General features: G+C 54.8%; 1 protein-coding gene across 2 annotated transcripts; it reads left to right on the forward strand.

Moving 5' to 3' along the window:
• Positions 1–30,219: 30,219 nt before the first annotated feature.
• On the forward strand, positions 30,220–60,104 carry COL6A2 (collagen type VI alpha 2 chain). 2 transcript variants are annotated; one of them, XM_008145643.3, is made up of 28 exons: positions 30,220–30,294; positions 42,409–42,555; positions 42,749–43,347; positions 43,573–43,593; positions 44,346–44,411; positions 44,979–45,032; positions 45,115–45,159; positions 45,464–45,490; positions 45,731–45,757; positions 45,868–45,912; positions 46,522–46,575; positions 46,977–47,039; positions 47,691–47,753; positions 47,956–48,045; positions 48,740–48,802; positions 49,319–49,381; positions 49,597–49,659; positions 50,017–50,079; positions 50,353–50,403; positions 50,730–50,765; positions 51,119–51,181; positions 51,748–51,810; positions 51,979–52,014; positions 52,304–52,349; positions 52,582–52,734; positions 52,902–53,354; positions 53,507–53,545; positions 59,014–60,104. In XM_008145643.3, the coding sequence occupies exons 2-28, from the start codon at positions 42,441–42,443 to the stop codon at positions 59,610–59,612; spliced, it is 3,060 nt and encodes a 1,019-aa protein (XP_008143865.1). In that variant the 5' UTR covers positions 30,220–30,294; positions 42,409–42,440; the 3' UTR covers positions 59,613–60,104. The 2 variants fall into 2 exon arrangements, with proteins under 2 accessions (XP_008143865.1, XP_008143866.1); XM_008145644.3 differs by lacking the exon at positions 59,014–60,104 and adding an exon at positions 56,153–57,550.
• Positions 60,105–63,281: the final 3,177 nt, after the last annotated feature.

Genomic DNA, 63,281 nt, shown 5'->3' on the forward strand with positions numbered 1-63,281 from the left:
ACTGGCTGGAGTTTGGGGGGTCCTGTCCACAGGGAGAAGCATGAGGGGAACCCACCAGTCAGTCCCTCAATTCTACAACCCAGGCACCTCTGGGCAGAAGCGCCCTCAGTCCACGTGGCGATGGACAGGTATCTTCCTGGCTGAGCAAATCCCAGTTTCCTTCATCCCTGTGAGGAAGAGGAGGGGGTCTGTACCTGCCCTGCCCCCAACAGCTGGTCTAGGGTTCTCCCACAGTACCCGGAGAGGCCACCCAGCTCCCCTCAGACAGAACAACTAAACACTTAGAAAACCATACAATGGAAGATGTCCTCCAGTTAAGAAATCAATTTCCATTGTCATTGTACAATAATCAGCTTCTTCCCCAAATACCTCCTTCTTTGGGGGCAAGCATGGTGCCCCCTCCCTGTCAGAATGGCTGAAAACTTGCCCAAACTCACACAGCCAGTCACCAAGGAGCCGATCTGACTTGGAATTACTAAAAAAAATAATAATACCTTGTGCAGGATTTTATATATTCATCAAATAAATGCAAAATAAAGTGAGATTACATCTTAGAACAACCATTTTAAAGGCGAACCACAAATAAAGGTGTGGCCAGAATTCATAGTGGAGCTATTCTGGCCTTTTGAGGGTGGTGCAGACACTGTTTCAATGAACCTAGAGCTCCTGTGGCCTTCTGGGCTGCCCAGCAAAGCCACGCGTGTGCTCTGAGGGCTCGGCCAAGAGTTCACTCGGGACTTGAGTCTTCCTTAAAGTGTGTCATTCATGCTTCCAGAGGGAAGGCACCCAGCTGGAGCTTGGAGGAGAACTGATAAAAAATGAACAAATGAATGAATTGAAGCTAGCAGTCAGTGTGTGGCCTGTGATGGCATCAGGGCCATGGAAGCTCTCGGCTTCCAGAACTGGAACTGCCTGGCTCCACCTCACTCAGGGCCTCACGGAGAACCACGGAGACCTGCCCTACTCTGGTTAGGAGCTGGCCTGACTATAAGGAGAGTCAGGAAGGGTTGCATAGGGGGCTCCAAGAGGCACTAGGACAGTTGGCATTAAACCCTGTCTCTCAGATGTGAACCAACTGGCAGAGTCACAAGGAAGTAAGTGATCAGACCTGGCCATGACCCCAGTGAGTCAGCAGAAGAGGTTCTGAGTCCCTGACCCTGCAGAGCTAGGAATCAGACATGAGACCTGGTAAAATATTGATTCTAAGTAGTCTGTGAAAGGATAAATATACATATTGCAATTGCCAGGAAACTGGCAATTAAAAATTTGCAAAGGTATTTACTCAACAGTGCGATAGATAAATTAAAATAAAATACTAATAAATGTTAAAATAGCCGAAACAATGTCAAGGATTAGAAAACAGAAGAATAAAAAACAGAGAGAAGAAAACAAATAATAAAATGGTAGGCCAGAATTCAAACATATTAATAATTATATTAAATGTAAGTGGTCTAAATTTAAAAGCAGGGATTGTCAGAATGAATTTGTTAAAATCACCCATTTCTATGCCTACTACAAGAAACTCATTTCAAATATAATATTGGCATGCTAGTATACCATGCAAAACAAATTTTAAAATGGGGGGGAGGGGCTATGCTATTATATTAGCTAATCTACACTAATAAAAGGGTAATATCCTAATTAGTCCAGACGTCTTCCAGACATCCTTCCAGACAAAGCCACGGTGGCAGGGGCCGAGGCAGAGGCAGTTAGGAGCAACCAGGTCGGCAGGGGAGGGCAGTTAGGGGCGATCAGGCCAGCAGGCAGAGGTGGTTAGAGGCTATCAGGCAGGCAGGCAGGTGAGCAGTTAGGAGCCAGGAGTCCCGGATTTCAAGAGGGATGTCCACAGGGATCGGGCCTAAACCAGCAGTCAAACATCCTCCGAGGGGTCCCAGATTGGAGAGGGTGCAGGCTCAGCTGAGGGACCCCCTCCCCATGCACAAATTTCATGCACCGGGCCTCTAGTATAATATAAAATGGGGATGCCTATACTAATATAAGATAATATAATATATGGACTTCAGAGAAAAGGAGGGAAATTACATGATGATAAAAGGGTCAATTCACCAAGAAGACATAACAATCCTAAATGTGTATGCACCCAACAACACAGCTTCAAAACATATAAAGCAAAACTCATGAAGACAGAACTAAAAATATAGACAAATCCAGAATTGTAGTTGAAGTCTTCAACACTTCTCTCCAAGAACAAATACACAAAAAATTAGCAAGGATAAAGAACTATCATTGTCAATCAGTGGGATCCTATTGGCTTCTATTGAACACTCCACCCAACCAGACCTGTACACAAATATTTTTTAAGTGCACATGGCACAGTTATCAAAAGGACCTGGAGCTCCCATTCACCACTGGTGGGAACGTAGCATAGTGCAGCCACTTTGGGAAACCCACAGTATCTTAGAGTTAAGCATGCACTTACTATATGAAGCAGACATTCTGTTCTATAGATTTACCCACAAGGAATGCAACCTTCTTGAAAAGGTTCCAGCATGAGCATTTATAGCATCTTTATTCATAATGGCCCCAAACTGGAAACCAGCTGATGGCACTGGCAGTGTCTGTAAACTGGTGAATGGATAAACAAACTGTGGTATATACATACGATGAAATACTCAGAAATTAGATTTGAATGCATCTCAAAACATTATGCAGAAGCCAGAAAAAAGGAATATTGTCATATTCCATGTATATGAAATTGACATGAAACCATCAAAATTATAACTGACAGTCAATGATTGTAAGGGGTGCAGTTTATTGCAGAAATGTATGAAGAATTCTTTTGGGGCAATTGGCATGTTCTCTGTCTTGACTGTGCTATGTTTACCCCGTTATATAAATTTGTCAAAATGCATCAAACTGTACACTTTGAATGGGTGCCCCTTATTGTATGTATACCTACCTATACATGCAATGTATACTCTGCCTCGGTGACTTTGATGTTTAGAAGCCCCTCCTACATTTCTACCCCTACAGGGTGATAAACCCCACTGGGAACCACCAGTCTACCGCTATGACAGCCCTGGGACTTGCCTCTGACTTTGTGACTTGCCCACGAGACTCTCCAGGTCAAGGATGGTCCAAGAGCCATCGCTGAGGCAGAAACTTGCCCGTCCACCCTCATCGACTCCTTCCTCTTGGCTGACTCCCGTGTTATTCCCTATCCACGTTCCCCGCAATGGCTCAGCTCCAGGGCACAGACAGCATGTGACCCACATCTGGCAAGGAGATGAGGGAGGAGTCTGCTGAAGGCTTCTGGAAAGGCTTTCTGGCGCCTACGAGACATTCCCAGGGCGAGGCGTTACCAGACCAGCCGTGGGTCCTTCCTCGCTCCTTGTCCCAGGGAGCCCACGGCCTCTGCTGCAGCCCAGCGGGCCGGCAGCCAAAGGAAGCTCCTTCCAGAGCCCCCTTGAGTAACTTTGCCAAAAATGGGAAAGAGTCTTGCATAACCAGACATCTGTGAACCCAGAGACAATCCAGGCAGATGGTGCGGGGCTGTTAGAGAAGAACTCACAAAGAAAAGAAGATAAGCCAGCTTCACCTCCCGCCCCTTCGGCCACACTTAGTTTGTAGCTGTTTATCAGGGGGTCGGGGGGAGAACGCTGAACCATGGAACTCCAGCGGACGGTTTCACAGTTGATTACAAATTTTAACCATCTCTTCCAAGGACGTTTGTCCAAACCTGCTCTTCGCACAATCACCTGTTGCTTCCTCTCAGCAGGGAGGGGATTTGTTTTTTCATTCTTTCTATCAATGCTATTCATAGGCGTTCTACTCTTATTTTAAAATACGTAGTTTTTTCATCCAGAAAAACTTTTAATTCAAGGTGCATCCTTGGAGACTCCCTGTCCCTGAGGAGGAAATGCTAGGTTTACTTGGTCACAGGAGTTTTTAATGGGTGACATGGAAGATCATGTTATTAAAAAAAAAAAAAAATGAGTGATGGCAGAGAGCCAGAATGAGTGCCTCAAGTCCTGCCACCAGGAGGTGGGGGGACAGGCCAGCAAAATGAGCCCACTCTCCTCCGCTGGGCAGGACACAACCCCAGCACTCCTGTACTCCCCACAGAATGTGCCCACCATGGCCCAGGCTCTCAGGACCTGGTGACCAACAGAGTGTGGCAAGGGGGGGAGTGGGAGTATGGAGTCTGGTCTTTCTCAACCTTTACCTGCAACATTGCTGGGGGTTGACCTGGAAAAATGTGCAGGAATGAAGAAAACTCAGGATGAAGAAGCAAGGCTCTCACGGGAGCCTCGCAAGCGCCCAGCAGTAGACAGAGTGTGTTTAGAAAGGGGCCCTTGCTGTCAGCACCACCCCCCGATCCCACCATACAGCACCCCTCTTTCAAGCCAAGAGTCATTCACTGGGGTGGGAGGGGTCCTAGTGGGCTCTGGGCTTTGCCCCTGAGCTGCTCCATTGCAGTGCATGTGCAGGAGGCTCACCAAGGCCGGCGATGTAACCCAGGACCCTACAGAAGGCCTCTTCCTGCCTCACCTGCAGGCCCTCCCAAGGCAAGGACCACTGTGCTCACCCCAGGCACTGAGACCGCCCCCCAAGGCGTGCTGCACTCAGAGAGGACCCATCGTAGAGCGGGTTGGGGTATGGCCCACTGCTGAAAGCCCAGGGGCAGAGGGTGCAGGACAGGCAGCAGGGCTGCCATCCTACAGCTGCACAAAGGGCCCTTGGGGACAGCCTATCGCAGCCCAGCCGCCTCCAAGTCACGCGGAAACGCACATCTGGAACCCCTCAGGCCTGCCCATTCACTGACACACAGGCTTCTTGGCCTCCAGCATCCAGAACAAGGTGGGTGATTCCTAATGCTGCACCCTCTTTCTCCCTCTGACTCTTCTTCACCCACAAAATGGAGCTCAGGGCCTGCCTTCCACTGTGGGATGCTACTCAGGGGAAGAGGCAGGGATGGGGATCTGGGAACATGGTGAGGAGGGGATGATTCATCTTCAAAATGTGCAGAGAGGGCAGGAAGGCCAGGGGCTCAGGGGCTCAGGGGCCCACTGGCTCCTCCAGACAGCCCACATCATTGGAAGGTCCACAGGGAGCATGGGGACTCTTGACAGGCCCTGAGGGGCAGATGGAGTGCAGGCTTGTTATCTGTTTTTACTGTCAAGATGGTGAGCTCCAGGGCCTCTCTGCTGGTCCCCGGGAGCCACAGAGAGCCACCCACATGTCCACAAGCAGAGTAGTGGAGAGGTGGGGAAAGGTTCTGAAGGCGACACACTAGTGCCCAGCCCGGCCCGAGGCCCTCTGATCCTCATCTCATGATGTGGTGATGAGCTTTCCCTCTGCCAACCCCATTTCCCAGAAGCCCAGAGGTCAGCCTGTCCCCAGAGTTTGTCTCTGTCAAAGTCCTCTCCCCATCCCAGGCACCCCCTCTGGCAGGACTTCAGAGGAACCCACCAGCTTCCTCTCCCACATGGCCCACATCTGGCCAAATACACGCATTCCTTCCTACTCTCCCTTCTCTGAATGAAGTATGGTTTGTGCCCAGCCCAGCTTTTTGCGTCCTTTCTGCCCTGTGCAGCCTCCTCAGAGCCCCAAAGGTTCTAGGCAAGCTCGGCTCCCTGTCAATCACCGACAACAGAGAAACTCCTCAGACTGAGTGGTCCAGCTGGTCCCAACCAAGGAGCTGGGAAGTGAAGGAACCAGTAGCAGCATCTGCCTCTAAGGAAATAGCTTCACAAATCCCCCGCTTTCCACTCTGGGCCTGTCCATAGACAGCTTGTGAGCATGTGCCTCCTAACGGTCTCGGTCACCCAGGGAGAGATTTCGTTTGGTCATCTGGACATTCCTCGCTTGAGTTTCTATTTATTGCATCTTGGTCCCTCCATCAAAACTTCAAATTTAACAACCTCTTATGTGTCCTTTGTGCAGGGAGCCTCACCAGGCCAGTGCTCAGGCTTTGGCCAAGTTCAGAGTCTGGACGGCAGCATGGAGTAGTGGAAGGTGCTCTCGAGTTAGCTGGTGAGCTTAGCACTGAGACAGGTAACATCTCAGCAGCTCAGCTCGTATAGGCTTATTGCTGCTCCTGCCACGAGTCAGCACAAGTTATCAGGACACGGGTGCTTCAACCCGTGTGGTCATTTGGGGTGTCAGGATCCTTCCACGGATGGCTCGGTCCCCAGTAGTGCCTTGGGGCCCTCATCACTGGAGCCCTCTGCACCCAGGCAAGTGAGAAGAAAGAGAAAGTGTGGAGGAGCGCACAGAGGTGGTTCACGGGCCAGGCCTGGAAGTACACCCATCACTTCCACCTGCGATCCATGACCACCCAGCCATGTGGCTCCATCCAGCAGGAAGGAGGAGGCTGGAAAATAGGGTGCAGCTGTGTGCCCCAGAGTGGGTGAACATGCACAGTGAGCCCGAGTTCAAGTCCCCGACCTGCCCTCAGGGGACTGATCTGTGTAGCTCAGCACAAGCTGCCTCTCTGGGGTGAGGTCTACTCAACACCTAGGGGAGGGTGAGTACCAAGAGCATCTCTTCCTTCCTGAGCTTCCCCTTGGATGATTCTCCACCTTGATTCTTCCATTGTGATTCACTGTCAAGATGGTGAGCTCCAGGGCCTCTCTGCTGGTCCCCGGGAGCCACAGAGAGCCACCCACATGCCCGACATGTGAACTCTCACTTGCCTGACAGGCATCCAACTGGGGAGGCCCAGAAGCTGGGGTCACTGTGTTAGGGGTCAGATATGCCTCCCATGAGTCCCAGCGTTTCCTCTGCCTGGTGAGTCTGTCCTCAGTCTTCGCTTTATTGCCTCTTTTTTGTACAACCACCAATGGCCTTTCCATGCCGTGTAGGATTCTAGACAGAGAATTGGACCAAATGGGAAACAAAGAAAGAAAATGCCATTTTGGAACTAAAAGGACTGAGACCACATAGCAATCGATTTAAAACTTTTTAAAATAAACACTACATAATCCTCTCTCTCGCCTGTTTTTCATTAAGTTGACCAAATCCATTGATGCCTGGTTGCTCTGTGGTATGTACAAACATACCCTGTGTACGTCTATGGAGAGACAGCTTCACGTTGATTTCTGCCAGCATCACTCAGCCCTAACTTTAAAAAAGAAAGTCCTCGTTCATTAACTTTCAACTGCCTTTAAGGAGGTCAAACTTGAGATTTCCTTTTCCCACTGAGAATCTTCCAATTCAGCCTTTTACTAGAAGGCGCTCTGAGAAAGCCAGGCGGCTAAATTATTGCTGCTGCCGTGTCGTGTGGGAGTTTCACACACTGTCCTTGGCACCCAGTCCCTGCAGCCCTCCGGACCACGCAGTGTCTCTCCTTCCCTTGGCTGCTTAGTCATCTCCCAAGTCATTTGGCAGTTGTCCGTGGCCCCTTCAAAATGTTTCCATTTATGGTTAGAATTTGGTCTTCCCGGTTTGGTCCCACAGATGGAAAAGCTTAGTGAACAGGCAGCAGCAAGAGCTTCTCTCAAGATCAGCCAACGCGAGAGCCTGGGGGCCCGTGGCAAGAGGGGGCTCCGTGGCAGCTGGGACTGCACAGACCACAGCAGGGCAGGGGTGGCCAGGGGAGGCCGCCGCCCGCCAGCAAGTCTGCACCATTGCTATGCTCCTCCCCAGCACACATCACCCACTCCCATCACACATGGAACACGTGCCCAGTTGGGAGTCAGTGCCACAACGGGGCTTGGTAGTTAGTTTTATTGCTTAGTTTCTTCCATGTTTATTTCATGTCTAATCTCCTAGGAGATCATGGGCTCACTGGGGCAGGAACCACCCTGCCCACTCTCAGGAGGGGCAGATGGTGAAGGGTGGGGAGTCCCTCAGACTGGTCACTGTCTCAACCCACATTCAAACCCAGCCCAAGAGCACACCTTGATCAGGGCTGGGTTGACCATGATGGTTCCAGACTTCTGGAGGGCAGTGGGCTGTATGTACATCAAGCCCCAGCACCCAAGCTAGCACACAAGCCTGTGGACGTGGTCCCTGAGCCCTGCACCTTCTTCATGCCCAGAAATCTTGCTCCCTTCTCTTTTCTCTGAGGATGCCAGCCCCTCAGGGACTGCTCAGCACTCCTGTGGTTTGACCCTCCATGCAAGCCCTCCTCTCCACGCAGTCCTCTCCCACGCAGTCCTCTTCTACATGGTCCTCTTTCATGCAGTCCAGTGAGGGGCACAGATGGGGCAGGAGCTCCCTTCCACAAACCACAAAGCCAAAGAGGGTCTCTCCCCAACAGGACTTTTCAATCTATCAGCTCGAGTGCATCCAGTTTTCAAAATAACAGTCTCTTCCTTTATGTTACACTACGGGTTGGTTAAAGAATGAAGTACTGTTTTTATCTCTTGACTACAAGCCCCATGAAAGCTGAGACTGTCTTCTTCACCATGCTGGATGCTCAGTGGATGGAGGGATGGAGGGAAGGAAGGATGGAAAGAAGAAAAAAGGAATGATTGCATTTATGGCATGCTCTCTAGCTTTGTTCCACGAGAGACTTACTTTTGTGCCTTGAACCAATATTTCTTCCTAGAAAGAACAAAGCTTTCCCACTTGGGACTGGGCTTTCCTCTCTCACCCAGGGCGGGAGGTTTGACCTGTCATTACGGCTTGGGTGGGTGTCTGTGTGCCTAGAAGATGCCCAAATGAAAGCATAATGGGTCCATCGCTACTCCAGACTGGGTCTGAGTTCCAATGACTCGTGGGTCAAGTGACGTGGCCTTTCATCTATAGCTGCAAAGACCCCACATGGACTTGCACATCTTCACTGTCAAAGTACAATTTCAAAAAAGTAAAAACATGGCTCTGACACAAATAAGGGATGAGAACATGGCAAAATCTCTTCAGGGAGGAACAGGGGAGGTGCTGGGGCCCGGTCAGGCGGGCCTTAGAAGAGCAGGGATGGTCCGTCCATCAGGATAGACTTTCTGAGATGAGTGTGCGAGTTAGAGACCCAAGTGCTATGTCCTACAGAGCAGTAGAGTCATAGCCTTTACGGTTATCCTTCCCACCAAACAGGGACTATTGCATCTGTCCTGGACAGAGCCTGCACTCTTAGTGAATGGTAATGTCACACACAGGACACAGTCCTAAAGGGTCCTTGGGTGCACTGGTTGAGCAATGCCCTAGTACGACATTGAAAGAACACATCACTCACCTTGTTGCCTTATTTCCCAATTTTAAATACTCAAAGGCTACAATCAAGGACTCTAGAATATCAACGCTTCCTGAGCTCCCCGCATCCTTCAGTGTGTATGTGGGCAGGTTTGTATGTTCATTACCGCTCATTATTCTTTTTCTCACAGGTGGCCATCTCAAAGAGTCAGAATACTGTTGTTATTATAGTACTAGAGACCCAGTGCACAAAATCCATGCACAGGTAGGGTCCCTAGCGGCTGCCAGCTGCTGGCCGGGGCCTTCCTTCGTTCCGCACCGCCCCCTGGTGGTCAGCACATATCATAGCAAGCAAGCGAACTCCTGGTCGGTCGAACGCCCAAGGGGACACTTTGCATATTAGGCTTTTATATATATAGATTAGCTTGGCAGAGTGTATGAACCACACTCTAAATTTTGAGAAACTGACAGAATGTTTTATATTTCAAACGGGAGTGCTTGATGGAGCACAATTAAAAATCAAGTTCTTCAACACCCCGTTAAGCCCAAGTGCACCATGAAATATGCCAGGACACAAATAGGCACCAGTAAAGCTGAGGCACCTCATCCTAGGACTCTCTGAAGGTTAAAGAGGTCGCAGGGTAGAAGCATTTGCTGAAATGTTACCCACACTTAAGAAATCATTTTTAGATGATTCTGTGGGGGAGGAAACACCCAACTTTCCCACAGTCACGTGGACTCAGTCTTCGTATCCTTAAGCAGGTTGTCCCCCTCACCCACTCAGACTCCTCTTCTGTTTGTCACAGGACTGGTGGTCCTATGAAGAGATGGAGGAAACTATTTTATTTTGAAGGAGAAGAGCAATCCAGGTAATACCACAGTGTTGCAGGGCCTGCCTTTCACTTTTTTCACCCTCAAAAGTGTCATTGTGAGGCTGTGTTTCCAGCTCTGACTGGCTTCCTCTAGCCTTGCTTTTTCAGTGGGGAGCTTGACCAGAATGAACAAGAAGTATCATGAGAATGCACTCGGCCAGCGCTTACAGTGGAAAATGGGTCACAGGGTGACCACAGTGAGTCACTCTGGATGGGGTACAGCACACACCCCCACCCCGGCTACTGGGTCCTCTGGGAATTTCCAGTGGAAAGTCTCCACTTCTGACCAAGAAGGATGGGATGGCCTGTCCCACTGGGAGCACTGAGGGAAATCAATGCCACTCAATTCAACTTCAATGCTTATCGAGCTTGTATGAATCTACGTTGCCAAGCTCTGTGTGTTACCACAAAGCAGGGCAGAGGCAACACACATTTGGATGGTATCAGGAAGTTTCCGTGCAGGAATGATATATAGGTCTTGAAAGGCGGTTGACATTCACATAGAGGAAGCCGGTGGGAAAGTCAGGGTGGGGGAGGGGTGGGGCCTCATGCACAGCCCCTGGAGAATGGAGAGCACTACTTTGACAGGAAAACTGCCAGTACCGGCCACGTTGCCAACTCTCAGCTTCAGGCTGCCTTTGGGCGGAGAGCACCCCCTCACAGTCTACCCTTTATGATAATGCTTTCCCTCCATCCTGACTTTCTTAGGACTGTCCTGGTTCCCCCATAATCCCAGAGTCCCCAGGCTCAGTCTCAGGCTGCGCTTGCCTCTTCCTCTCCCTTAAACCATCAACCAGCTGTCAGTGTAGATCCTGCGTCAGAGGGGACCTCCCGTCTCCACCCCCTTTCCCTTTCCCATACCACTTAAGTCCTCTACATGACCCCCATTTGGGCTGTTGTAAGACATTCTTACATTTTTCCCAAACCAAGTAGACATTCCCCTAATTTCCAGCTGCAGTGATCACCTCCTTGTATGCAGCATGGGCTCTGGTTCTGGCTTCCAGAAGGAAAAGGCGCCTGTCTGAACGCTGGGTTTCAGTGTGGGCAGTAGGGATGAAATCAGACAACTCAGTTCCACCGGCAACTGAGAAACACGCGTGTACCGTGTTTGGTCACCAGGCATGGTCCTCTAGATAGGACTGCCCCCAAAAATGTTTATGGAGTCACATTGGCAGGTTCTAATGAAGAGAGCTCAGGTGACACCCCCGCTGTGCCTTCCCTCAGCCCCTCCTCTTCAGGCACTGTCTTCAAAAGAGAAAAAAAAGCCAAGTTGGAGGAAAGTGAGCAGAGTGCAGTCAATACTTCAGGGATGTGCACCCCTCATTGGCATCATTAGCTATGTTGTGAGAAGAGTGCGAGGAACAGTCCTGAATCGCTGGACAAGGAGTCCAAGCCTTCATGGCTAAACCCTCGAGCCTGGAAGAAGTCAGCAGCGACCCTGTGCGGGCTGCTCTCTGGCTGATTCTGCACAGCACCCCTGGACCGAAGCTGCCTTTCAGTTCCCTCCTTGCTGCAGCTCTGATGCCTTCCCCGCTTCTCCTCCAGTGTGAGCCCTCATTACCCAGAACGGGAGCCTCCCAAACATAGGCTCCAACCCTCCCCTCATGACTTCCAGGGGCGGGACTTCCTCCTGCTGGGACTGGGTGACTTCCATGTTTCCTTCTTGCCAGGCCCATCATGGGTGTGCTTGGGATCAGAGGCCCCCTGGGCTTGGGCTCTACGCCCTGGGGGCTACAGAATCCTGGGTCACCCATCTATAGTCACATGGACCAGACTGGAAGCTTAGGGAGCCCTGTAGGTCTGGAGCCTTAGATGCAGGCGCTGATGGTGGAAACTTCAGTGGGTTCTGAGGGTCTTCTGGCCCTGCCTGAGAGCTTGTCCAGAATGAAATGGTCCCACCTCCCCATTTCTGCCCCCCTCACACAGTAAAGGGAGGGAGTGAAGCTAATTTCACACGGCTCTCCAAAAGACAGTTGAGTGGATGACTGAATTGTGGCATAACCATCCATCCATTGGGGTATTACCCAATCACAAAAAGGAATGATGGACTGACCGTGCTACAGCCATTGACCCTTGAAAACATTCTGCGTGGTGAAAGGATCCAGACGCAAGACGTCACATATCGTGTGGTTTCATTTGTATGAATTGTCCAGCATAGGCACACTCACGGAGACAGAAAGCAGATTGGGGATTGCCAGAGGCTAGTGGAGGGAGGAGGGGGAAGGGAACTATTGCCTGATGGGGATAAAGTTTCCTCTTGGGGTGATGAGATGAGGGTTGCACAACATTGTGACTGTACTACATGCCAACGAAGTATACACTTTAAAATGGTTAAAATGATGAATTTCATCTCAGTGAAAGGAAGAAAAAGAAAGGAAGAGGCCTAAGCAGACTGTCTCTATGGTGGGTGCCTGAGACCAGGCACCATGTCTTAGTCTTTCTGAGGAGCCCTCCCTCAGGAGGCACAGTGATGGTCCTATAGCCGTGCAGGAGCGATGGAAATGTACATGCTGAGGCCCAGAGGGGCCATGAGTCACTTCACAGATACACAAGAGCCCAGTGACTGCCCAGATACCCACCCATTGGCACGCTTGCCTGGCACCCTGCACACGCAGTGCCCTTTGTTCTGGGGCCTGGTTAGAGGAAGACTGGTCCCACCCCATTCCCTGCTGTGGAGAGGGCATTGGCAAGGCCTCGCACCTCATCTGCTCTGCAAAGACCTGCAGTTGTAAAGGGCCCGTGTCGGGTCCCGGGGGAGAAATTACAGCCCCTCTGGCCTGTTGAATTTGGCTCTTTGCCTTTTCTTTAAGTCAGAAGAGATCAAGGCTCCTCCTTTCCGGTCCCCTGAGTTCTGACGTTTAATGTGCTAATAGCAATCCCTCCCCTCCTATTTATAACCACTTAATAATGCAGACCAGTGTGGCTCTCTGAGGTTGGGTGGTTTTATTTAATCCACTGAGTAATCTAATGTAACAGTCGGCGCAGTGTGTTTCTCCCGACCCTGGCTAAGAGTTACTTCATGTGGTGGCACGGCTCCTGGCACCGAGTCTGAGGGGCAGCCCGTTCCCGCATGGAAAAACCAACTTGCTTTTCCGCTCTGTGTGTGAGTGAGCATGTGTGCATGTGGGTGTGGGCCGGCGGGGACAGAGAGCGGCGTTATTGGCACGTGGGCCGAGCGTTCCTGCTTTCTCCAGGCACACAGACGTTTTTTGGAGTCGGTTTGGATTTGTGTGGAAACTTCATTTTTTTATTTCTCCCTCTTGTTTCTCTGGTAACATCAAAAACAAACACACACAGCTGTGTCACCAGCTCCCACTCCGTTTTTCCAGCAGACACCTAGTGCTGGAAACCAGCAGGACGCGGGCTCCAGAAACCCACACCAACTCGCACTGCCCTTCCTCTCCCATTTCGCTCTGTGCCTCACCCCGCCAGAGCCGGCTGGGCAGACGCCCGCCTCCCGCCTCCCGGGGCACCAAGGACAAAGGGCCCTGGTGATCTTTCCTCCACCCTGGCACGGGCTTCTCCCAGGCCCGGGCAGGGGACGTCTCTGCTCCCACATCTTCCACCCCTGCTCTCGATGTAAATAGAAGAACAAAATTGTCCATAGCTCTTGCCTCCTCTCCTCACCACCAGAGCTGTGGGTGACGGACAGGCTGCACCTACCCTGCCGCTGAGGAATCCTTGTCTCTAGAAATCACAGAATTTGGCTGCTAGGAAAATACGTTCCTTTATTCCAATTGTTTCACTGCGAAGGGAAGCAGCTGAGGAGCCAAAAGGCCACACAGCAAATTAGTGGCAAAGCCGGTAAGAGGAAGCCTCCCTCCTGCGCTCCTGTCCACCCTCATCCCCGCGACGGGCCCACGGGGAGGAGGCAGGCTGATGGGCCCACGGGGAGGAGGCAGGCTGATGGGCCCACGGGGAGGAGGCAGGCTGGAAAGCCCGGGGCTCCAAACTGCTTCCCCGGTTCATTTTGGCTGACTTGGTCCACCGTGGTCCTAAATAAGGAATTTCACATGTCTACCCAGTTTTGAATCTCAGATCTGTACTCCGATAATACGGCAATTTTTCTCGCACACACTCGCGTATCATTCAAATGGCCACTTGTACGCGTCAATCCGCCATGAGCCAAAACCGCAAGTGTCCTCATATCCTTCGTGCAATCGTTTCTCCCAGCCCCCCCTTCCCTGTGTCACCTTTGGCACTTGTTCAACCACTCTAGGCCCCGGTTAGATTGAACAACAGCAGAAGACTCTCAGATTATCTCAGCATTGCTTGCCAAACGCGATCCTATCAAGCACCTCCCGTACCTTCAATAGAAGATACATACAAAGATAAGTCCAAGGTGATTTTACAGTACAGTTTGGGGAGAGAATTTCCAGCAAAATAGTACTTTGAAAAGCAATGTGTAGCTCTCCCAACCAAGAGCCCTATAAAAATATCTAGGCTAGAAATTCCCCATCCACCCCTTAAAAATGTGTTCAGACTAGAAGCCAAGGGCGAGGCTGGGCTGCGGCCCAGCAGCCTCAAAGCCTCGGGGAAAGTGATAAGCCCATCAGGACCAGCTGAGGCCGTCTGCGCTCTCCTGCTGCTGCAAGTCACCACGGCCCAGGACATGGGCCCAGAGAGCAGACAGACCTGGGAGAGTCGCGGAACATGGATGCCCAGATGGTCTTGTCTGCTGCGAGGTGGCGGCCTGTGAGTCACATCATCATCTGGGAGACCCAGGACTGTTCCTGGACCAGTAGCCTCCGTGGCACAGCTTCTGCTCCCTTCCAGAACATCCGAGTGCCTGCTGCCACAGCCTTCCTCATTGGCAGCTGGACCTTAAAGTGCACATGTCAGCCAGGGTAAATCTTTCTCCCTTCGTCTAGCTCTGAAGGAATCCTGACGGTAGCACACGTCAATCTCAGACAGGGTCCATTTCAGCTCTAAAACGACTGCATGCAAGGAACTATTTAGACAGAGACGTCCCTCAAAAACATTGACTAATCCCTGGGCTTAATAAAAAATGCTAGCATCCGAACAAAAAGAGACAAGAAGTACTAGCTTATGTCTGTCAAGAGGCAGATGCCAAGATGGGATTAGTGCAGATGTCTTGGGGAAACATCTGTGAAAGATAAAACGAGAGGAGCCGGGGGAGGGATGAGGGAAGGCAGGAAGTCTGGGTCTGCCACATTGGCTGGGAAGGCTCAGGCAGGCGGTGGAGGGTTCTGGAACCCAGGTCCCCTTTCATGGGGTCCTGTGACAGGAATGACCTGCCTTAGTACCTCCACAAACTGAGTCACGAGGCAGATCATGCCCTTGAGGTGTGGCCGGGGTGTGGAAGATCCAGGAAGGACGCCTGGGGGTTGTCAATCACGGTTCTGCTCTCCTAGCGCACACTGCGTGGACACTACTCTGTGCACTGCAAGGACCCACTTCTCTGCTCAGGCCTGGGAGCAGCCCCACAGGCCTCTCTCTCAGGGGGACACTTAGAGGAGGGAGGTCAGTGGGGTGAACTACAGCCCCATCACTGCAGTAGGTCTGAGGACCGTGACACTCATCCTGTCCCTCCTCCACATCCACTCTGCAACCCCTCACGCTGGGAAGTCACCACCTGAGCAGAGCTCCATGGCTTTCCTGGTGGCTCAGACCTTCGTTCTGGGGCTAAGGCACCAAGGACCCAGCTGGGCCTGGGTCACTCCAACCCACTGGGGCCTCCGGGATTCTATAGAGAATCGTCAGAAAATTCCCGTTGCTGGAGACTAAATAGCCACGGTCCCAGGGCCGTGGGACTGACTAACCACAGAGCTGAGGGGGTCTGAGGGGTTCACCAGGCTGCACAGGGTTTCTCTCAAACACCAAGCTCCCCACATGCGGTCTCTGCCAGGAGGACGCATAATTGGAAACAGACCCCATGTGTGACTCAGAGGAAGCTGGTGCCTCCCTCCCCCACCACTCACTCAGGCTTTTTAACCAGGGGCTTCACTTCCTGTGAGCCCCTGGCTGCGTCTGGATGACATGTGTAGGTCACACAGCTGATCTCATCCAGCTGGAGCATTCTAGAAGGCGCTGCTCCCATGCAGGACACGGAAGAGTGGTCACCACAATTCCTCATTCCTTCCAAGAGTATCTGGCTACATACACGCACACACATAAATGCATGCACATATACACATGAATACATGCACACATGCACTTACATACCAACATTCATATACATGTGTGTGCAAATGCATATATATTAGTGCATGCAAACATATACATACATGTGCAAATATACATGCTTGTGTGTGCGTGCCTATATAAATACATACCGATTGATACAAACATACATGCATACATACACATAGCACATTCCACCAGCTCCTCATGCCTGTGAGTACATAGGATCCCAGCACACTGAAGTGACCACTCAGGGCTCCCAACACCCTGACCTGGGTCCCTATCCAGGGGCTCAGCTTTGGGAAAATGCAACAGAGACAGTCTGCCATGGGGATGTGAGGAGTAACAAGACCCTCTTCCCAGTCACACAACTGTACCTCATTCCACATTAAAAAGCAGCCTTCATGCTCATAGCAAATCAGCCCCAGTTCTGTGGGGGTGCACTGTGGGGTGCTTATACAATGGGCTGTGTGCCATGGAAATGTGTGTGCCATGCAGGGAGCATGCCACAGGGAATCAGGTACACCATGAGGTGTACCCACCATGGAAGGTGTGTGCACCATGAGGTATGTGCACTATGGGAGGTGTGTGCACCATGAGGTATGTGCACTATGGGAGGTGTGTGCACCATGAAGTGTGTGTACCATGAGGTGTACGCACCATGGGAGGTGTGTGTACCATGAGGAATGTGCACTATGGGAGGTGTGTGCACCATGGGAGGTGTGTGCACCATGAGAGGTGTGTGCACTATGGGAGGTGTGTGCACCATGGGAGGTGTGTGCACCATGGGAGGTGTGTGCACTATGGGAGGTGTGTGTACCATGAGGTGTACGCACCATGGGAGGTATGTGTACCATGGGAGGTGTGTGCACCATGGGAGGTGTGTGCACCATGAGGTGTGTGTACCATGGGAGGTGTGTGCACCATGGGAGGTGTGTGCACCATGGGAGGTGTGTGCACTATGGGAGGTGTGTGCACTATGGGAGGTGTGTGCACCATGAGGTGTGTGCACCATGGGAGGTGTGTGCACCATGGGAGGTGTGTGCACCATGGGAGGTGTGTGCACCATGAGGTGTGTGCACCATGGGAGGTGTGTGCACTATGGGAGGTGTGTGCACTATGGGAGGTGTGTGTACCATGAGGTGTGTGCACCATGGGAGGTGTGTGCACTATGGGAGGTGTGTGCACCATGGGAGGTGTGCATACCATGAGTGTGCCATGTGCTGCACCTCTGATAGAACACACATGCCACCTGCCCCAGACTTGCCTGAGCACCTTCATCTCCTGTAGCCCAGGCTTGTGCTACCCGCTCTTGTCTCCTGGAGGATGATTGAGATGGACTGCCTTGCCCACACCCACTTGACCTCTGGCTTCCCAGCTCCAGTAACCACTACAGGTGACTGGGGAGTAGCTATGCTCTTTATTATCATTACTAGAGGCCCGGTGCATGAAATTCGTGCATGGGGGGGGAGGGGTGTCCCTCAGCCCAGCCTGTACCCTCTCCAATCTGGGACCCCTCTCACAATCCAGGACTGCTGGTTCCCAACTGCTTGCCTGTCTGCCTGCCTGCCTGCCTGCCTGTCTGATTGCCCCTAACTGCTTCTGCCTGCCAGCCTGATCACCCACTAACCACTCCCCTGCCAGCCTGATTGATGCCTAACTGCTCCCCTGCCAGCCCGATTGCCCCTAACTGCCCTCCCCTGCTGGCCTGGTCCCCCCAAACTGCCCTCCCCTGCAGGCCTGGTTCGCCCCCAACTGCCCTCCCCTGCAGGCCTGGTCACCCCTAACTGCTCTCCCCTGCAGGCCTGGTCCCTCCCAACTGCCCTTCCCTGCTGGTCATCTTGTGACAGCCATCTTGTGTCCACATGGGGGAGGCCATCTTTGACCACATGGGGGCGGCTATCTTGTGTGTTGGAGTGATAGTCAATTTGCATATCACCTCTTTATTATATAGGATTCTTTTTTATGGAGGTATAACTAAATATAACATTCTATTAGTTTCAAGTGGATAATGTGATGATTCAATATCGGTATATGTTGTGAAATGATCACCATAATAAGTCTAGTTAGCATCACCGCACACAGTCACAAAATTTTTTTCTTATGATGAGAACTTTTAAGATATACTCTCTTAGCAACTTTCAAATATACAATATAGTATTGTTGACCACAGTCACTATGTTGCACATTACATCCCAGGACTTACTTATTTTATAACTGGAAGTTTGTACCTTTTGACCCACTTCACCCGTTTCCCCTCTTCTGGCAACCACCTATCTGTTCTCTGTATCTATGAGCTCAGTTGTTGTGGTTTGGTTTGGTTTCTTTACATTTCACATATAAGTGAAATTGTATAGCATTTGTCTTTCTCTCTCTGACTTATTTCACTTAACATATGCCCTCAAGTGGTCCATCCATGTTGCCACAAATGGCAAGATTTCATTCATTTTTATAACTGAGTAATAATCCATTGTATATATGTACCACATCTTCTTTATCCAATTGTCTACTGATGGACACCTAGGTTACTTCCATATTTTGGTTATTTTAAATAATGTGCAATGAACATAGGGGTGCGTATGTCTTCTTGAATTAGTGTTTTGGGTTTCTTCAGATAAATACCCAACAGTGGAATTGCTGGGTCATATGGTAGTTCTATTTTTAATTCTTTGAGGACTCTCCATACTGTTTTCTACCGTGGCTGCAGCAATTTGAATTTTCACCAACAGTGCACGAGGGCGCCCCTTTCTCCACATCCTGGCCAACTTGTGTTTGTTGATTTATTGACGATAGCCATTCTGACAGGTGTGAGGTGATATCTCACCGTGGCTTTGATTTGCATTTCCCTGATGATTAGTGACTGAGATATTTTCATGTACCTGTTCGCCATCTGCATGTCCTCCTTGGAACGGGAGTTTCTTACTGGGAGTTGGGAGCCCACTCACTGAGAGTCAGGCGGATGCAGCCCTCGAGCTGGTGAGGTCCCGGGTGCTGCCCAGTAGGCAGCAAATGTCAGCTCCACAGGCAGGGTGAGCACTGGGCTTGGGGGGTGGGGTCACCCCTGGGGCATATCAGTTTTCCACAAAGCACATCTTAAATGGCACCCACTCTCAGCCCACAGTCTGTTGGTGAGAATTCCCGGACTCGGCTGGTCCTCACCACTAACATCATAGTGACAGCCGGGCTGGGGTCCGACCGGTGGGCCTGAGAACCCTCTCCCAAGATCATTGAGGTCCTTGGCCGATTTCATTTTCCTGCAGCTGGAGTACTCCTGACCGTCTGTTGGCGTGGGGCCCTTGTGGCTCCTTCTACGTGTCCCCTTCCTCTCAGCACCAGAGAACCCCTCCTGCATACCTGGCCCCGAGGGCTGTGCGGCCAGGTCAGGCCCACCCAGGTGGTCTCCCATCCTACAGTCAACTGCTCGGCCACCTTAACAGCACCTGCAAATGGGATGTGACCCTCACAGGCCTGACCCCAGGGGCCACCTGAGAACTCGGCCGCCAGGACACAAGCTGGACCCTGAGCCGGGCACCCAGAAGGGCAGGCTCCAGGGGACAGTGAGGCAGGGAGTGGTGTGAACCAATATGGACCCCACAGGCCTGGCCTCATGGGAAGACACAAAGGCATGAGCCACACGCTTCCCCTCTACCGTGTCCACAATGAGGGCCTGTTCTACAGAAAACATGGGTGTTTGTTTCCACAGTTACTCACAAACAGCCAGATTCCTTCCTGGTAAATTAGCTGTGACACATTCACCTGGACCCCACCACCTTCGGAACGTTTTCTTGGCGTGACTAATACGGCTCAACGATCCAGGTCTGGAAAGTGTGTCATTATAGGAATCCCTGTGGCTGCTTCAGCTGGCCCCTGGAGAGGGGCTGTGGCTGTGTCCCCCGCCCCCCCCCCCAGCCATGTGACACTTCCCTTAGGCCCCACAGAAGACCCCAGTCCCCAACCCTGGGAACTGAGAGGTGGGCCCTGAGCAGGGAGAGGAGGGGAGGGAGGCCCTGGGCAGGGCCTCTGCTGTGGGTGGGGCTGGCAGGCTGGCCAGTCACCCGGCTCTGGCACCCAGGCTGCTGGTGCTCCCCTGCCCAGGTTGCCTGGGCCAACAGCCACTGGCTCAGAGCCCCGGCGCCTTCCAGCCAGCATGGGCAGCGCAGGCGCCCACCCCCTGGGGAGCAGCTCCCTCCTCAGGTAGGGCCGAGAGGGTGGGGCAGGAGGCCTGCAGATGGGGACCTCAGTGGCTTTGCTCCAGGAATAGCTTTCTGGGTCCACAAGCCGTGGCTCAGATATTGATGCTGAAGATGAGGCCCCAGGAGGCCTTCAGGGGCGGGGCCAGCAGACCTGGCAGGTGCTCTGGTCTCACCCACTCACTCCAGGCACCGCTGTGCCCTCCAGGGCCACCAACAGCTGCCTGCCCCTCCAGCCCCCATCTGACCCCCAGCTCAGGGGACCTTGTTCTCAGACTAGGGCAGCCAGCCCCCAGTCCAGACTCAGCGTGGGTTTGAGGGCCACCCAGGCGGGGCCCTCGGCCTGGTAGCCCCTTTCGACCCCCATCAGCAGACCTGGGCTGCTTCACAGGTCGTGTCCCGAGGGGCTGGGGACCTCTTTGCAGCAGCGTCCTTCCCACGTAAGGTTGTTTACCTATGAGACCCTGGACGGTGCCACCTCCCCTGCAGACAGAAGCAGTGGCCACCAGAGTCCCTCCTGCCTGTCCACATGCGACAGGTTCGGTGTGCGGATAAGTGAGTGGGCTGAGGGAGAGAGGGAGGTGGCCGGCATGTTTCTGGCCTCACATCACCTCGTCCATAGTGGCCCTGTGCTCGTGAGGAGGGAGGGCCTGGGTAGCCAAGGGGAGGCTCTGGGCTTTGAGGGCGGCTGAGCCTGAGCCTCTCCGGGCCCTGGGAGTCCCTGATCCGGAGGGGAAATCGCGGGCCCTGGTGGCATTTCAGAGCATCCCGCACCATCATTACCCAGAGCCTTGGATTGCCCTGCCTTGAAGTCGCTTCCAACTCGCCCACGGCGCAGCTCACCCCAAGTGCAGGCCTGTGGGAATTCGTCAGCGCTGCTCATTTGCTCTTAAGGCTGTTCACCCTCAGACAAGCTGGTTCTGTTTAGGGCTTGATTTGCCAGACAATTTAAAATTTCTTTCTGCCAGAAAGTGGTTCCATCAAAGGGAACTGATTCTTCTCTGTGGCTGATGTCGCTGAGTCTCCCTCCCAGAGTCAGCCCACGGGGAGGGGCGGGGCAGCAGGCCAACCTGAGGGCGCAAACCAGGAGAGGGGTCTGTGTAAGCATCCCAGCAGGGCACAGAACTGGCCCTGCCACAGCCCTGCCCTTCCGAACGCCAGGGAGTGTTGCAGTTGGAGGGTGGGAATTGTCACAAGTGAGGGTCTGTGAAATGTGTGTCCCTCCAGGTGACCCCAAGGGTTCCAGTTTCCAGGCAACACTTGGCCTCACGCCCGCTCCCAGGGCCCAAAGAGCCCTTTTGCCTCCTGACCCTCCCCCCATATTGGGCAGCGGGGATGTGCGTGGGGCCGTCCTGTAGGTGGGCACACTGCTCTCCTGCATCAGACAGAGGCCCTACCTCCTGCCCCAAGATAGTAGGACCCTAGACACCCAGGACCCTGCCCTTCTTTCTCCCTCGAGGCTCTGAGTGTCAATGGAGAGTATGTTAGGAGCCCCACACCACCATTGTTTACCCATCATGACTATGTCTGAACCTCTCCTGCACAGCAAGATCTGTGAGAACAGAGGCTGTGTCTTTCTAAGATCAGCCCCTGACATGGTCAGAGCCCGCCTTGGGGAGAGGAGGGGAGGGGGGCCCTGCCGGTGGCAAGGCCGGATGAAGGTGCTGGAGGCCACGGTGGGAGATGGTACAGACTACCTGTGGTCACGTCCCACAAAAGCTGGAGTCTAGTTCTCCAATCCTCCAGTCACCGCTGGCCTGTGTCTGACTTTGACCAACAAAATATGGCAAAGTGATGTGGTCCGGCTTCTGAGCCTGCACCTCAAGAATCTTTGCACTTGCCCTGGTCAGTTTGGCTCAGTGGATAGAGCATCGGCCTGCGGACTGAAGGGTCCCAGGTTCGATTCCGGTCAAGGGCATGTACCGTGGTTGCAGGCACATCCCCAGTAGGGGATGTGCAGGAGGCAGCTGATCGATTGTTTCTCTCTCATCGATGTTTCTAACTCTCTATCCCTCTCCCTTCCTCTCTGTAAAAAATCAATAAAATATATTTTTAAAAAATAAAGAATCTTTGCACTTCCGCTCTCATTCAGTCACAATACTGCCACCACGAACTCTAGTCTAAGGTGTCCTTCCAGAGAAGCAACAGGACGGAGAAACAAGACCCTGGCCCCACAAGACCCATAGGAATGCCATCCTAGGTCACCCAACCCCCGCAAGGCTCCAGCTGGCTGCCACCACATGAATGTAATCAGGTGACCTGCCCAGCTGAACCCAACCCAAAGTGCCAACCCACCCCAAAAAAGGAGCAAATCAAATGGTTGTTTTAAGCCATCAAGTGTGGGGATGGTTTGTTATGAAGAAACAGATGACCGATTCGGTGGTGATGGGGCTGGCAGTGGTCATGATGGTGATGAAGATGGCAGTGATGGCGGTGGTGGGTGACGGCAGTGGGGAGGTGATGGTAGTGGTCATGGGGACGACAATGATGACTCTGGACCTCCTACATCATCCCAGAAAGATTAATCTTCATTCAATATGCTTCTTGTGTATTTTGCTTTGTCCCGGTTCTTTAAAAATATGCAATGTCTTTAGAATTGCATGTACCTTTGAGAATCCATTGAGATCTATAGGCCCTCATCCCAGGAAAACGCACATAAGGTTTTGCTCAGACTTTGGGGCTTGGTGTCCCTGCCCCCTCAGGGACCTCCTGTAAGAAGTCCTATGGGTGGTCACCTGGCGTTCTCACGCCCACCGGCCAGGCCAGCCCCCAGGGCGCCGTCGGTGTGGTCTTCCTAAGCCAGCAGAGAAATCATGACCTTCTGGTGACCCTTTCCATGTAGTACAGCACAGCTGGTTAAGAGGAGCTTTTCATGATGAGACATAAATATTTTGAAATATTTGTAATCTAATTTCATGTAGTTTAGATATACTCAGAGGTGGTGGAGGGGGAAGAAGTTCAAAGACCTGAAGCTTCCTCCCCCACCTCCCCCGTGAGCACCGTCTCCTGGGAGGCTGTCATGGTGCAGGATCTGATAGGCCACGGGTGTCAGGGGAGCTCTGTGGACACCATGTTGGGGCGCTGCTACCCTCAGGCTGGCTTCGCTTCCTGAGAAATGACTGTGTGCCCAACGCTGACACCAGGCGAAGTAAAGACGCCTCGGGAGAGAGCATCGCCGGGGCTGGATTGAGTTCACCAGACGCTCGCGGCCCCTTTCCATCCAGGGGCAGCTGCTGCCCACCAGCGAGTGTCCCTCAACCTTCCTGTCACCTGGTGCCCTCGTCCACCACCGGAGGTCCCTCCCCAGTGCCCGGCCTCTGCCCCGGCTCCCACTGAAGAAGTGATCAATTATCGGTACAGAGTCCTCACAACGTGCGAGTGTTGTCATGAACTAGACGGAAGCACAGGGGCCTGCCGCCCGAGACCAGGTAAGAGTGCTGAGACTGGTGATTTCGTTTGGACTTAAAATACAAAATCCCGCTGCTCTACCACCGACTTGGAACACATACGGGGACACACTGCCCATTGCCCGTTAATAGCGGGTTTTGCAATTTCTGAGGCGTCCCAGGAGAAAGCTGAGAACCGTGGAGGTGGGGGAGGAGAAAATTACTCTCCAGAGCAAAGGAAAATGTGAGTGCAGAGTCATGCTCTGAAACGTCGTCTTAAATGTGTTTCTAAGGCCGTAAGAGCAACGCCCCGCCACCCAGAACGGTCCCACAAGATGTGCTGAGCATGAGAAAGCCACAGAGGGCTGGTCCACACGGAACCACTTACTGCCTCCTCAGCCTGAACATGTGGGCAGACAGACGGAAATGGCATTACTCAGGGCTCCTCCGGCCGACAGACCAAATATAGAATGCTCCTGCGCTAATAGCTCACACATGTCCCTGTAGGTATCCCTTAGTTCCGAAGCACCGAGGCATAACTGTGTTACTCATCTGCGCACCATCTCCCCACGAACAGGCTCGAGAGTACGAAAAAGGCACAGTCACGTGACCTTGGCATGGGCTTCCTCACTGGAAACAGGGAGCAGCACAACCCACATGGGGCACATGCGCATCAGGCAGCCTACTTCAACTGGGGGCCCTTCAAACAGACGGCAGCCCAGGTGAAGCCTTCTAGGCCCTCGGGACCGGAACACCTGGTGGAGGCAGGACTTAGCCAGGTGCCTGTCCATCCCTCTGCACCTCAGAATCCCTGAGCTGTCCTGCCTCTGCCTGCAGGAACAAGGGGGCAGTGTGGGTGCTGGCATGATTGTGGGCCAGGCAAACAGGGATGCCAAGAGGGGCATGATGAGGACAGAGCGGCTGGAGCCCACTTGCGATTCTAGAACGTCAGAACGAGTCTACCTCTTAGCACATCAAGGGAAACAAATCTGTCCCAGCAAGGCCGCAAAGCAAGTACCCAACATCTCCGACGGTTCCAACCCAAAGCCAGAGTCTGGTGTCGCCGAGAGCGGAAGCTGGAGGTGACAGCTGCCCTGCCAGGAGGAGGAAGCGTTTCCCTGAAGGTGAATGCTCTGCAGATGCACGGCCTTGCTGCAGACCCGACTCACCCTGAGCTGCGTAAGATGTCTTTTCCCACACTGACATCTCCTACACCATGTGGTCCAAGCACCCAGCCTAGGCCAGCCGCTCAGACGCCCCTGCTCCTGGCCCCTCCCAGCTGGCTGCCTCCGTGTCACCTGAGATATGGGCCAGAATGGACTCTGTTGCCTTCAGAACCCAGAAAGGCCTAAGGCCCTGTGCTTCCTCCTTTGGGGGGTGCAAGGTGCAGCAATTAATTTTACTTTGGGGGGATATCCCAGCACACCCCTGACCACCAGACCCCTATGAACTTCCCTGAAGTGCAGATCTCTGGGTTTACACAGAGCTCATCTCCCACCCTTGGAGGCACATGTGTCTTGTGGCCAGCACACTAGCCTCCTCTCACCTGTCCTCTTCAGTCAGTATGATGTCATCACTTAACGACCTGTCTCACGTCCTGTGGGATGTCCAGGTGTTCCAGGTCTCCTCAGACTATATAAGGACAGAACGGGAGTTAACACAGCCCTGAAGCCAACTGCAAATGTGTATTGCTGTCCCTCCCATGTGAACGGAAATCCTAATCCTCTTTTCTAAATGGGATGAAAAAGAATGGGATTGCCGACCAATGACCTTATTCATCTGCCGTGACCAGGACACCATGCCCGGCACTGGCAGATGCAGTTGGGCTGCTACTTGGTGAAGCCTCAGGGTCACTCTCCAGGATATGATGTTCTCTGCAAAGCCCAGGCCAGCTCTTGACCACACAGAGACAAGGCGGCCCACCACACCTGCGTCCTCCAGGCCTCGAGCTCCAGGGACGCCATGCTGTTTGTGGTTTTTCTTCCAAGCCGTGGAGGCGGGCCGTGTTCAAGGTTTGTTTTGGGCGTCTCTCCTATAATGTCTTCGAGTACACAGGCCAGGATCCCAGTGTGCGGGCACATTACACACTTGGGGACGCTGGGTGGTCTGTTGACTAGGGCACCCACAGTGGCCAACACTTCAGCCAGGATTCCTTTTACTACTTGGCCCTTCCTCCAACAGGGGGCCGTGATGACATTTTGGGTCTCCAGGAGTCAGTGTCCACTCAGGTTCTGTGTCCAGTTGTCCTCAAAATGTCTTGACAGCCCTGGCTGGTTTGCTCAATGGTTAGAATCTAACCGTTAGATCATCAGCCCTTGGACTGAAGGGTCTCAGGTTCAATTCTGGTCAAGGGCATGTACCTCTGTTGCAGGCTCCAATCCCGGCCCTAGTCGGGGTGCATGCAGGAGGCAACTAATCAATGTGTCTCTCTCATGTTGATGTTTCTCTCTCTCCCAGCTCCTTCCACTCTCTGAAAATCAGTGGGGAAAAATACCCTCAAGTGAGGATTAACCTGACAGTATATATATTCTGACAGTCCCTTCCCCCACGTTCAGTCACCCAGGAAATGCTGTAGGTCTCTTGCGGGGAGAACTGGGGTATATCACAGTATATGTGTGTGGAGGTGTGCCTGGAAGTCAACACTTCCAAGTGGGAAAATTAGCTCTAGTCCCAGAACAGGGCCTTCTTCCCGGAGCCCCTGCCTCTTCGTTCCTCCTTGGCCACCTACCAGAGCAGCTTGTGCATGTCCACGCTGCTCGGCACCGGCCATCACCTTCCCCAGAACTGAGTTTGCTCATGGCCTGAGAGCTTGCCAGGCGATTAAGTTCCATCTTCCGAGAAAGTGCCTCCAAGTGAATAATGCTTGCTTCCCATCTTCTACTCGGTGACCCCACATCCTTCCCCAGGGGCTCCCCTGGCTCCTGCAGTTGTGTGCTGGCAGCTCCTTGCTTCCCTGATCGGTCCCAGAACGCCCCCATCCAGGTTACACTGGCCTGGCTTGCTGTCACTGGCCTGCCAGCCAGAGGACAGGGTGGGGTGGCATCTGATGAGGGCACCTGGTGCCTTGTTGGGGCGGGGGACTCAGCATCTCCCAGCACAGAGGGAGTGCTGGCTCTTACAAAGCCCTGAGAGGTCAGGGGCCTACAGACCCTCGTCCTCATGCTTCCACTGGGATGTCCCAGTCCGGTCCGTGTTTTAGAGTCTCAGGTTATCCCAGCTGGGGTCCTGACCTTCGCAGACCAGCGTGGGCGAGGATTCAAACACCTGGAGCTGGAGCCCTCTCATCACGTCCTCAGCTGGAAATGGGATTTCCCTTCAGGCCAAAGAGGCCTGTGATCCTCACGCTGAGCCTCTCACTGCTGGTCAGTCGAGTTGGTCTCCCTTATCCCTCGGCAGGGCCCTCAGTGCAACTCAGCAGCCAACCCACCGCCCCCTTCACACACCTGAGTCCTCATACCAGCAAGCTGCTCCCTCCCCCAGGGATGGTTTCCCAGGTCACCCTTGGTGAAATCCAGCAATTGGGCCTCCACCTTGTGCTAGGAACTACCTGTACCTCCCACACCAAGGACGGCGGCCCCTTCACCTGCCAGTGGTGGGTGAGATACAGGAATCCCCTCCTGCGCTCCATGTCCACTGGGCTTCTCTGAGAAGGAGGAGGGGCTGGATCTGATTAAAGATCTATGGGGCAAAGGCTGTGAAGGGACCAGGGCAGGGCATGATGGAGGAGCCTACAGACCACAGGTGAGAGCCCTGTGAAGGATGGGGTGGGAGGGAAGGTGAGGGCATGGTGCGAGGAGTAGCAGGCTGATGGGAACACCTGGAGCCAAATGAACCCCTAATTGAAGGAGCTGGCCTATCTTTCTACCCCCAGAGCCCCTGTGGGAGGCGCCCTGTGAGAGGGCAGGTGCATGCAGAGGGCAGCACACAGGCCCTTAGTCAGTGGGCCCCAGCAGCAGCATAGTCATCATCAGGCTACCACACTCATGTACATGCACATGTATACATACACACATGCACTCACACGCTACCAGGAGCACGCACACACACTGACACATTCACACACTTATCTACACACACACACCCTCTCCAGTGCCTCCTGGCTCCAGGCACCCACTGCCCACAGGAAAGGCGCTGTGGCCAAAGAGAGCAGTGACTGGTGCCCAGGGAGGGGGCAGTGGAAAGCAGAGTGGGTGCTGATGGATGTCCAGCCTGAGGGTCTCTGGGAGCTGGACACCCGTGGGAGGCCGTGTGCTGGGGTCAGGACAAACTTGCAGGACTTTGGACATCAGAGCAGGGCGTCCTGTCCTGGGGCTGCAGGGGCGGCCTGTCCCTCCTCACCCAGGAAGTCGCTCCCCCTCTGCTTGAACTGCCACTACTGCAGGGCTCACTAAGAACACAGTTGCCTCCACAGACCCCTGCCTTTGGCACCTTACTATCTGGCCAGGAGATGGGAAGTGGGGTGCTGAGAATCAGAGCCCAAATGGAAGGTGTTCAGGAAGATCAGAGGGTGTACATGCAAGGACATCCCCCCACCCCTTCCCGCCGCCAGGGCACACACAGGTGACCAGGAAGCTCTGGGGTCTCTCTCCTTTGGGGCGGGACTCAATCAGAGATTTGCAAGGCTGCTCATCTGAGGCTGGAGCTGCATGGTGTTGCCGCTCCCCCAAGGATGGCGGAGATGTGGCCCTGTCCCATAGCCCAGGCACCTCGCCCCCAGTCCTGCCAACATCCCATCTCAAAGAGAAGCCCTGGTCCTGGGGGCCTCCCGCTCCCCCACAGCCTTGCCATACTGCTCTCCAGATCCTCACAGGTAGGACATCACAGTGGCCTCGGAGTCCAGCGCCAAGGGTACCTGTGGGGGTTTTTGCAAGGAAGAGGGTCCTCACTCCCCACCCAACGCACCTGAGGCTTTAGCTGTCCTGGCTGCCCTGGCCTCTCCCAGCCAGCCCTGCCCTCTAACCCGCCTCTGTCACCCTCTGCGCAGGGCTGAGCCCACCAAGGGCACGTGCTCTGACTGGTGGCCTTGCGGGAGCTGTCCCAGGAGAAAGGCTGGAACCCACTGTGCCTGATCAGGGGACACTGAGCAGGAGGCACTGAACTGGAGACACTGATCAGGGGACACTGAGCAGGGGGCACTGAGCTGGAGACACTGATCAGGGAACACTGAGCAGGGGGCACTGAGCTGGGGGCACTGAGCAGGGGACACTGAGCAGGGGGCACTGAGCAGGGCGCACTGAGCAGGGGGCACTGAGCTGGGGACACTGAGCAGGGGACACTGAGCAGGGGGCACTGAGCAGGGAGCACTGAGCAGAGGGCACTGAGCAGGGGCCACTGAGCAGGGGGCACTGAGCAGAGGGCACTGAGCAGGGGGCACTGAGCAGGGGGCACTGAGCAGAGGGCACTGAGCAGGGGGCACTGAGCAGGGAGCACTGAGCAGGGCACACTGAGCAGGGGGCACTGAGCAGGGAACACTGAGCAGGGGGCACTGAGCAGGGGGCACTGAGCAGAGGGCACTGAGCAGGGGGCACTGAGCAGGGGGCACTGAGCAGGGAACACTGAACAGAGGACACTGAGCAGGGGGCACTGAGCTGGAGACACTGATCAGGGGACACTGAGCAGGGGGCACTGAGCTGGAGACACTGATCAGGGGGCACTGAGCAGGGGGCACTGAGCAGGGGGCACTGAGCAGGGGGCACTGAGCAGAGGGCACTGAGCAGGGGGCACTGAGCAGGGGGCACTGATCAGGGAACATTGAGCAGGGGGCACTGAGCAGGGAGCACTGAGCAGGGGGCACTGAGCAGGGAACACTGAGCAGGGGGCACTGAGCAGGGAACACTGAGCAGGGGGCACTGATCAGGGAACATTGAGCAGGGGGCACTGAGCAGAGGGCACTGAGCAGGGGGCACTGAGCAGGGGACACTGAGCAGGGAACACTGAGCAGGGGGCACTGATCAGGGAACACTGAGCAGGGGGCACTGATCAGGGAACATTGAGCAGAGGGCACTGAGCAGGGGGCACTGATCAGGGAACATTGAGCAGAGGGCACTGAGCAGAGGGCACTGAGCAGGGGGCACTGAGCTGAGGAACGCTGAGGGGGGGGCGGTGAGAGGCAGGGGATTGAGCTGGGGGACGCAGCTTCTTCGAGGGGGAGTGCTGGTCTCCCCTCCTTGGCCCTCGGTGCTGGGTGTGGTCCCCACCCCCCAACCCCCAGTGAACGGCAGGGAAGTGGGGCGGGGGCAGCGGGGCGGACGCGGGGAGGGCCTCTGACTGCGCCCACGACTGTTTCTGGAGAGGTGCAGCGCCCCACCCTCCCCGCGTCTGGGCTGGGGGTGGCTCTCCCGCTCCCACTCCCTTTGGCCTCCCGGATTCTCCCTTTTGTCCCCCTGCCCGCCCGCCCGCCCGTCCCCCCACCAGCCCATCCGCGGGGCCGCAGCGCCTCCCCGTGGCCGCGCTTCGGGGGGCGGGCTGGGAGGGGGCGGGGTGGTATAAAGACGGCGGCCCCTCCCGCGTCCCCTCCCTCCTGCCCACTCGGCGCGGCTCTCCGCGGTCGGGACCCGATCCTCGGACGTGCACAGCGAGGGCGCCCCGCGCGCTCGGGGTCAGGTAAGCGCCCCTCGACCCTGGGGCCGGGACCCACTAAGTGGGGACCTGTGGTCCGGCCCCGGAGCCCGGAGCCCGGAGCCCGGAGCCCGGGCAGCCCGCCGGGAGCCGCGTCCCGCTGGTTGGCAAGTCCTGCTGGACGGGACGGGACAGGACAGTGCGGGACGCGGAGGACCCGGTCCGCGGGCGCCCCGAGTGGGCTCTCCCGGGCCGCGCCCCGACAGCTCTCCCCGCGGTAAGGGCCCCCCTTCGCGGCCCCATTTCAACCACTGGACCTTGGATCACAGCTCCTCACGTCCACGCCTTAGCTGCCTCGGCAGGGGGGCAGGGGGTGCCGAGTTGTGTACTGCCCCCACTTTGGCCTCTCCTGGGACAGAGTTGGGAATGGGGCTTCCTCCCTAGTCCTGGTTCCCTGCCAAGTAAGATGCTGCAGTTCGGGCTGTCTGTCCGGGCCTCACCCGCTCCCTCCACAAGTTAAGTAGCCGGAGGGGCTGTCCGCAGTCAGACCCATGCGGGGCCCTGGCACCTCTGGTTATCTGTGGCCTGGAGGACCCCTTCAGAGGGATTCAGGCTCCCGTCACCCCTGGGGAGACTTCCCCTTTGATGTGGGACTGGGCACAGGGTCTCCAGGGGTGCTGGCCCCTCTCCCCTGGGCTGAGGGAGAGGGCACTCCTCCTGGAAAGAATGGCCAGGATAGAATGATCTGGGGGGGCGGGGGAGGGGGAGAAACAGGGGAGGAGGGGTTCTTAGATACCCCAAGGGTAGAAACAAGGAGGGGAGTGGGGACAAGTCACTATCAGCAACAACCCAGCCTTCCCCCCATTCTCTGAGGCTGGAGGTGCCCTCTACACCCCTGCCTCCTCCCTCAAAGTCTGCCGGGGAGACAAGCAGGGGGCTGAGTGGTCGCAGCAGGGAGTGAGGTGGGAGCCCAGCTGGTCTCACCTTGGTGGCTTCCCATGCGGGCGGGCCCTGCCCCACCCAGCACTCCTCACCCCACCCATCCAGCAGAACTCCAGGAGCCCAGCACCCTCAGGGCATGGGGGGGGGGGGTCAACTTCTGAGAGGCCTACTGACCCCTGTTACATAGTAACAACACAAAACCGCAGGATGTGGCGGCTCTGGTCTTCCCCCCTCTCCGCCCAGTGCCCACCCGCTGTATGGCCCCTGTACCCAGAAAAGAGACTGCAGGCTCCCGCGCCCACACCCCTGGTCTAAGCCGCTTTCCCAGCGGAGGGGAACTGCACGTTTCGATGGACGCCCAAAAAGGAGGAGGCTGGGGACCCACAGATTTCCCTCGTTTTTTCCTTTTCATACCGTTCTGACCAAGAGGCCATCTTACATGTGCTTAACATCCACGGCCAGGAGGCGGGGGACAGGCATGTAGGGCTCCAGGAGGGAAGTCGTCTGCCTGGCCTCAGTCATTCGGAGAAAGGAGAGTGGGGCTGGACACCCGGGGCCCAGGTGTGTCCCCTGGGCTGGACATGGGTTTCCTAGGCCTCTGGGCCTCTCTGGCAGCTTTAAGCTGCCATGCTGTGCTGTTGAAAGTGACCTGGGAGCCGAAACCGGTTTGGCTCAGTGGATAGAGCGTCGGCCTGCGGACTGGAAGGTCCCGGGTTCGATTCCGGTCAAGGGCATGTACATTGGTTGCAGGCACATCCCCGGTGGGGGGTGTGCAGGAGGCAGCTGGTCGATGTCTCTCTCTCATCGATGTTTCTAGCTCTCTATCCCTCTCCCTTCCTCTCTGTGAAAAATCAATAAAAAAAAATAAAAATAAAAAAAAAAGAAAGTGACCTGGGATCCCCGGGAAGACCACAGCTGGTCGGGGCAATTGTGGGGCTCGTCTGCAGTGGAAGCCACGGGGAAGGCAACGTCCAGGTGCCAAGTCGGGCGTGGTCCCCTGGACCACCTGGTCGGGTGGGGCGCAGGCCCCTGCACTGGGCAGCGCACGCCCACGCCCAATAGCGACTCTGCACTGCCAGCCAGCGGGTCTGCTCTGTTGTGGAGGGAGCCGCGCCTAAGCTCCTCCACAGCCTCGGGTTTCTCTTCTGCAGAATGAGGTCAGGGTTAATAGTACTTGCCCTTTTCCCTGCGGGGCTGCTTAGGGGTCTCCAGGTGCATGGGGTGTAGGTAGGTCATGTTTACAGCCACAAAAGACTATAATGCTGGCGGGAGAAACGAGCTCTTAGGATTGTTTTAAACACAGCCCATTTCAATGGGTACCCAGTCTCTCTTGTGGCTCCTTCTGCACATTTATACAAAGCAGGGTTCATCAGCTCAGTGAACAGGCCCGGGCGGAGGGGCACACGTTGGTTTCAAGCCATATCATAAAGCAACATCCTCCACAGACCCGCCAGGACCTAAAACATGTCAACGCCCACGCCACACCGGCGGGTCAGCCTCGTGGTGGCGCATTGCAGACACTGGGATGCGCAGGCGGAGGGCGGGGACCCCCGCTGTGAGGGGCCCCCACTCCCGGTAGAGCAGGGTCTGAGCCAGAACTTCTGAAAGGTGTCGAGGCTTTCAAGGCGGCTGTCAGATGCCCACCAGAGACGTGGAGAAGCACCCGGGTGTCCGTCACCAGGGCAGACGATGTGCCGTGTTGCGGTCTCTTTTCTTATTTGCCAGTTTCATGGATGAGGAATGGCGTCTTGCTGGTTTGTGTGAGTTCTTGGTTTTTGTGTGGTTCAACGCTTTTGATCACTGACTGTTTGTTGTTACTTGCCAGGTTACGATTTTCCCATTTGTCTCATGAGTGCTTATTTTTACTAATATGGAAGAACTTTTTCCCTCCAGTTTTTAAAAATTGTGGTAAAATACACATAACATAAAATGCACTATCTTAACCATTGTAAGTGTCTGTACACTGATTGGCCAGATTATTATGATCTCTGAACACATAATATATCTGGCCACTCAGTGTGTGTGTGTGTGTGTGTGTGTGTGTGTGTGTATATATATATATATATATATATATATATATATATATATATACTAGAAGCCCGGTGCACGAAATTCATGCACAGGGGGTGGGGGGGGAGGGTGTTCCTCAGCCCAGTCTGCACCCTCTCCAATCTGGGACCCCTCGAGGGATGTCCGACTGCCCGTTTAGGCCCGATCCCAGCCTAAACGGGCAGTCGGACATCCCTCTCACAATCCAGGACTGCTGGCTCCCAACTGCTCACTTGCCTGCCTTCCTGATTGCCCCTAACCGCTTCTGCCTGCCAGCCTGATCACCCCCTAACTACTCCCCTGCCAGCCTGATTGATGCCTAACTGCTCCCCTGCCAGCCTGTTTGCCCCTAACTGCCCTCCCCTGCAGGCCTGGTCGCCCCCAACAGCTCTCCCCTGCAGGCCTGGGTCCCCCCGAACTGCCCTTCCCTGCAGGCCCGGTTGCCCCCAACTTCCCTCCTCTGCTGGCCTGGTCACCCCTAACTGCCCTCCCCTGTAGGCTTGATCGCACCCAACTGCCCTCCCTTGCAGGCCTGGTCCCTCCCAACTGCCCTCCCCTGTAGGCTTGATCGCCCCCAACTGCCCTCCCTTGCAGGCCTGGTCCCTCCCAACTGCCCTCCCCTGCTGGCCATCTTGTATCCACATGGGGGCAGCCATCTTTGACCACATTGGGGCAGCCATCTTGTGTGTTGGAGTGATGGTCAATTTGCATAATACTCTTTTATTAGATAGGATATATTAGAGGCCTGGTGCATGAATTCGTGCATGGGTGGGGTCCTGCCAGCCTAGCCAAGGGGAGGGGACATGGGCGGTTGGCCGGCCTACCTGCTGGTCGAACTCCTGGTCGAGGGGACAATTTGCATATTAGCCTTTTATTATATAGGATATACACTGAGTGGCCAGATTATTATGTGTTCAGAGATCATAATAATCTGGCCACTCAGTGTATAGTTCAGTGGTATTAAGTACATTCATATTGTTGTGCCCATCACCACATGGATCTCCACAATTCTTTTCATTTCACAAAACTGAAATCTGTCCCCATGAAACACTTAACTTCCCATTCTCCCCCCAGGCCCTGGAAACCACCATTCTACCTCCTGGCTCTATGATACTAAGTATCTCATGTGATTGGAATCTTACAGTATTTGTCTTTTTGTGACTGGCTTGTTTTATTAGTATAATTTCCTTAAGGTTTATCCATGCTGTAGCGTGTGTCAGAATCTCCTTCCCTTTTAAGGCTGAATATTTCATTGTATGTATATACCATATTATATTTATCCATTCATCCATCAATGGACACTTACATTGCTTCCATGTTTTACCCATTGTGCATAGTGCTGCTATGAATATGGGTGTACAAATATCTCTTTGAGACCCTGCTCTGAATTCTTTTGAGTGGAATTATACCCAGAAGTGGAATTGCTGGATCATATGGTAAATCCACTTTTATTTTTTTAAGGAACCACCATACTGTTTTCTACAATAGCTCTACCGTTTTACATTCCCACCAAACAATTCCAGTTTCTCTGAATTCTCCTCAACACTTTTTATTTTCTGGGGTTTTTTAATAGTAGCCATCCTAATGAGTGTGATGTGGCATCTCATAATTTTGATTTGCATTTCCCTAATTAGTAATGTTGAGCATCTTTTTGTGTGCTTATTGGCCATTTATAATTCTTTTTTTAAGAAATGTCTATTTTAAGTCCTTAGCCCATTTTTGAATTGTGTTGTTTGGGTTTTTTGTCATTGATTTTTAGTTCTCTATATATTATGGATACTAATCCCTTATCAGAAAAATGATTTGCAAATATTATTTCCTATTTTGTAGGTTGCTTTTTGAGTCACAATTTTTTTTTATTTTTATGAAGTCCAATTTGTCTATCTTTTTAGTTGCTTGTGCTCTTTGTGTCATATCCTAGAAATCATTGCCAAATCGAATGTTGTGAAGATTTTGCCCTATGTTTTCTTCTAAATTGTTATAGATTTTACATTAGGCCCGGGCCATTTTGAGTTCATTTTTATGTATGGTGTTAGGTAAGATTCCAACTTCATTCGTTTGCATATGGATATCCAGTTTTCCCAGCTGAAAATCATTTCACTATATATATATATATATGTATATGTAATTTCTGGACTCTCTATTCTGTTCCATTGGTCTGTTATCTGTCTTTATGCCATTACCACACTATTTTGATTATCATAGCTTTATAGTAAGTTTTGAAATCAGAAAGTATGAGTTCTTCAGCATTGTTCTTGTCTTTTAGGATTGTTTGTGCTATTTGAAGTCTTGCAATTCCTTATGAATTTTAGAATGGATTTTTCTATTTCTGTAAAAATCAACATTGACATTTTGGTAAAGATTGTATTAAATCTTTAAATCACTTAGTTAGTATTGACATCTTAATATTAAGTCTTCTAATCCATGAACATGGAATATCTTTCCATTTATCTATGTCTCTCAGGAATGTTTTATAGTTTTCAGTGAATAAGTATTTCACCTCCTGGGTAAAGGTAATTCCTAAGTATTTTATTCTTTTGATGCTAATGTAAATGGAATTGTTTTCTTAATTTGCTTTTTGCATTGTTTATTGTTAGTGCACAAAACTGCAACTGATTATTGAGTGTTAACTTTGTATCCTGTTACTTTGCTGAATTTATTTAGTCCAAGTTTCTTTTTCTGAGATCTTTAGGGTTTTCTACAAATAAGATCATAACATCTGTAAACAGATTATTTTATCTCATCCTTGCAATTTGAATGCTTTTTATTTCTTTTTCTTGCCTAATTGCTTGGGGTAGGACTTCTAATACTATGTTGAGTAGAAGTGACAAAAGTGGGCATCTTTGCCTTGTTCCTGATCATAGAGGAAAAGCTTTCAGTCTCTCACCATTGAGTATGTTTGTTATGGAATTTTCATTTATGGCTTTTCTTACACTGAGGTAGTTTCCTTCTATTTTTAGTTTGTTGAGTGTTTTTGTCATAAAAGGGTGTTGAATTTTATCACAAGTTTTTTTCTGTGTCAATTGAGATGATTATGAGGGTTTTTTTTTCCTTCATTCTGTTAATGTGATGTATTACATTGATAGATTGTTATACGTTGAACCATCCTTGCATTCCAGAAATAAATCCCACTTGGTCATGGTGTTTAACACTCTTAATATCCTGCTGAATTCTGTTTGCTGATATTTTGTTGAGGATTTTAGTACCAATGTTCACAAGGGATACTGGTTTGTAGTTTTCTTTTCTTGTAGTGTCTTTGTCTGACTTTAGTACAAGGAGGGTAATGTTGGCCTCCTAGGATGACTTAGGGAGTATTCCCTCCTCTTCAATTGAAGTTTGGTGAATTGAAAGGGGAAAGTTTGAGGAGTATTGGTGTTAGTTTTTCTTTAAATGTTTGGTAGAATTCACCAGTGAAGCCATCATGTCCAGGGCTTTTCTTTGTCAGGAGATTTTCAATTACTGACTCAACATCCTTACTACTTATAGATCAGCTTAGAATACCTATTTCTTCATGGTTTGGTCTTTAGAGGTTTTGTGTTTTTCAGAATTTGTCCATTTTATCTAGGCTACTTGATTTGTTGGCATACAGTTACTTATAATACTCTCTTACAACCCTTTTCATTTCTGTTGAATCCATAGTAAAGCCCCTACTGGATTCGGACCTCAGCTATTAGCTGAACACCTTGGACAAGTTACTTACACTTACTCTCAGTTTCCTTGGCTATGAAATGGTATTATAATAGTACCTATATCCGAGGACTGTTGTTAAGTGCTAAATGATGTAGCATAGCCCTGGCCAGTTTGGCTCAGTGGATGAAGATTCCCGGGTTCGATTCCCTGTCAAGGACACATACCTGGGTTGCAGGCTCCATCCCTGGTCCTGGTGGAGGTGTGTGAAGGAGGCAACCAATCGATGTGTGTCTCTCACATCCATGTTCCTCTCCATCTCTGCCTCTTCCCCCTCCTTTCTACTCTCTCTTTTTTTAAAAATCAATGGAAAAATATCTTCTGGTGAGGATTAACAAAAATAAATAAAAAATAAATAATGTAGCATAGTGTCTGATGGAGAGTAACCACAGAAGATATTTCATTGTCATTTCATCCTTTCTGTTTTCTTCAAGGACTTTTTGGTCCATGTTTTCACTCAGTTACTTCTCCAGGGATTTATTTGGGTTCCCTGTGTGAGGTAAGATTACCTTTATTTCTACTCACATTGCGAGCCCTTGTCCCAGCCCTGCCACCATCTCGTTTTCTCAATTTGTGTATGTTGCTATGTCCATTGCTGTGTGGTCTGTTGCTCCATTCCAGCACCAAAACCACAAATGCTTAATGTTATTGTATCATTTGTACTTGATAACATGTTTTCTCATCACCCTTTATTTTTTATGTTTCTGAGCTACTTTTACTTATGCTTCCAGGTGAATCTTAGATATATTTTGTCTACATATACCAACAAAAAGGCAAAAACTTTTCTTGATAATTTTAATCAATTTTTCATTCAATTTTAAATTTAGTTAGAAATAACTGATATTCTTTTTTTTTTTTTACTTTATTTTTGAAAATATTACAAATGTCCCTGTTTTTTCCAAGTTGACCCTCTCTACCCTGCTCCCCCCCTCTCCCCAGGTCTTTCCTGCTCTATTGTTTGTCCATGGGCTATGCATAGAAGTTATTTGTTTAATCTCTTCCTGCTCCCCCCTTCTAAAATACATCAGTCTGTAGCATGTTTCAATGTCTCTGGATCTGTTTTTCTCTTCATTAGATTCCACATATAAGTGCGATCATGTGATACTTGTCTTTCTCTGACTGGCTTATTTCACATAGCATAGTACTCTCCAGGTCCCTCCGTACTATCTCAAAGAGTAAGAGATCCTTCTTTTTACAACTGCATAGTATTCCATTGTGTAAATATACCACCATTTTTTAATCCATTCATCTATTGATGGGCACTTGTGTTTTTTATCCCAAAACAAGATTTGTCTCTTCATCGTGTTCCTTAGAATATTTTTTAGTTTTTCCATAAGTCTTACGCATTCTAAAAATAGATTCCTGTTAAATTTATTCCTTGAATTTATGGGTGTTTTTTGTTGTTGTTGTTAGTTAGTTAGTTAGTTTAAATAGTATTTCTTCCATTACTTTATGTAATTAGTTGCTGCTAATGGAAGAAAATCTATAGCTTTTTGTATGTGTGTATATATAGGTGTATACATATGTAACTGCTTCACTGCATTTCCCTCCCCTCCCTGCTTTTTCTCTCTCTCCTAAACTTGGTTCAGTTGATTTCATTGGGTTTCTTGGTAGACAGTCCCATCTTTAAAAGGACAGTTTCCATCTCTTCCTTTCTAAGATTTATACTTTGGCTTTTTCCTCCCCATCTTATTGCATTGGCTTCCAACACAACACTGAATTCATAGAGTGAGATGAACACTCTTTGTCTTTTTCTTTATTGGTACCCTCATGAGCATTCTTTGAGTGCAGGAATTTTTAATCCAGGATCAGGTACAGGGATGGACTCCCAGAAGTCATAAAGGATGTAATTTCTGACATATGTATATCTGTGCATTTGTGTCAGGTGAAATTGTCCAGAGTCTTAAAGAGGTCTGTGACCCACAAAGAAAAGAACCTTTATTTTCATTTTTGTGTAAAATAGAATATTGGGTCTTAATTTGAAATGTATATCCTCTATAATCCAACTCCTAAATTTCTGAGGCTTTGCCTTGTCTTTTTTTTTTTTTTTTTTAATCAAAAATGGACATTTGGGGGTTCTATTAAAACAGTAACATGTGCCCTAACCAATTTGGCTCAGTGGATAGAGCATTGGCCTGCGGACTCAAGGGTCCCGGGTTCGATTCCAGTCAAGGAACATGTACCTTGGTTGCAGGCACATCCCCAGTAGGGGATGTGCAGGAGGCAGCTGATTGATGTTTCTCTCTCATCGATGTTTCTAACTCTCTATCCCTCTCCCTTCCTCTCTGTAAAAAGTCAATAAAATATATATTTTTTAAAAACGTAACATGATTTTCTATTAATGTGACTTACATTAATATATTCCCTAGTGTTGCATCATTGTATTTTTAACTAAATCTTTGTTCTGGTAGAGTGGTCCTTAATATGCTACTGGATTTTATTTTCTAATATTAGTTAGGATTTTTGCATTTATATTCAGAAGTGAGATTTATCTGTAGAGCTCCTTATAGGGATTTCTTTTGTCAAGTTTTGGTCTCAGGTTTTCCCAAGTTTGAAAATGAATTGAAGGAAGTTTATAGTTTTATGTTCTAAAGCAGGTTAAATAGCAGATATGTTTGTCCTAGAAGATGCAAAAGAACTCATTTAAGCGCTGTCTGGGGATGTATTTCCTCCCGGTGTGTCCATTCCTTCCAGGGCAGAGTTCCTCACCTCTTCTCAAGACTTGTCCCAGAAAATGGTCTTTCACATTTATTAGCCTAGAGCTGCATGTGGTGTGTGCTCTTAAAAACAAACAGCCACCAAAACTGTCCTCATATATTGTATTATTTTATTTATTCTTAAATTTAAATATTTCTGTAGTTGTACTTATTGATTAGTCTTGCTAACAAATTTTTTCCTATTTTGTTGGCCTTTTAAAAGAATCAGCTCTGAAATATATTTATTCTACTTTTTTTTAAATCAATTGCGCGCTCTCTCTCTCTCTCTCTCTCTCTCTCTCTCCTGAGATTGTTAATTTTCTTTGTCCCTAGTTATGTCAACTGTATGCCTAACTTGTCACTAAATTCTTATTTTATAACATAAAGTATCTAAAGCTATATATTTTCCTCTGATTAGAGCTTTGGCCTTCTCATGGTTGTTTTCATATGTAACATACTCATTGTCACAAATTCCTGTGTAGTTTTTACAAGAGAGAGTTTTTAATTTCCAAGTGCTTTGATATTTTTTTGTCTGTGCCTTATTAGTGATTGGTTTTACACTGTAACTCAGAGAATTTGTCCATATCATTTCCAATTTTTTAAAAAAACTAAATTTAAGCTTTCTTTGTGGCTTACTCTAAGGTCAAATTTTGTAAACATTTTTAAAGAATATGTATTCCCTACTTGTAGGTTTCAAAGACATAAATATATAATATGTATGTGTTTTATTATTATCCAAATCCTTTATGTTTAAAAAATATATATGCCATATTTGTTGCTATCAAAGATTTATAAAACATGACATTCAGATTCTCTGTTTTTTGTTTATGTGATCTGTCAATGACTTACAAAGATGAGTCAATCTTCTACCGTGATTTCAGCTTGTTCGTTTTTTATTCAGATTTTCAGATTTTGCTTTATACAATTTCATTTTATGAAATTTAGTAAATAAAGATTTATAACTAGTCTGCAGCCTTTATCTGTTCCTTGGCCCCATCCTTCATTCTTCCGTCTTAAATTCTACCTGTCTTAACACTGCCCCTATCTTTTTATTTGCATCCACCTCTCCCCACGTCTTTGTACCATCTGACATGTTTAAAGTGTGACGCTCTTAAACCTCATTGGGATAGGTTTCATTTTTTGACCCAACTCAGGAATGTTTATCTTTAACAGGAGAGTTTAAACCATTCACGTTTCTTGTCCAACTGACCTATGTAATATTTCTGACATGTAATTTTATGCTTCCTGACTCTTTCCCCTTCATTTTCTACATTTGATGGTATTTCTCAAGTTTCTTTGCGTTTTTATTTATTTCTCTGTTATCTACACAAATTCCTTGCAGAATCTTTTAAGGTGTCATAGCTCTGAACCCGTTTTCCCCTGAGACTTTCCTTCTTGTGCATGAAAGATAAGTTAACTGGGAAGACATTGTCGGTTCATTTCATTTTTCTCAAAAATGTTGAGGTTATCATTTCATTGTCTTCTGTCTGCAATGCAGTGGACAAAAGTTTGATGCCTCTATTAGTTATCTATTGCCACATAATAAATTACCTCAAAACTTAAAGATTTAACACAATAAGCATTTACTATCTCGTAATTTATTGAGTTTATGAATTTAGGAGTGGCTTGGCCGGGTGATTCTAGCTCAGGAGCCCTGAGGTGCAATTGGCCAGGGATGAGGTCATCTGATGTCTTGACTGGGATAAGGACCTGCTTCTAAGTCAGCTCGCTTCCCCGGCTGCTGGCTAGAAGCCTCAGTTCCTACCCTGGGGGCTTCTGCAAAGGCTGCTTGAGAGCGTTCCTGTTTAGCTGGCTTCCCCTTTAGCAGGCAATCCAAGAGAACCAGGCAAAAGCCACCGTGTCTTTGATGACCTAGTCTTGGATGTCACACACCATCTCTTCCAGATTATTCCGTCGGTCACCCCTAGCCCTGCGAGGGCCCAGCCAGCTAGTGCTGCCCCCACCAGCAGGACCCCAAGTTCCTGGCGAGGCCCCATCTTCTTTGGGCCTGCCTGGGTTCTGGGGGCTTTGGGAGGCAGCTTGGGGGCAGGGGGATGTGAACCAGGTTGCAGGAGTCTCCACCAGAACATCTGGGCCGAGCCCCTTCCTCACCTTCCCACAGAGAGTTCTCATTCCTCTCACACCTGGTTCCTACGCCCAGCCAGCCCGCCCCAGCCTCCAGGTCTCTCCCTGCCTGTGTGGCCACAGGGTGGGCCTGGGCACAGGGAGCAGCAAGCGACAGGGAAGCAGATCCGTGAACACATGCGGGGGCACAGTCATCGGCTCTGAGAAAGGTCCCCCAATCCCGAGCACCCACTGCCTGCCGGCCCCTATGTTCCACCCCCAGGCCTTTCTCCCTAACCAGTCAGTGTGGGGTTATTTGGACAAATAGGAATCAAGTACCAAGGCCCATCCCCACCCCAGCCTGGACCTCACTCACCCCTCCCCTGCTGCCCTTCCTTCCGGTCACCCCCAGCTGACCCCTCTGCCCTGCCCCCGGCACCCTCCCCGTGGTCCTCATGATGCTTTCAGTTCCCAAGAGTCAGCCTGTCTTCCGACAGAGGCTCCAGGGCAGGGACAGCGGTGAACGTGCTAATCCCACCCAGAACTGAGCCCAAAGCCCGCAGTCTCTGTGCCCACTAAATGCTTGTGGCCCCATCCAGGGTCCCTTAGCCCAGGTGCTGGCTGACCCTCGGTGTGTGCCACCCCCACCATCGGGACCAGGAGGGGCTCCAAGACCCACTCATGAGCCACTGTCTGCAGCGGCTGCTCTTCCCTGTTGCAGGACGTCAGGGACCACCCACCGGTGCTGCCAAGATGCTCCGGGGCTCCCGCTCCATCCTCCTGCTCTGGGGCCTCCTGGGGACCCTGCACGCCCAGCAGCAGGAGGCCATCGCCCCCGACACATCTGAGAGAGGCAGCAACTGCCCAGGTACAGCCGCAGGGGCTGGGGCTCCTGGGCGACCAAAGTGGGCAGCAGGAACAGCCTGTTGGGAGCCAGGGCCCAGCGTGCCAGTGAGGCTGGTGGGGGGCAGAGCCCAGGACCACCCGTGTGCACAGAGCCCCAGGATGGCTCACCGCAGGCCCTCCGTGTGCAGCCCCCTGACTCCTCCTGTGTCCCCCAGAGAAAGCCGACTGCCCGGTCAACGTGTACTTTGTGCTGGACACCTCGGAGAGCGTCACCATGCAGTCCCCCACCGACAGCCTGCTCTACCACATGCAGCAGTTCGTGCCGCAGTTCATCAGCCAGCTGCAGGACGAGCTGTACCTGGACCAGGTGGCCCTGAGCTGGCGCTATGGCGGCCTGCACTTCTCCGACCAGGTGGAGGTGTTCAGCCCGCCGGGCAGCGACAGGGCCTCCTTCACCAAGGGCCTGCAGAGCATCCGCTCCTTCCGCCGCGGCACGTTCACCGACTGCGCGCTGGCCAACATGACCCAGCAGATCCGGCAGCACAGGAGCAACGGCGCGGTCAACTTCGCCGTGGTCATCACCGACGGCCACGTCACCGGCAGCCCGTGCGGCGGCATCAAGATGCAGGCTGAGCGGGCCCGTGAGGAGGGCATCCGGCTCTTCGCCGTGGCCCCCAACAGGAACCTGAACGAGCAGGGCCTGCGGGAAATCGCCAGCACGCCCCAGGAGCTCTACCGCAGCAACTATGCCACCATGCTGCCCGACTCCACCGAGATCGACCAGGACACCATCAACCGCATCATCAAGGTCATGGTGAGTAGCTGCAGCGTCCCCTCCTCCCACTGGGTGTGGGGTGGGGAGTGGGGTGCAGAGCCCTGGGACCTGGTCACTGGGCGTCAGTGACCCCCTCGGTGAATGAAGGGGGTGAGCTCTGGTCAGGGCCCTGCCTGCTCCGATGTCCCGCATTCTCTGCTGGATGCGGAGCTGCCCGATCACCAGCTTGTGGCTAACCAGGGTTTCTCTCTGTCTTTTCTGCAGAAACATGAGGCCTATGGAGAGGTGAGAGGCATTTCTGTCCATGCCAGCCCCGCCGGGTGTGCCCTGGGGCCTCTGAGGCGCTGACCCAGCAAAGATCACACGCCTCTCCTTGCCAGTTCCCTGGCACTCCCCGGAGGCAAGGGAGAGAGACCCCTCTGCTCCATGTAGGGCCTGAGACTCTTGAGTTTGGGACAAAGGGCTTCTGACCCGAAGCAGGCTGTTTAAACCCAGGAGGTCGGCATTAGGGTCCTTCACTTAGCACACGCCAAGTGGATGAGCGTTGAGTTTGAGGGTGGCTCTCTGGACTGACGGGCTCCGCCCACCTGAGCCAGTCCAAGAGAAGATGGGCGGCGGTTGGGTGCCCAGCGCAGGATCTGCAGCCCTGGGTCCCTGACATCGCCCCGCTCCTGTGCGTCCCAGCTCACAGCCCAGGACGGAGTGCTTCCCACTCGAGAGGCTCCTGCAAGCACACCCTCCCCTGGCAAGCTGCTCACAACACAGTGTCTCACACGCAAGCACAAGGATGCCTAGCCAACCGCTATGTAGTCCTTGCTACTGTCAGTCATTGCTCAACCCAGCCTCGGTTTCCAAAACTTGACTAGAGCCTATGTAGAGCCCCACCCTGGTGGGCCTGAGCGTGGTCCTTTATCCAGCCCCGTGCTCGGGACGGCCCACCCCTAGCAGGCCGGGCACCTGGGCAGTATCCTCCCTCCCTCTCTCCCTCCCTCTCAACTGGGACCCATCATTCTGGCCTCACTTCCTTCTTGTTTCAGTGCTACAAGGTGAGCTGTCTGGAGATCCCCGGGCCCCCTGGCCCCAAGGGCTACCGTGGACAAAAGGTAAGCTACCCAGACCTCCCTGGGGTCTGCCCTGCCAGGAAGCCCCCGCCCCCTCTTGAACTATGAATTCAGGGCCAACTAAACCTCCACGGGCTCAACACTTCTGACCCTGAAGGAACTGAAGTTCCATTTTTATCTACTTCCTTTTCAATGGCATTTTGAGAAGAGTAGGGATACTTTTTAAGTTATTTGCCATTAAAATACTCTTATAAAGTAAACAAGTTGGTGTCTTGAGCAGTGTGCCCTCAAGGGTGGGTGCCGCCTCGGCAGGTGCTGCTGCTGCAGAGGCCTGGCGGGTGCCCACCCCGGGGCTGTCCGTCAGAGCTCAGAGAAACAGGATCAAACGGGCCCTGGTCTGACAGAGGCCAGGGTCCTCAGGGGCAGCTGGCCCTACTCTAGGACGTCTCCATGTGGCATTGCCGTTGTCACCTGGGTGGGACCAGCAGCCAAGTCACTCTAACCCTGAGACTTACTCTTCCACCTCCCAGAAGCCAGTGACAGGGTCCCTGGTGGCCCACCCTGCCCCTCCCTGCCTTGGTTTACCCCTTTTGTGTTGTCTGCTTGCAGGGCGCCAAGGGCAACATGGGGGAGCCTGGAGAGCCGGGACAGAAGGGCCGACAGGTAAGTGTCCTCCCACCCACTGCAGCCGCTCCCACTCTCCAGGCTGGGGTTACACCCACGGCCCTTTGTTCTTTTCCCACAGGGGGATCCAGGCATTGAAGGACCCATCGGATTCCCAGGACCCAAGGCAAGTTGCCCCTGGCCCTGTCCCAGTGGCGGGGGGCTTGGGGACAAACCCAGGGCTGCCTGGCTCCAGGTGGGGCCAGCCCATAGGATCGAGATGTCTCTGGCCCAGCAAGCCCTCTCCCCTTCTCCCTCCGACCCAGGGACGGGAAGCACCACTCTGAGTGTTGTCCCCAAACCTAGCGTCTAGCCTGAGCCCCGGTCAGGCCTCCCCGCCCGAGGCCACCGGCCACCGCCCGCTCTGGTGGCCTGCTGGGTCCCGTGCACACGCCCGCCATAATGCTGCTTTTCTTTCCTTCCGACCTCAGGGTGTTCCTGGTTTCAAAGGAGAGAAGGTGAGATTCCGAGTCTGAGCAGCCAGACTGCCCATGGCCTCTGCGTGAGCCTCGGCCCCAACTCCCCAGTGTCCTCAGCGAGCCTGCCTGTGGCTCCTGCTGGGGGCATGATGGGCTTCGTGTTGGTGGTGGCCTTGGTCCTTCTGGCTTGGTGTTTGGCCAAGGGCAGGCTTGGGTCCCTAAGGCAGCGGGTCTGTGTTGCTGGAGACCTGAGCTAAAGGCCTCACTTTCCTTCTGCAGGGAGAATTCGGAGCTGATGGGCGGAAGGTAAGCCAGGCGGTGGGCTGGGCGAGCAGGGCACCTCCCCCCCTCTTCCTGCTGCTCTAAGGGGATGACGATCAGGGCTGACGGGAGTCCCCTCTTCCTTCTCCCCCCAGGGCGCCTCCGGCTTGGCCGGCAAGAACGGGACCGATGGACAGAAGGTAGTGCTCCTGGGTCTGCGTCCTGGGCTGGGCATGAGGGTCGTGCACAGCGGTATCTCAAATGGAAGAATGAGCAGAACGTTCTCATTCCCTCCCTGGGGCCGGGCCTCTAGACCTGGCCCACTGGCCACTGCCCACAAGTTGTGGCTTCAGCACCCCAGTTTTACCTGTCCAGGGGATGCAGGACAAATGAGGGCATTACAAGAGCATGAATAGACATTTGCTTCTGAAAACCAAGGCCGAGCCTTGCAGGAACTTCCAAGTCTATTCTGCAGAACTTCAGAATGGCCTGAGTGGTAGTTCACACACATACACACATGTACACAAGCATCACGTGCACTCACACATGCACACATGTCTCACATGCACACAGGCATGCACACACATGAAGGGGGCACTGTGGACACTCGTGCTCACAGCTGCAGCCAGGGACTCTCCCACCTCCATAGAGATGCCATCGTAACATTCAAGCCATTAAATCGCACAGTCGCACGCGTGTGCCCACTGGGTAGAGACCAGCATGGACTTTGCCCGCCACTTACACCTGTCATTGGTGCATCATCTCCTGAATCTGGCTCCTGACACATCTGCTCCCCTCTCATCTTTCAGGGCAAGCTGGGGCGCATTGGACCTCCTGGCTGCAAGGGAGACCCCGGGAGTCGGGTAAGCATGGCCTTTGCTCCTCCTCACATTAAGGTTAAATCCCTTAGAGGCACCAGGCGCCAGGTGGGCGTGGGGAAGCTGGGAGTCCCTGAGCTTGGATTCTTCCTTCAGCCCTGCCCTGCCCATCCCTGACCCCCAGGGATCAGCCTGGGCTGGGGCCACAACAGGACAAAATGGCCTCTGGGGCTTCCCAGAGTCCCGAGGAGCTCGGCTCTGAGGTTTGTCTGAGCGTCCTGCCCAACCCCGGTGGATTCTGGCCACTGAGACCCAGGCAGAGCGTCCAGTTCAGACATTGCGGGGGACACTGGTCACCTTCCCCATGTCAGCTGAGCCTGGGCTAACGGGGAAACCCCAAGTGCAGCTTGAGACCCAGGACAGCCTCTCTCCCCCTTCCCTCACAGGGCCTCGACGGCTACCCAGGGGACGCAGGCAGCCCTGGGGAACCTGGAGACCAAGGTGCCAAGGTAGGCGGCCTAGCCAGGGTGGCGGCGGCCAGAGCAGACCGGGTCACTGCCCTCCAGGTGGCCTTCTCCCTGCTGCAGTGCCCAGCCTCTGGGGGAGGCATCTGGGCCGAGAAGCACAGCGGAGGGGACCTGTCCCCGCAGACCAGGCAGTCGGGGGGAGGAGGCTTAGGGGTGTCCTGCCTGGGAGGCTATGGGGTGCCCATGCTGAGGGGGTGCCCTCCTGGAGCTTCACCAGCTCATGTCTACCTCAGGACCGTGTGTCCCGGCTCAGGCAGCTGCGGGGTGCCTGAATGGCCATAGCAGCAAGCCCACCTCCTCCCAGGCCTCCAGGGGGCTCCTGTGCAAGGCTCTCCGATGCTTTGGGGTTCTGCCTCTTAGGCCACCAGAGGCACCGCTGTGCCTGCCCGCAGCCACTCCCCTGGCTGCCCAGGACCCTGGAGGACAGAACGGCAGCCTGTCCCCCCGAGAAGCCAGCACGCACAGACAAGGCCCATGTCCGATTAATTCACCTGGAGCTGCATGGGGGCCCTGCCCCCCAAGAGTGTGCTCCATCTACATGGGAGGGGAGGCACGGGCCCCCAGCGCCTCCAGAGTCCTGCTCCATGGCCAGCATCCAAGGGGTGTGACGCTGATTTCTCCAAATCCTTCCAGGGGGACGCTGGCCGCCCAGGACGCAGAGGGCCCCCAGGAGAGGACGGGGCCAAGGGAAGCAAGGCAAGTGCCCCTGAGGGTCCCTGTGTCCTGCCCCAGCCACACACCAGCAGTGCCCACTGGACCCACCGCAGTGGGAAGCAGTAGGGACAGCCCAGGCCCTGAGCAGGGCACCAGCCTCTGTCCCACTGCCAGACCACGGGAGGCCGCGCCTGCTGAGGTGGCCCGGGCCATCCTGCCTGGCTGAGCTGTCGCCTCTCCGCAGGGCTATCAAGGCAACAACGGAGCCCCGGGAAGTTCCGGCGTGAAAGGAGCCAAAGGCGGGCCCGGGCCCCGGGGACCCAAAGGCGAGGCTGTGAGTTCACACCCCTCAGGCCCCTCAGGCCCCTCAGGCCCCTCAGGCCCCTCAAGCCCAGGGCCCAGAGCATGTCTCCTCTAGCCTCCTGCCCAGCCCTCCTGGCTGTGCCCTGCTCGGGGCCTCTCTGAGCCCGAGGGGTCCCCAGTGCCTCCATGACCCCATTGCAGCAGAGGAAGGGTTCAGCCATCCCCCTGCCGGACACTCAGTGCCCATGAAGTGGCCCAGCGTCCCCACCTTGCCCTCCTGGCAGGGCACCTCTGAGGGCTCAACGTAAACCCGGACACATGCTCCATGGGTCCCACACAGCATCCTCACCCCCCAGCCAACCTGGAGTGTCCTGCCTCGGGGCGGGAAGGGCCCAGCCCAGGGCTGATCCTCCAGAGGATGTGTGTCCTGAGGCCTGGCCCGGCCTGGCCCCCAGAAGGGGCTGAGTGACTACACCGATAGCCGGTCCGAGCCAGGTCCCAGTCAGTCCACTGACACTCACCCTGGACTGACAGCTGACCAGGAGCCCTCCCTCATTCCCTAAATCCTCGGCTGGGACCAAACCACCCGGCAGAGAATGAGGATCTGGGCTGAAGCCCTCCTGAGGGGCCTCCAGACCCCAAAGCCAGAGCCCTCATGGGTGGAGTGTGGGTCCTCCTGTGTCCCCCACCATCAGGGCCCCCACCCACACACCCACTCTCTGCAGGGGCGCAGGGGAGACCCTGGCACCAAGGGCAGCCCAGGCAGCGAGGGCCCCAAAGGCGAGAAGGTGAGTGTTCGTGTCGGGGAAACGGGGTGCCGCAGCCACGTCGGCCTCTGCACCGGGTTCTCACGGTGGTGCTGATGGTACCCCGTGACAAGGGAGAACAGAAGGGACCCGGGGCCTCTGTCAGGGGGACACCCTCTGCGCGGTCTGGGAAAGCAGGCGGCAGCCAGGGTAGCCCCACCTGCACTGCCTGCTGGGGCGCCGGGGCGGGGCGCGCACAGCTGTGCAGGCTGCGGGCTGCTCCTCACAGCACCCGCCACACGCGCTCCCGGAGCTGGTGCAGGGGGTCCTGTCTCTGTGATAAATCCGAGTTTCCTGTGAGGTCTGAGAAGGGCTTGGAAGAGGGGCCCCCTCCTCTGGGAATGCGTGGGGACCCCTGCCCTGAGGGGCTGAGCGGGCAGGGCTGCTATTTCAGTCTCACCCCCCACAACCTGGGGTCCTCTCCAGGCAGTTTCATGGCCCCCTCCTCCACCTTCTCCCCCCCACACACCACAGATAACTGGGCCTCTCTTCTCACAGGGGGATCCTGGTCCCGAGGGACCCCGGGGCCTGGCTGGAGAGGTTGGCGGCAAAGGAGCCAAGGTAAGTGGGTGGCAGGTGGCACCCAGCACCCTGGCTGGAGGGGCCTGAGCCTGGGACCCCCTGTCCTTCCCTCCCTGCAGACCCTGTCAGGTCTGATGTCAGGGCTGAGGACCGAGGCCATGCCAGGACCTCCTGGGGGGCAGCGCCCCCCCCTCCCCACCCTTCGCCATCTACAGTGCTGATGACAGGATCTCTGAGGCGCCCTTTCTTTCCAGGGAGACCGCGGCCTGCCTGGACCCAGAGGCCCCCCTGGGGTTCTGGGGGAGCCTGGGAAGCAGGTCAGTGGCAGGACACCTGGGAGGGGCCTGTGGTTCTGGGACTCAGGCCCCTGTCTGTCCTTCAACCTCAGTGGCTCACTCCCCTGCTCTGTAGTCCTCTTGTCCTCAGCAGGACACTGTCCCCACGGCAAACTCAGACCGAGGGTCCCTGTGCCCCTCACATCCTGGCCCTTCCCTGAGGGGTCCAGCTTTACCAGGTCAGGGTGGTGGTGAGCCAGAGGCAGGGGTGAGGCCTGGGAGCCCCGAGGGGGCATGTGGAAGAGGAGGAACCGGGCAGTGACCCTGAGGGCAGCAGGGGAGCAGGGCAGTGCTGGTCAGTCTGCTTGTGCCAACTCCCCACTTTCTCTCTGACCTCAGGGATCTCGGGGAGACCCCGGTGATGCTGGTCCCCGCGGAGACTCCGGACAGCCTGGCCCAAAGGTACACCCCCTCCTGCCTGGATTAGGAAGAGGTGGGGGAGGGGGAGGCTGTTCTCAGCTCTAGCATGAGACCGCCTGGAGTGTGCCTGCCAGCCCTGGATGTGAGAGGATGGCGGGGGGCCAGGCAGCCCTCCCGTCCTCACCCTGGGGGGTAGCACACCCTCCCCAAAGCCCCGTCCAGGCAGACCAGCCGCCCAGACCCCTGGGCCTCGGTCCACGCTGACTATTCACATTTCCCCTGGACCTTCCCTGACCGGCCTCCCCCTTCCTCCAGGGAGACCCTGGCAGGCCTGGATTCAGCTACCCAGGACCCCGAGGAGCGCCTGTGAGTCCTGGCATGGGATTGGAGCCCCCAGGGAGGGGTGGGCATTGCCGGGAGGGCCCTGAAGATTCCCTCTAGTTCCCTGGAGGGCCTCCCCACGGGGCACAGGGTGCGAGGGGCTCGGGAGTCACACATTGAGTGCAGACGCAGGTCCCCAGAAATTGTCTGGGATGCAGCCCAGGCAGCATTCGCCCACAGATTGTGACAACTGAGACCCCCAGGAGGGAAGGGAGGAGGCAGCAGAAAACCTCCAGGTCCCCAGCTAAGGGGTCAGCACATCAGCTCTCGGGGGTCTGTGCTGAGTAACCCCCACCTGTGCTTTCTTCCAGGGAGAGAAAGGCGAGCCAGGCCCACCTGGCCCCGAGGTACGGAGGGGCCCCTCTGCACCTGCCTGGGGTGGTCAGTGCCCTGCTCCGGTGGCTGGAGCGCCGCACCCCTCACCGGGCTTGGCACCCGCGCTGCCCCATGCTGAGTGCTGAGTGTGGTCGCCAGCTGGCTGAGGGCTAGTCTCTCTCAAACCAAAACCCGTGCTTGCCCAGAACGCCCTGTGCTGTTGCCACCTCACTGACCCCAAGAGCCAGGCATGGGTTTTCCTGGACAAACACGTCTGTGTCCCCGGAAGACCCACTGGAGGTCTTGGGAGACTGGGGGCGGCGGGGGCAAGCAGAGCTCTCCCACGAGGTCCTCCGCCGGGGCTAACCTGTGTCCTGTGTCCCAGGGGGGCAGAGGCGACTTCGGAGTGAAAGGACCACCTGGGCGGAAAGGAGAAAAGGGCGAGCCTGTAAGTGTCCTCCTTGACCCTCCTCCCTCCTTTCTCAGCCCTCATCCTCCCTCCTCATCCCTCCTCCTTTCTCAGCCCTCTTCCTCCTCTCTCTCCTCAGCCCTCCTTCCTCCTCCTCCTTCCTCCTCCTCTCTCCTCCTCCCACCTTCTCCCTCCTAATCTCTCCTCCTCTCTCCTCCTTTCTCAGCCCTCCTCCTCCTCCCTCCTCCTCTCTCCTCATCTCTCCTCATCCCTCCTCCTCTCTCCTCATCCCTCCTCATCCCTCCTCCTTTCTCAGCCCTCTTCCTCCTCTCTCTTTTTCCCTCCTCCTCCTCTCTCCTCCTCTCTTCTCTCCTCCTCTCACCTCTCTCCTCATCTCTCCTCATCCCTCCTCCTCTCTCCTCATCCCTCCTCCTCTTTCCTCCCTCCTCCTCTCTCCCTCCCCCTCTCTTGTCCTCTCTCTCGTCATCTCTCCTCTCTCCTCCTCATCCCTCCTCCTCTCTCCTCCCTCCTCATCTCTCCTCATCCTAGAAGCAAGGGAGGTGCATAGGTGTTTGCTGAGCCGACCTGCTTTTTTCCCTTCTCAGGCAGATCCTGGTCCCCCTGGTGAGCCGGGCCCTCGGGGGCCGAGAGGATCCCCAGGACCTGAGGTAGGTCAGTTCCCCGTCCATAGGGCCCTCAGGCCATAGCCTCTGGGCCAGTCAGGCCAACACACACCCTGAACCACGGGGCTCTGCCTGTGGTGGAAGCCCAGGGTCAGGTGCAGAGACCCTGCTCAGCCTCAGTGGTCACCTCTCACTGTCATCCTTCTCCTCCAGGGAGAGCCCGGACCCCCCGGAGACCCCGGCCTCACGGTAGGTACCAGCTGGGGATGGAATCAGTGTCCTCCCTCCTAAAACCGAAAAGCCAGGACAGTGTCAGAGGGCGAGGTCAGAAGGAGTGGGACCAGTGCAAGGTCAGCAGGCAAGGTCAGCAGGGGTGTTAGCATAAGGTCAGCAGGGCAAGGTCAGCAGGGGGAGGTCAGAGGTCAAGGTCAGCAGGGGGAGGTCAGCAGGGCGAGGTCAGAGGCGAGGGGAGCAGGACTGCAGACCCCTGGCCCCTCTCGGGTTGCCGTCCTGGCTGGACTGACCCACTGTGTTGCAGGAGTGCGACGTCATGACCTACGTGCGGGAGACGTGCGGGTGCTGTGGTGAGTCTCAGTCCCCACACCGGGGTGCTGCCGGGCTGCCCCCAGCTCTCGTCCAGGAGTCAGGGTCATCGTCCAGGGGTTGGGGTCATCGCCCAGAGGTCAGGGTCATCAGAGTCCCACCCTCCCCCTGGTGGTGATCGTTTCCCACGGTGCACCGGGCTGTGCGCTGTGTGGGGGGGTGTTCTGGGCTGGGGCCAGCGCACACAGCCATCGCCCCTCTGCCGGCCCGCAGACTGTGAGAAGCGGTGTGGCGCCCTGGACGTGGTGTTTGTCATCGACAGCTCTGAGAGCATCGGCTACACCAACTTCACGCTGGAGAAGAACTTCGTCATCAACGTGGTCAACAGGCTGGGGGCCATCGCCAAGGACCCCAAGTCCGAGACAGGTCAGCTGCACCCTCGGGGGCGGGGGCAGGAGGCCCTGGGCAGGACACCCGGACACCCAGTCCCGGGAGGGATGTTAGCTTGGCCAAGGGTCCCAAGGCCCCCACTTGAGGGTGGCGAGCGCGTGGGGTGACGCCGCCAGCCTCTCACGCCCGCGCCCGGCCCGCAGGGACCAGAGTGGGCGTCGTGCAGTACAGCCACGAGGGCACCTTCGAGGCCATCCAGCTGGACGACGAGCGCATCAACTCGCTGTCCAGCTTCAAGGAGGCTGTCAAGAACCTCGAGTGGATCGCGGGCGGCACCTGGACGCCCTCCGCCCTCAAGTTCGCCTACAACCAGCTGATCAAGGAAAGCCGGCGCAAGAAGACCCGCGTGTTCGCAGTGGTCATCACGGACGGCCGACACGACCCCCGGGACGACGACCTCAACCTGCGGGCGCTGTGCAACCACGAGGTCACAGTGACGGCCATCGGCATCGGGGACATGTTCCATGAGAAACACGAGAGCGAGAACCTCAACTCCATCGCGTGCGACAAGCCCCAGCAGGTGCGCAACATGACGCTGTTCTCCGACCTGGTGGCCGAGAAGTTCATCGACGACATGGAGGACGTCCTGTGCCCGGGTGAGCGGCGCTGGGCCTCCCGCCTCCCCGGCCTGCCCAGCCCTTGTCCCTGCAGGAGGGAAGAGGACCCCGGGAGGGCAGGGGCTGGGCGTCTGTGGGCCCTGGACAGTGGAGCCTGACCAGGATCCCTGGCCTCCTTTCCTCTCTCCTAGACCCCCAGATCGTGTGCCCGGACCTTCCCTGCCAAACAGGTAACACGGGGAGCCACCGAGCACCCCTCAGACTAGCAGTGATGGGGGCCCAGAGGACCTTGCAAGAAATGCACTGTGGGAGCCCCTCCTTAGTGAGGCCATGGGTTTCTCAGCCCCCTGGGCCTTAGCATGTCTGAGAAGGGGGCTGGGGGGCCCAGGGTTCTGTGTCTCCAGAGCTTTTGCTGTCCCGCCCACCTGGCACGTGTGGGGAGGGGGTGCTAAGGGCCTGGCCCTGCACTTGGTGCCAGGTGCTCAGGCCTGCAGATCCCCCTGCCCAGGGGAGAGACAGACACCCAGGGTCATGCCCCCAGCCGCCACAGGTGAAAGCCCTGGATCCAGTAAAGGAAATGGCTAATTTAAAACCTTCTGGGAGGTGAGCACAGAGGCTGGTGGCTCCCTGAGGCCCCTGAGGGCTCATCCATCTTCCCTCTGGGAAGGACTCCAGCCTGTGTTTAGGGGACCCGCCCAACTGGTGCACTGTGTGCGTGGCTGGGCCCTGGAGGCACAGAGAGGCTGTCCCCAAGGGGTCCCTCAAAACAGCAGTTGTCACTCCTCTGGGCATCATGCTGCCACCTCTGCCCCAGAGGTGGCAGGAGCTGAGCCCCCGTTGGCAGTCCGGGCGTCCTGCCGGCCTGGGTCTTGGAGCCATTGCCGGCCCCTCCCGCTGGGATATGGGCACCTGCCTATGCCCTCCCGGGAGCGGTGAGGTGGGACTGGAGCTGGCTCTGGAAGGCGGAGCCGCGTAGAGGGGCGGGGCCGTGCTGGCCGGTTGGCAGAGGGCGCCCACATCTGCATGTACACTGGGCTTGTGCGCAGGCTCCTGGCCAGGCAGCCAGGGCCCGCCAGGCAGGTTTGAAGGTGCTGAGGTGCCTGCGGGAAGGAACATGTTGAGTTGGGGGCCAGGGTTCCCACTTATTCTGACAGAGAACTTTCGAGGAAGTGCTCATGGAAGTCATACCTGTGACCCCACTGTGGAGTCATCCAGAGACTGCCTGGGCGTGGGGTCCCTAAGGGAATGGCTGTGTGTGGTGGCCAGAACCACCCGAAGCCCTCCTGGGGTGTGTCCCAGAGTAAATGTGACCCCTCTAGGCTAGAAACCAGACCCCAGACCCCGGTGCCCAGGCCAGGCAGTGGCCCGGCATCCTCGCCCGGCCTGGACCTGTGTTCCATGCCAGCTGCTCCCGCCTGCGCTGAGGAAGGTCCCTCACTCTGCGTGGCTCAGTCCTCCCGTGAACGACGGCTTTGTCAGATGACCTGTCTGGTCTGTAGATACGATCGATCGGGAGCTGCTCCTTCAGCCTGTTGCTGTGCCAGATGCGGCCACTTGTTTTCGAATATTGAACCAGCCTTGCAGACCACTTAGTCACGGAGTACCGGTTTTTTTTATATGTTGTTGGATTCGATTTGCTGATATTTTGTGGGTTTTTTGTTATCTCTGCTCATGAGAGATCTTGGGCTGCAGTTCCCTTTCTTGTGATGTCCTTGTCTGGTGTCAGCGTTAGACGCTGGCCCCCAGGATGGTGATCTCCCTTCCCCTCAAGGACCTGACAGAGAAAAGGAAGGGGCCCCTGGAACACCCCTCCCCGCCCTCTTCTAACTGCCCCCCTAGAACTAAACTCAAACTCACCCTCCTCTAAATTGACTAGAAATTTCCAAGTAAAATAGACATTGTGACCAGAGAAAAGAAAGCAGACATAACTATAGAATGTGCTCCCCCATGCCTGATTGTGTCAGGACCACAAGACTATCAAAGAGAAGCAAAGCTGGACTCCGGGTAAAGGCAACAAAGACAGATCTCATTCCGAGGTTGCTACGGCAGGAGAGGAGGTCCAGGGTAACCTGAGCCCCACTCACCCCAAACAGAGGCAGGGGACTGGCTAACGGCCGCTGCACAGAGGCCTGGGGGGTGGGGAGGGGGTCCCTGTGACCAGGCCCCCTGGGTGTGTTGACTGGCACATACGCAGGAGAGAAACAGACTTCTCAAACCTTTAAGACCGGCGGCCAGGGTGCACGTTGTCGTAAGATGCCCACGGAAGTGAGGCCCTGCCCTCCCAGGGGCTGCGAGACAGAGCGAGAGCGTCCCTGAGTGTTTGCTGCTCTAGGTCCTCAAGGGGACAGTTCTGGGAGGGGGGGATCTATGTCCCCAAGGGCAGAGAAGGTTTTGTAACTGCAAGCTCTCTACCGTAACTGTGCTGAGAGGGTCCTGTCACCAGGTTTGGCTGCAACAGACTAAGTTCTCATGGCAGCGTGGAGCATTTTTAAGGAGCTGGGTCATCCGAGGGCACGGCCTTGAGCGGTCAGCAGCCATACTGGCATCTGGTCAAGTCTCAGTGCAGCTGTTGGGGCCAAGAGTCTTGTAGTTCTAAGGCCTGTGGGGACCAGAGGCCTTCTCTCCCGTCTCCTCGGCATGTGCCCGCTGCTGGCCCCAAAGCCCTTTTAGCTCTGGCACCGCGGCGACCCGGTCTCCTCGTCCCACCCCGGCTGAGCCTCAGCCTCGCTCCTGGCTCTGATCCCAACTCATCTCCGAGGAGAGAAGCCCGAGGAGGGCGGCTGGAGGCCCGCTCACGCTGACCGAGTCCCTTAAAGCCTTCTCTGGATGCCCCGCAGATGGACCGCGGCCTGGCGATGCGCCCCCGGTCACCTTCCTCCGCACGGAAGAGGGCCCGGACGCCTCCTTCCCCACGACCATCCCCCAGATCCAACAGTTGCTAAACGCCACGGAGCTCACGCAGGACCCGGCCGCCTACTCCAGGCTGGTGGCCGTGCTGGTCTACACCGCTGAGCGGGCCAAGTTCGCCACAGGAGGCGAGCGGCAGGACTGGATGGAGCTGTTCATTGACACCTTTAAGCTGGTGCACAGGGACATTGTGGGCGACCCCGAGACCGTGCTAGCGCTCTGCTGAAGCCACGGGCTGCCCCAGCTGGGCCGCATTCGCTCCCGGGGCTGCCCGCCGTGCTGGGGGCTGTGACAACAGGAATCTCTCAGGCCGGAGGTCAGGCACCAAAATCGAGGTGTCAGCAGGCCCTCGCTCCCCCCCTCCAGGGGGGCTCCAGGGAGGGCCCTCCCAGCTCCCAGCTCCCAGCTGCCTGCATGGTCACATGGCCTCGCTCTGTAGCCTAACCTTCCTCTGCTCCCTTGTAAGGACACAGGTGGCATTTAGGGCCAACCAGAGAGCCTTGGACAGTCTCCCATCTCAAGGTCTGTACGTCAGGCCCCTCTGCAAAGCCCCGTTTTGCCACATAAGGTCACATTTGCAGGCTTCAAGACTAGGATGTAGGCCTCTTTGGGGGACAGTATTCAGCTGACAACCCCCCTCCCCCATCTAGCTGAGCTGTCTCACACATTTAGGGGACGTAAGAGTCACCCATTAGGGCAAACCTGCCAACGCAGCTGGCCGACAGGGAAGGACCGCAGACACCACCTCCTCGTCCTCCTCCTGCCCCGGGCCCTCGGGGAGGTCAGGGGCGCCCTCTAAGGACTGCCGGAGCAGGTTCAGACCCATTCGTGCCCGTTCCCCAGAAGCCAGATTAATACGGAGAAGCCCTCGTCCTTGGGCCCTGTCACTGCTCCTGCCTGTGCCCCCACCCGATTCCCAGGGGCAGGGTCTCACCTCCCTGCTGCACAGGCTCCCTGCCGTGGGTGGGGGTCAGCAGAGGGAAAGAAGGGGAACAGGCTCCCCTAAACACCCCACCACTCCTGGTTCAGCTTCCGGCCTCTGTGTCCAGGCACCCCTTGTTGAGGAAAACTTCCCGAAAACCAGAGCCCTCCCCACATCCGCCTGCTTGTAGGACTTGAAGTCAGGCGCCCAGAGAACTGGGTGTGTTTAGAGAAGAAGCTGCTATTCGTTTGCACTGCCACCAAAATAAGCTACGTCATTAATAAGCTCCTTAAGAAAGCATCCTCCTGTCCGCTGGCGCCTGGCACCGCGTGGTGACACACCCCGGGAGGGGGCGTCCCTCAGGTGCTGAGCACATGTTCAGTGTTCTATAAAAGCTGAAAAACAGATCGTGAGCGCCTTGCTGTGGCTGAGTGATGTGCTGGGGACTGCTGCTGGCTGGGGCTGGTCCACAGCAGCCACCTACCTGCGCGGGTGGGCGCCGCTCCAGAGCCAGGTCCCGGGCTGAGGCCTCAGGCATTGGTACTGCGGGTCAGGACCGCCTTCCTGATGGGATCCCTGAGCAGCCAGCCCCAGCAGTGGGCAAACCTGGGCTGTGAGAGAGTCCTTGCTGGCCCACGTCCCAGAGGGGTGCCCGTGGGGCGGAGGTCTCCAGTAAGGCCTTGAGGCAGGAGCCGGGCTGCGTGTCTGTAGCAGGTGGTCCACGTGTGTGGGGAGTGGGTTTCAGGCTGGTGCTTATGACCCACCAGAGGCCCGGCCTCCATCCCGGCTGCAGCCTTGCCCCCATGTCGTCCAGCATGTCCAGGGCTGCTCACTGCCCGGAAGGGGACAAGGGTCTCCTCAGGTCACAGTGAGTCACCTAGGCCAGTGCTCGGCAAACTCATTAGTCAACAGAGCCAAATATCAACAGTACAACAACTGAAATTTCTTTGGAGAGCCAAATGTTTTTAAACTTAAATTTCTTCTAATGCCACTTCTTCAAAATAGACTCGCCCAGGCCGTGGTATTTTGTGGAAGAGCCACACTCAAGGGGCCAAAGAGCCGCATGTGGCTCGCGAGTCGCAGTTTGCCGACCACGGACCTAGGCTACGGCAGGGGTCTGGCCACACCTGTGCCCACCCCCACCAAAGCCTTGTCCAGTCAGAGGAGACCTAGGCTCATTCTCTCTCCGATGCTCCGAGGGCCAGGAGAGATGTGGCCTGGGCAGCACCAGGCAGCTCTGGAACAGGGGGGACCACGGGGGTCACAGCTATAGGTGGGTCCTTGCGTCCAAGGTCTCCAGGGCCAAGGTCTTCACGAGGTCTTTTTACCTAATTACAGACATGATGACAGCCTCCTGCCCCTCTCTCCCACCCCCACTTCACCGCGCCCCATGGACTGTTTAGAGAAGAACAGTCCCCTTCTGGGGGATCCAGTTCTTGGGCCCAGTGAAGGGGCTTTGCTGACCCTGCCTGCCTGGAGGGCCTGGAGGAGGCACTTGGCAGAGATGGTGCTTGTAGGGTGGAAAGGGCCTTCCGTCCTCATGTTTCAAGACATTTCCTTGTGGGGGCACAACCAAGAAAGATAATGAGGGTCTGAGGAGACAGTGTGGGGCTCTGCACCCCCACCCAGGGGCTGTGGGGGGGCTCCAACATCAGGTGACTTTGGGTACAGCCCCCCAAGCTCCAGCTGCTCACGTTGCTCCAGTGGGCGGGCGCATGAAGGGATGCGGTGCAGGGTGTGGCAGAGTAGGCTCGGCCCGAGAGGGGATACGGCCTGGGTGGGTTGTGGCACAGAGGGGCTTGGCCAGGGCGGGGCTAGTGAGGGCCCCGCCTGGGTCGCCCCTGCCCACCACCCCTATTTCCCTCCCAGAGCTGTACGTGGCCCAGTGCACCCAGCGGCCCGTGGACATCGTCTTCCTCCTGGATGGCTCCGAGCGGCTAGGTGAGCAGAACTTCCACAAGGCCCGGCGCTTCGTGGAGGAGGTGTCCCGGCGGCTGACCCTGGCACGCAGGGACGATGACCCGCTCAACGCACGCGTGGCGATGCTGCAGTTTGGGGGCCCTCGCGAGCAGCAGGTGGCCTTCCCACTGACCTCCAACCTGACGGTCATCCACGAGGCACTGGAGAGCGCACGCTACCTCAACTCCTTCTCACACGTGAGCTCGGGCATCGTGCACGCCATCAACCAGGTGGTGCTCGGCACGCGGGCTGGGGCGCGCCGCCACGCCGAGCTGTCCTTCGTGTTCCTCACGGACGGCGTCACGGGCAACGACAGCCTGGACGAGGCTGTGCACTCCATGCGCAAGCAGAACGTGGTGCCCACCGTGGTGGCCGTGGGCGACGACGTGGACATGGATGTGCTCTCCAAGATCAGCCTGGGCGACACGGCTGCCGTCTTCCGTGAGAAGAACTATGACAGCCTGGCCCAGCCCGGCTTCTTCGACAGGTTCATCCGCTGGATCTGCTAGCGCCCCACCCGCCCCGGCACGCACCCCCCAGCCCTGCAGGCTCTGTCCTCCTGTCCGTGGTGCTACTCAGATCCCGCCAAGAGAGGTGCAGAGCGCTGCAGACTCGACCTCTCCAGGTGTGGGTATAAAGTCAGGAGTGGAGTTCCCCTCCCCACCCAGCGATCCCCAGGGTCCTGCAGCCCTGCTGGCCTCCACCCCTTCTCTCTATCCCGTGACACCCTACTCTCCACACCCTTCCTGGTCCCCAGAGGCTTCCCAGGACGTGCGTCAGACCCTCATCAACAGGCCCATTTCCCCCTCAGCCCAGGGTCATCCCTGGCTCTCATCCACCTTCCAGGGCCCCCAAAGGCTCTCTGCCAGCCCTCCTGGCCCAGCTCCCAGGCCTCCGCCTCACCTCTGAGGGTCATGTCCCCATCAGACAGAGCTGTGACAGCAGGCCCTCCATGTCCCTGTATGCACACACCTCAGTCCAATAAAGGCTTTGAACCACCACCTGCTCCCCAGCCTCCATGTGTCTGTGCCCACTGGGACCCCCCAGAAACCAACTGGACTCTCTGACCGTTCACATGCCCACCAGCATTTATCATCCCAACCCCATTCCTACCCACCCACACACACTTGCTCTGTGCATGGAGATGATGTCTGGCCTGGCCTCCTCTCATAAGAACAGGTGCTGCCTCCAGCACTGACTGTCCACACCATCCCCAAGTGCATAGACTGGTCTTGTCAACCTTAAAATAATCATTTTACCAGCAAAAATGGGTCTATTTGGGAATAGCAGTTCAGGACATGCAAACTTTGGCAAACCCATAGGCAAGTCTGGAGAACAAAGGAGAGGAGCATTACTTTATAGAGAAAAAAGGAGGAATTGGGAGAGGCCATTAGGAGTGGAAGTCCATTGGAGGAGAGTGAGCATTCAGGTGGCTTCTCATTGGTCAGGCTGTTGCTGGGCAAGGAGAAAATCTTCCTCTTTCCTGGATAGTAAAATGGACTTCCTGTTGCGGAGTACTAGGTAGCTTTCTTCCTGCTGGAGTCTGCAGATGGCAGTGGGTGGTCCTGCGTGAGAGCTCCACCTTCAGGGCTTCCCCACGTCAATTTTAATGAGGTTTCCTTGGTTCATTTTCACAGCCTCAACCACACCTGTCTCGTCAGCTTTAGGCTGGAAACAAGGTTACTTGGTCAATGAAGCCTCCCTCTATCTTCAAACCAGGGCCAAAGTGCTTAAAAATGTCTGTTGGTTTGCAGGAGGATGTTTTGTGTATAGCTAGATAGACAGATTTTTTTTTTTTTTTCCTGGCAACCTCGGTGACTTCTTGTTCCACTCCCAGGTGATTTAAGCTCACCCTTTGGGAAGTGCCCTGTTAAACCATTGGCTCCCACAGGCCAATGCTCTGCTCTCGCCATTCAGTTTCCTGGGGCTGCCCTAACCCAGTGCCACAGGCTGTGGCTTAAACCACAGAGACCGACTGTTTCAGCCTGGAGGCCCCAGCGAAGGCTCTGGGAAGGATCTGCTCCAGGCTTCCTCCAGCTCCTGCTAGTTCCTGGGTTTCTCAGTATCACTCCATCTTCACCTGCTGTTCCCCCCATGCAGGTCTGTGCCCATACTTCCCCTTTTCATAAGGACATTTTGGGGTAGGGCCCATCCCACTCCAGTACAACCTCATCTCAACCTAACTAATTACATCTGCGAAAACTCTGTTTCCAAATAACATCAAATTCTGAGGTATTGGGGGCTAGAAATTCAACATGTGAATTGGGGCAGAGGGAGGCACACAGTTCAACCCAGAACATGCTGACATCTTGCTCGTCCCCATATGGGGATGACGTTCCTTTGGAGGTACTTCCATCTCTCTCATCATCTGCCTACACAGCCTGCAGCTGGAGCAGGACTTGAAACCAAGCATTTTCTCTTCCTTTGCCCCTTTTTCCTCCCACCAAAGAACCGTACAAACCGCCAGCAAAAGAAAAAGAGACCTGCAGCCACCCAGAGCCTCACCACACACTCATGCCTGTGGACTTCCCGTTCGAAGGGTGGCAAGAGGCACAGGCCCCTCCCTCTGTGTGTCTGCAGTTCTGCCCACCAGACCCTGACCAGGGGCCCCTCCGTAGGGAAAGGACGTCCTCTTCTGACACTGGCCCCTGCATGCCCAGCCTTTGGCCCTCAGGAGGCAAGAACCTCTGTCCTTTTGGAAGGGATGTACAACACCCATGAGTGGGTGGCTGGGCCCTGGGAGGGTGCAGGCCAGCTCTGAGTGGAAGTCCATTGGAGGAGAGTGAGCATTTTACTATCCAGGAAAGAGGAAGATTTTCTCCTTGCCCAGCAACAGCCTGACCAATGAGAACACCCACCAGAGTGCAGGCCATGCTGGTGTCCACTGAGCTCTCCACTGGGAGCCCCAACCTCCCAGAGGACCAGGGCGCCAAGCCCCACTCAGGGCTGCACTCTGAGCCCCATGTCTCCATCTCTTAGCCCAGTGGTCGGCAAATTCATTAGTCAACAGAGCCAAATATCAACAGTACAACGATTGAAATTTCTTTTGAGAGCCAAATTTTTTAAACTTAAACTTCTTCTAACGCCACTTCTTCAAAATAGACTCGCCCAGGCCATGGTATTTTGTGGAAGAGCCACACTCAAGGGGACAAAGAGCCGCATGTGGTTCTCGAGCCGCAGTTTGCCGACCACGGCCTTAGCCCCTCAGGGACCCTCAGACACACCTCCTGCCATGTGTGATGTTTGAGTTAGGACTCTATGATGGTTTCATACAGGAACCTTCACTTCATACACATGGGACACCCTCAGACTCTCCACAATGTCCTGGTTTTTGACTGAGTAATACAACCTCCCTCTGCAGCAAGCTGGCCCTCACTCGCTCACTGCTGGAGGGGCATCTTCTCCAGCATCCCCAGCCCCAGGGCCGATGCTACAGCGCCCACTGCACAACTGTCCTCCTCCACCTGGAGCCACTTCAGGACCCTGGCCCCTCCCTCTGACCCCATTGTCAGCACAGCGCAGGGGACATCTAGACCTGGGCCCCTACGTGGGCCTGGGTCTTGTCTTGGTGCCCCTAGTCCCAGGGGAGTCTTTATTACACCTCCTCCTGGGTCTGGCTGACCAGGCCCTGCAGGGGACACAGTAGAATGCAGACGGGCCGTGGGCTTGGGGGTGGAGAAACTGCCCTCCTGGGACCCCGATCACCTGGCCGCATCCCCCCAGCCTCCATGTGAGAGAGTCAGTACCTGGCACCTTGTCTTCCTGGGACCCTGGGCCCAACGCTTCTCCCCCTCCTGGCCAGGACACAGGAAACTCGGTCATCACAGCCACCTCCCCGGGAACTCTGACACACCTGCTTCTCCTCATCCTCACCGCCTGAGTGTCACCCAGCCACCCCATCCTACAGTGATTGCCCGCCACTCCCCACATCAGGAAGGATGCGATGGGAGGGAACCTGCTACTCCGTGGGGACGGTGCCCCAGCACAATCCCAAGGCCGCTTCGCCGGTGCCCTGCACCAAGCCCCAGGTGCTCTGAGTGACCCGTGACTGGGCTCAGGCCTCGTCACATCTCCCCCTGGAGCTGGCATGTCCCTCATGCTCCCCATTTCCTCCCATCTCCCCAGCTCACCCATCACCAGTCCCCATCCCTGCCCACTCAGTTCAGCCCTTTCCCCAA

The sequence above is a fragment of the Eptesicus fuscus genome, chromosome 3 (genome assembly GCF_027574615.1).
Source record: "Eptesicus fuscus isolate TK198812 chromosome 3, DD_ASM_mEF_20220401, whole genome shotgun sequence".
Taxonomy (NCBI): domain Eukaryota; kingdom Metazoa; phylum Chordata; class Mammalia; order Chiroptera; family Vespertilionidae; genus Eptesicus; species Eptesicus fuscus.

What these genes read in the sequence shown, in the direction of transcription:
- COL6A2 (XM_008145643.3), top strand. Translation starts at nt 42,441, where the DNA reads ATGCTCCGGGGCTCCCGCTCCATCCTCCTGCTCTGGGGCCTCCTGGGG. An exon ending in AAGGAGAAAAGGGCGAGCCT is followed by an intron (nt 51,182 to 51,747) that starts GTAAGTGTCCTC and finishes TTCCCTTCTCAG; the next exon opens with GCAGATCCTGGTCCCCCTGG. An exon ending in GGACCCCAAGTCCGAGACAG is followed by an intron (nt 52,735 to 52,901) that starts GTCAGCTGCACC and finishes CCCGGCCCGCAG; the next exon opens with GGACCAGAGTGGGCGTCGTG.